Consider the following 69,815-nt stretch of genomic DNA (forward strand, 5'->3'; position numbering starts at 1 on the left):
GGACAATGTATTAATTCTGCATTTACTTAATCATATGTTCACCGCCCAAATTTATAACTCTCTCAAGTCTCAAGACATCAAACTAATCGATCATTAGCTTAATTTGGCAATTATATTTCTGTCACTTTTAATATTTAAAACTGCTAATCACCCGCTGGCATGTCGTGAAACCTCCTATTTTGTTTTTTAGTGACTACACCTTTTAATATTATATATTTCTCTCGGCATTATCATAAAATTAATGTATGCAACTAGAATACCTACAATAATACATGTTGCAAGTTTGATTGAATGTAGAAAAGAGAGGAGACATACCATACCAACTAGTCATTGATGGTATATGTTCATGTATCATGTTGATGTTGCCAGGAAACATATTGTTTTGATTCGAACCAATGCATGCACAACATTTATATTTTGACGACATAAAGAAATCATACACAACAAACTCAATATAAAATGAATTATTGGTACTCGATTTTAAAATTCTTATTGCTTATTTGGATGATAAAGAAATTCAAAATTATATCACAACGTTCATATCGTTAATTCATAATTACTATCACAACATTCATATCATTCCCTAATGTATATGTTGAACTACTTTCTAGTGTCAAACTGTCCAACCAACAGAGAGTTCATTAATAACAGCTAACATAAAGTTCATTTCAAAATCATTTTAATTCATTTTTTCTAAAAAAAAACTTTAACAATCACAAAATGAAAATCGTATAAAACGAACTAAAAATGAATTCCGTATTACTATCTAACAATGTTCAAAATTAAATGAACTAAAACAAAGGTTTCAATCGCTAGAAATTAGTTGACATTGATCATATTCTTCGTTCCCTATATTCAAATCATAGTACTAGTCTTGTACCAGAGTATCCATTTATATAACCAAGGAGTATTTATTTCTCACGCCAAAGTTTCCGACTTTTCTATTTTAAATGGAATTCATTTATTAATACTTTTTCTTATATTACGTCAAATGCATGTTATCAATTTTTTATATGCATCAGCATGAGATTTCAGATTGAAATAGTCTCATATTACTGTCAAATAATATCAAGAATATATATCAAATATTTGAAATACAAGACTAATTAATTAAAGTAATCTGCAATAAAATAAAACTATCAATTTTTATCAAATTGAAAGTCCGAAGTATTATAACTTTTCATGAACGAAAAAACATAGACACGAGTCTTCTTACAATTCGAGTGAGATCCGTCTGGTATTTTTTCAATGAGAAGAAATTTATGAATTATTTGCATTTGCATAAATTTTAAAAAAATGTGCTCAAACGAAATAATAAAATGTAATGAATTATATATTTTTTCCATAATCACGTCATCCTTATCCAAGATATTGGGAAAACCTAGATTTAATTAATATAATTATGTATAAGTAATAGGTATACTTAAAAAATAGTATAAATTTAACTAAAAATAGAATATAGAGTAAAATACTACTTCAATCCTACTACTACTATTATGGTAATGCTATAATATCAAAAAATTATTTTCCTAATTTTTTTTATCCAACTAGTTCATCAATTGACAAGTCCATGCCTAAATCTATCTAATACTACTATTATTCATATACTGATTGTAATATCTCACCAAATGAAACTACGATTTTTACAAAAGTGAAATCGAAATTATCAAGCCATAAATCTATACATTTCTTTTTAGTACGTCCAACTTATTCTGTATCACTATTTTGATAAAATACAACACACTTTCTTCTACTTTATTCACTCTACCGTTTGCATACTTCTACTTTATTCTAGTTCTATTTAATACTACTATAGTGTGACAAATCGAAAAAGGTAGAAGTGGAATGATAAATCGGAAAAGGCAGAGACGTATAAAAGGGCATTGATAATTAGGAAATGTTAGTGAAGCTGGAATTAATAGCGATAGCGCAAGTGGCCGAACTTGGTTACAAAAATGTGGCAGAGCACATGCTTGAGACGCAAGCTTATTTCTCTGCAGCTGACTCACCGCTTACATCACGTGCATACCCAATCCAACTATATAACCGCCCCTCCACCGCCTCATTTCCCCATTTCCACATTCACTCCTCTCTCTCTCTCATCATCTTATCTCTCTACAATTCATTAATTTCACACTCACCTCGACACATTATATTTCTCTCATTTTATCAACAACAATGGGAGGTTGTATATCGTCGGACTCCGATAACTCTACCAATCAGAAGCCGTGCGCCACGGTGATCTCTGTTTCCGGAGAACTGCGCCGGTATCCGCTCCCGGTCACGGTCTCGCAGGTGATCCAGTTCGAGACGTCGTCGCCGGACTCCGTCTTCCTCTGCAACTCCGACCGCCTCTACTTCGACGATTACGTCCCGCGACTCGACGCGGCGGAGGCGCTGGAGCCGGACCAGATCTACTTCGTGATGCCGGCGTCGAGGCTCCAGAGCCGCCTCGCCGCCTCCGACATGGCGGCGCTGGCCGTCAAGGCGAGCGTTGCGTTCAACGATTTCAACCCGCGGCGGGGCCGCAAGTCTCGGATCTCGCCGGTTTTGGCGGCGGAGGAAGATCCGCAGTCGATTCATCAGATTAAAATCAACGAAAATTCGTACGTTCAAGTTAAAAGCGGAAGGAAGTCTTCGTTGGGCGGCGTTCCGAGATCCGGCTCCGTGAGGAAGATGCAGAAGCGACGAGCGAAATTGGCAGTTCGATCCTTCAGATTAAGGCTCAGTACGATTAACGAAGGCTCCGTGCTCCTCAATTGATTGACTTTGCATACCATTTGTGGAGGTTGTGGATTTCATTCTTCCACTCAGCTGTAAATAATTTTGAGTCCATGTCGATCCTCATTTGGAAATGGAAATTCCAGGAATCTAGAGAGTTTTTATTAGGTTTTTTATTGGGGGAATTGGAGTTGAAGAAGAAAACAGAGGTTGAAAATGCATATTGATTAGCAGTTTAGGAACAAAATCAACATGTATTGATACGTTTGTAGTCTCACCGTGTCTGTGTATTAAATAATACGCGCGCTCATGTTCATAGCATTATCATATAAACAAATGATCATTGTCAATACATTGTGCCGTTCTCTTATTCCTCTGTGTTCCTTCCTTCGTCCCCTATTAAGAGTCACACTTTTCTATTTTGGTCCATCCCTAATTAAGAGCCACACTTCATTTTTACTCACACATTCCACTAATTTTTTCAAACTAACTTTTCTTTACATTTCTTAAAACCCTGTCTAGTCAAAGTGTGACTCCCAATGGAAGACGGAGAGAGTATCTATTCTACATAAATTTAAAAAAAAAAAAAAACTGATTTTATGTAACATACTATGCGGACATTTAAAATTATCAATAGTTTCCAGTAAAAAGAGGATTAGTTTCTTCCACGTAAAATTCTAATATTCACATTGCAACTGAGATTGCACAATATAAATAGCTTAATGTAAGTCAAAAAATCTAAAATTGGATGTGGAGTATGCTTCAAACTTACCTATTTTACGGCGAATACATTGTGTCACATTTCCTAAATAATTATAACTTTAATTGAACGCGAATATATATAATTTTTAATCTATATACATTGCTGTTTGGTATACTAGATAAAATAGTAGCACAATATAATCTAAGATGAAGTGAGATAAATCTTATGAATCAAACATAATACAAATTTAATCATGGAATATAAGTTGCGAATCAAACACTTGTGCAATAGACTAAACTACTATTCCATATCAAGAATGTTATCGTAGGGAGAGAACGGTCAAGACAGGTCGCACGCTCCTCTTTCAATTTGACATGTTGACTCGTGTGAAACTGAAAATTAATTATTTTCATTTAATTTTGTGAAACAATTTATTAGTAATAAAATTCCCCAGCCGGTTTTACTAAGTTATACTCCCCTTAAATAGCTTGATTGCAAAATAATGTTGTGCTACTTTTTATCGTTAGTTTTGTAATTTTGCTCCTGTAAAATTTACAGAGTTGGAATGCAAATTTTCCACTTCTGTCGTAACACCCATATAGTGACAGGTTAAAAAAAAGATGGAGATCCAATTACGTGGGGGCTGACGTTGTTATCCAAGTCAATTGACCGTGTAGTCTCCATTTTAATTAAAACTTGGTCATATATCTGGAAACGTAGCATTATTAAAATTTGATACTACATGCTACGATTTTTCAATACGTGTACTACTAAAGCATTTGAATATCGATTTCCACATATAATTGGCCGCATTATTATAATAAGTATGTACTTATATAAACAAATACTACTACTATGTTATTATATTAGTGGGAGACAAAAGTAGAAATTAGAGTTTAAAAACCAGCTGAGAAAATATTGGGCAATACCAACTAATCAATCATTTTGCAAGAGACTAATGGGGCATCAAAGCAAGTTGGCTACTCATTTGATGTTGTAGTCTATAATATTTTAAGGGAGTCTGTTTAAAACAACCACAAATTAGGTTTCATTCATCTTTACCAACACAAATTCAAGGTAATATGTGTATAAGTAATAAGTGTATTGTGGGTAGTTCAAAGGGAGATGTCCAAGAAATGACAAATTATTTGAGTTTAGGACATAACATTAAATCGATCTGAGAGCATTTGAGATTGGCTTCGTTGCATAATGAGATCAAGACTTGTAAATCAATATTGTCCAAAATTTAATAAGGGATCGATCGAGTGCACTAAACATAACAGCATCCACAAATTTCAATTATATCACATCAAACACATCCGCTTCCTTAACCTGAATACTTACAAAGACAGAGTCCTATTATCCACAAATCCACTCTTAAAGACCGAACCACCGAACCCTACCAAATTAGGGCTTTTAGATCAAGTTTTTTATGGATAAGATACAAAAATTTATAAATTATTTTCGCCTTCATCACGAGCCTATTTTAATTCATCTGAAGGTAAATAAGTCATACTAACATGTTACGAAGATTTAACTTCGTTCCAGAATATATTACTTCATTCCAGTAGGTTTTTACTTCATTCCAGTACGTAAATGTGGTTTCACCGTCGGGTGCCGTTCTTTCTCTCTACAATACCTATCACCAACGCCATGGCGCTAATATGGTTTAATAAACACATGGAATAATGTAATAAATTATTGGAATGAAGTATGTGTAGAAGCATTTGAAGTACAAAATGAAGTAATAAACCTATATAATGAAGTAAAATGGGTTTGTAATGAAGCCGAAAAAATTTTCACAGCAGCACATCTCATCAAAAAACTAGATCTAATGGCCCAGATTTGGTCTCTAGTTCGGTCTTTAAAATTGGTTCGACATTGATCACAACTCTCTCTCTATATATATATATAGGAGTATGAAATTCAAGACACGATCGGGATCGAGTCTTATGCTTTAAATTTTGATGCATCATGCATGGATACACATTTATCTTTTCCAAATTCTAGTCAATGATGGAGAAACGACTAATATACGGTATATACTCATCCATAGGGTTGTATTATATACCAAACTAGATTTAAACGCTAAACGCCAATGTCCTTTCTACATGAATGAAGGTTATTCTCGTCCAAAGTAGAAGAAAAATGGACTAACCTATCTTGAATATTTGTATGTATCTATCTGCATAAAATTAGACCAATTAAGATGCGACATTGTATGACAGAGGTTGGCAGTAATCCAAATTCCAAACTCAACTAACCAAAACTATGGGAATTAAAATTATAAGTTGGTATAATTGTAATAGATGATGATGAAAAGTGTTTTTTAGTTAGTTAGTTTAACCAACCGTTTACCCCCCTTTTCAAGAAATTGTCACGCTTAATTTAATTTCATGCATCAGAATATTTAGGGCTCAGATTCATGTGAGTGATGTATAAAGAAGTTGTTTTAGTTTCGATCCAACAGTTTTTTTTAGGTGAATTAGTTATACTAGAATGAAGTTATAATTGTAGGTCTCAGTCAATATCAGTTAATGTTTGTAACCAACCAAATAGTCTGTTTCTAGCAACTGTTGAACTGTATTTAAATTATGAGTCTTAAATTATTTCAAGGGAATCAAATGAGTTTTATGAAAGAGACTTTTTCTGTTGACTATCTTTATTATTGCTTTTAGTTTTGCACCGGAGAACCAGCCAACCCGGGACCGAAATCTGGCCTCTGAATTTATATTTCATCTGCACGTAAAAACATAGTTCCATTTATGGGCAGAACGTGTTTTAATGAGAAATTAGTAAAGTAAATAGAAAAAAGAGAAGGAGAAAAAGTGGAAAAAGTTAGAGAGGGTGATAGGTGGGTAAAATAAGAAATAGGAGAAAAAATACGAAAAGTACGAGAGAAACTTTCTATATCTAGAAATTAGATTATTTTTGGAAGGTGTATAAAAATTAGTCTAAATTTAGAAATTTAGAAAGTTTCTAAATTTTGGTATTTTTTATAAATTTTTAAATTGGTCTAAAATATCACAAATTTTACAATTTGTTTGATACTCCCCCAACCTAACCCAAATAATATATCTTTGACAAAAAACTTATTCTACGTGGACAACTGCGAAATGTTTATGATATGTCAAACCACTTTTTACGTTCGTGGCAAGTAGGATAAACCGATAAACAACTAAGTATAAGAGCACGATGATTTAATATTGCCAAATAGGATAAGAAGTCCCTTCGGGGACATCCGATAAAATTGGAATGATACAGAGAAGATTAGCATGGCCTTTGCGCAAGGATGACACAGATAAATCGAGAAATGCCAAATAGGATAAAAAAGCGCACGTAAGTTAGTATGATATGGTGATTGACCTGCCGTGAAAAATAACAAACAAAATTTAAAGTTTGTGATGTTTAAGACCAATTTTTATGTTCGTATAAAATATCAAAATTTGGCCAAAATTTATGATTTTAATTAGAGACCATATTATAAAAAAAATACTCCATGAAATTTAAACCAGTATAATTAAGAGTTTAAGACTGCTTATCAAGAAAATTCGCCATTATTCTCGCTAATGACAAGGAAGAAAGGCGTGGATTTGCTGTGATCAATTACAATAGAAGGGGGTGGATTTGCTGTGATCAATTACAATCGGTTTTGCAAGTGTAGTTGAGTTTAACAATTTTTTTGAATAGAATGTTGAAAACGTGGGGAATAAGTGAAAGGCTTTTTTAGCTTTTCATTTTAAAGATTTATGGCATTTCATCTTGATGTAATCTCCAACTCCATTAAGAGATATCTTGATTGTAGATTCTTCAAATGCTTTCTTCTTGCCATAAATAAGTGGAGTTTGGGAGAGGAGAATACACCAAAAATATCACAAAACAATTCTCTTTTCTTTCTCTTTAGTCCTCTAGTATACTAGTTTGCAATTGAGGACATTGCATTGCTAGATTCTCGCCTTCAAGTCAAGTTCGTTGGTGCCTACGAGCTTAAGGTACTTCTACTCGATAGGAGGAAAATAGTTTCATCTTTAGAGACAATAGTTAGCATTATGTAACTTTCGTGATATTTATATTGGTATATCGTTTCATCTTTAGAGACAATCGTTTCATCCTCCAAACGAGATCTTAGGGTTAATAGTAGAGGACCTATACATCTTTAGTAAATTCACCTTCGTGTGTTGGATCCATAACTATTGCTTAAGTACTATATATCGTTATTCTCTTCCAATTTAGAGTAATTATTATACATTGATATTGTGTTCCTTGTATCCTAAAATATAAACATATATCCAATCAGTCATTACAATGATATTGTGTTACTTATATCCTAAAATATGAACATATATCCAATCAGTCATTACAAATTCATTGAATAAATTTGCAATAGTTAAAACTTGAAATTTATATGTGTTTGAGGGGGCGTGAACCGATTTTATCGGTGTGGACAATGCATGTTTCATGTAGGGAACACTTTGATATAATGAATAAATATCTCGTGCCACCAAATAATTCGTTTCCCATCCATCAATACAACCACAAGATTTTAGTGTATCCTAAAAACAATTTTCAATATAAACATAAGAAAAAAAAATAGGAGTCAAATTAGATAAAAGATTGGAGTCCCCATACTCCCATTCCCATAGTATATATATAAAAATGTGGACCCCGCTGGTTATTTCCATATCCCTTCCCATGGAGCTAATTATTATGTGTGTGCGTGCGTGCGCGCCTATGGAATAAATAATAAATATCTGTTTATTCTTTAATATTTCCACTTATTTTTATGATGCTACCATAAGGTCAAAAAAATAGAAGAAGAAATTTAGTATCTTCTCCGCATGTAAATTTTCCATATAATTGAAGTAGAAGATCAGAAACCGACACAATAAATCAATTTTACAACCTTCTTCTTGCCCAACATAGATTTATTTCATCTTTAATAGTTTTTCACGTGAATTTCTAACATACAAGTCAATAATTATAAATATAAATTGAAATGAGTTAGTAGGTTCGAATATGAGAATTTTGACTTCTAAACTCATCCATAAAATTTTAGCATATTTATTTAAAAAAAAATTAAATATAACATGTCACATGTACTAACAAAACATGATGCAGGTGGTATAAAATGAGTAATAAAGTTTAAGGAATTTTGAGGGCAATATAAAAAAAAAAGTAAGTAAAGAAATAATGAAAGAAGAAGATGATGATGAGGTTCCACGATGAAACCTCCGGGCAGCATAATTACCAATTTGAGCGGTTTAATGTCTGTCTAGTCTCTACCCACTGAATGTGAAGCTATTTATCATGTCTGCGATCTGTGGCGTTGTGGGTCACCTCCTATTTTGTTTGCTCCTCCCACATACAGACTATTTTCGCCACGCCATCTTTCCATCCATGCCCTGTCCCACCTTGTGATTCTGCTCCCACTGTCGGTGCTTCCTTATTCATTTATTGGGATTCTCCTTGCAAATCCTAATCGACTCCTCCTCCGCCTAGGGATCATGTCGCCCACGCCTTCCCGCCATCTCAATCCCGTCAGTCTACATTTTCCCTACCTCTTTTTTACATGCATCTCTATCTAATGCTTTCATTTGTGTGAAAATGCCAATTTGTAGTAATCAGATTCAATGCCATGCCACTGCTTCGAATTTCAATCCCACTTTGCATTTTTGTTTCTGCAAATCTTTCCATGTTTTAATGCATTTTATCTTCCTCAATCGTACTTCTGCAACTTGTGTAATTGTAGTGGTTAAGGAAATGGCTATTGTTTATACCTCATTTCCAGACCAATCTCAATGATTTGATTCACAACTATATCAAATAATCAGTATCTCACAAATAATTTCATCAGAGGTTGCTCATTTCTAACTCTCTTAGGGAAGGTATCTATCTACCTACTATTCTATTGATCAGGGAATTACTGCTTCTTCTGTAACCCGTCCCTGTTTATCGTCTCTGTATTTTTTTTACTTTTTATGAACTAATTTAGTTATTTGGCCCTGTTTGCCGCAGTCTTCATCAGATTTGGTGAAAGAAATCAATACACTTGAGGTTCAAATAGTACATTTGGAACGCTATCTTCTTTCTATGTATCGTACTTCTTTCCAGAAAACTATCCCAAGTAATCCGGGACACCATGGAAGCCACATACAACAAATGACTGGAATACAACCATTGGTAACATCTGACCTATCATCCCGGAGAACAATGTCAGAAGTGTCCAAAGGCTATTGTGAACATCAACGGTGTTCGTCCCCAACAAGTGCTTTAACTGGCCCAACTGATACCGTTCCATTCACTACTCCAAAGTCATCATTTGCAAGGGTGATGTACTTATTACCTTGTTTCATATTGAATACAGTTGGCTTTCTTTCTACGCACTCACGTGTATTTGCTTTCGCATAGTAATTCATCTAATATTTTGATTGAATATGTTTGGTGCATTGCAGGAAAGGAAGAGTGCTTATTTTAGACGGCGTAGCCTTGTAGACCATCTTGGGAATTTTTGTGTTGGCGATGCCTGCATTTTCCCAGATAAGCTATCCGAAGACATTTTAAGATGTATATCTGACATCTACTGCAAAGTGGGCAACTCCGCACGAAGCCATAAAGGCTATTCAGTTTCATCGAATTCATCATTCTGCTCCTCAGGCACATTTTCTCCCAGAAACTTATCTGGCAGTTGGAGTCCTCAATGTCATGATGAAGTTTCGGAGAATTACAATATTGAAGGTCTGAAACAAGATAATGACCCTTATGCTGCGATGGTAGAAGTCCTGAAGATATGCTTAGATGACGAGAGTTACAGTTATGCTGCTATAATGCTTCAGAAATTTAGGTTTGTTTTTACAAATGTGCCATATCTCAACTCTATTTATGAAAAACCAGTAGGATTAAATGATATGTTTACCTTAAATATAAAAAGAGCCAAGTATGATTATGCTTTTGCAGTGTGAACATTTTCTTTTCCTTTATGTAGGTCTCTAGTCAAAAGTCTTGAGAATCTTGACATGAAGAAGATGAGGCATGAACAGAAGCTTGCCTTTTGGATTAATATTCACAATGCATTGACGATGCATGTATGTCTTTCACGCTTCTCCAACTTTGTATTCTGATCATGACCATTCCACTTACAATATGTTTGAACTTATGCTCGTATCTATGTTTGAGCGGCCAGAACCAGATCTGTTGCTAATTATCACATATAACCAGATAACGTTACTCCACTACTTTAAGTACAAAACAAAATGCTGACTTCTTTCTGAGATGCAAAATCTGCAGTCTGGTTATTCATTGCCTAAATGCATCATATTTCAGATTGACTTCATGTATTTTCAACTTCCTTTGCAGGCTCATTTAGCATATGAAAATCAAAACTACACAAAAAGCACTTTCATCACAAAGGTAATGGCTGATGACTGATGAGGGAGTTTTAATCGCTCAGTCTTTCATTAGATTTATCATCTGTGTATATGATATTTCCACGTGAAATTCTTTGTTCCAGGCTGCATATAACGTCGGTGGGCTCTGCGTTACCGCTTATGACATACAAAGCTCCATTTTGGGGTTAAAATCTCACTATTCTGCTCCGGTAAATATCTATTACTTCTTTCAGTATTTCTTGAGCTTGTGCATATTGTAATACACCAACGAGTACTTAGACATGAATGATCTTCAGTGTTCACTGTGTTCTATATTCTTAAAGGAAATATTATATGGTTTGCTGGATCATCCTCACTAATTAAACATCAAACAATGGATAATGAATGCCATACAGATTCTTCTCTTCTCTTCTCCATAGTTTTCTTGATTTAGCAACTTATTGACTTAACATGACATGCACAATTGCAGTGGCTTCAGACACTTCTCTCTCCAAGGAGGAAATTCAAAACCGGGGTCTCAAAACATGCTTATGCTATTGACTATCCCGAACCGCTTGTTCATTTCGCACTTAGCTCAGGAGCACGCTCTGACCCTGCGGTAATGCATTTGTTAGATGTTTCTTTGGCTTGCTTGTTCTTCTTCCTTTTTTTGCAAAAGACTGAAATTAGTCTATTCTTTATTCCTGCTTATTCTCAATACTTTTGAATGATTTGGATTGTAGATTCGCATATACTATGCAAAGAGTATATTTGAGGATCTGAATGCTGCCAAAGAAGAGTTCATACAAGCTACAGCTTATGTTCATAAGCAGAAAAGGCTATACCTGCCAAAAATCTTGCAGTATTATGCAAAGGATATGTCACTTAGCACAGCTGCACTTCTGAAAGTTGTAGGAGACTGCCTACCTGAATATCAACAGAAATTGATTGACAGATTCCTGAAGGGTCGACCGGAAAAGTGTTTGTGTTGGCTAGAGGAAAGTTCGTCTTTTCGGTATTTGATCCATAAAGAAATAGCTGAAACGGCATGGTGATGATTTTATCAGTTTTTTAAAGGTAATTATGATGCATAGTTTTGCAGTTTTGAAGGTTTTCTGTACAGAGAGATTGTCTAAGAGTGATGCAGATTTTATTGGCGTACTGATAGAAAAAATAAATATGTTTTGCTTATGAGGTTTTTGTACCTTATTCTGAGAGTGTTATGAGTTTGAGAGGTATTTAAGTTAAATAAAAAACCCCTTTTTCTTTCAGTTATATATGGACTTGTATGAACTCAACTTGTACTGTGTGTATTAGTTTCATCACCCTAAGTTTATTTCATTTTTGGCATTCAATATACTTTTTGACTTTGAAGCACATTTGTAAAAAACTTGTACTACTATTAATTTTCAGTGTCACTCGATACATTATGATAATATCTATAGACTATAAGCGATAGAGAAAAGAAAGTTAGCAGTTTCTACTTGAAACATGCTGACTGGAGTTTCACATATGTATCCCTAGGCTAATGCAACATCTCGGGGTATAGATTAAATGGTAGAATTCATCTAAAAAGACTAGATTATTAGACGAGAGAGCAATGGTTTCAGTCCGTAACAATCGATCTTTCATAAAGCCCAATGTCCTTGTTGGCCACGGCTGATCCGTAACAATCGATCTTTCATAACAAACTCACGACCTTGCACTGAATGCCGCGCATTATTTGTGGCCCTGTTGTTGGATCTTAGTATGGTGATCTTAAGACCATCTACATTGGTGATATGATAACAACAATCACATTTATGCCTCAATTCCATTTTTAGTTGTCATGTAATATTAACCAGTCCCATTACACCACAATTCAAATGATCAATTTCATCATTATATATTTAATTAAATTTATATATTTATATAATCAAAATAAATGAATCAAAATTAGAAAATTACTTGAATGAATACTGAAAATGATAATTGATTAAACACCAGAAAATACATGGTTTAAACTCCTAGTAGCAGTATTACTTAATGAAATAAACTTCAATTGTTGCATGCTCAAATTTTTTGATTAGATCGTGTTGGAGTTGCCCGTAAGTTCGTTCCTCGTGTATGGAAGCCTCAAGCGCACATAATATCAAAATTGCGGTGGTGCGCCCTAAGTTGGACTGTAGCTGGAAATTACTGAACTAGAATCCTTCTTTCTCCTTGTGAGATAAATGTGTTTTCTTTTGTCCTCGATTAAAATTTCATGCATTATATACAAGCATACATTATTATGCCAGCGGAGCATGATTGACCTAGCATGCCTGGAGCACATTGAAAACTCTCGTGTAACCTCTCACCTTTTAAAAGAATAATGCTCTCTTTTGATCAATCGATTTAATCGTCTTCACGAATACATGTCACTTTGGATAAATGTTATCTGTCGTGTACACCATGTTGTATTATTATTAGGATTGATACTAAATTATCTTATTGTACTAAAGTACGATTATCAACTTTGGACAAACACATCAACTTCAACATGAAGAAAAAATAATTTTGGGGGAAAATCGGGAAATTCCAAAATTAGTAGCATGTTTATATTTTAAAAGAGTTTGGGAGAAAAACGCAATTTTATTAAACTAGATGCAGATTATTCTAAAATTATTGGGCAATGTAAACAAAGAATTTCTATTATATCGTACAACAAATTCCGAATAGATATTGTACTACAACCAAACATAAAACAGGCGAAATCTGTAAAAAGAAGACGACGGTTTTGAACAAGGGAGACATTTGGATCAAGCTCCGACGACCTGCCACCGCCACCATGGTATCCTGCTCATTCCCCACCTTTCTTCGATTCTCCATTTTCTCATTTAACATTTGTTCATTCTCATTCCTTGCTTGTCGACGTAACAATTGGTAATTTCCGCCACTCTTCACTTTCATGATCTGATTAATTGATTAGATCTCCCCTCACTTTCTCTAACTATTACTACATGATTTAATCGCGATTTTAAGTTCCGACGTGCACCTGTTATCTTGGATGGCCAGTTTGTTTGATTCATTTTTGCATCTGCTGAGGGGTGGAGCAGGAGATGGTGTAGGAAAAGAATTTTGTGAGCTAGTTAGTGAAAGAAAGAAAAGAATTAAAATTTGGGCTTACAATCGTATTAGCAAGCTATCGACATGATCCTTGCAACCCTAGAATTCATCAACTAGGATCTACTTAGGTACAATAACGGGAACAATATATGTGCAGTGTGAAAAGGCACCTAATTAGGTAAATTGAGTGTTGTGTTTTTTTGCACTTCTTAGATAGTAAGCTGGTTTCTATGTAACTAGAGTATTGCCTTGACCATGTCTCTTTTACCTAGTCCATAAGTTGATAAAATCCCACTATCTCCTGCTGCTTTCTATTTTATGAGCTTCATATTACTGTCTATTAATGATGTACTACTATTCTTGTACTTTTCCATTATTTCAGATTCACTTTGTTCTTCTCATTAGCAGACAAGGGAAAGTAAGGTTGACAAAATGGTACTCACCGTATTCTCAAAAGGAAAGGACAAAGGTATATCCGTATATGTCTTTACAATGATTTATGATCAAGAAAAAGTTCATCTTAATCACTAACCCTTGTCACGCTTGGAGTAAGTTCTGTCTTCCCTTCACTCATGTTGCGAATGTAGAAATTGAAAACATGGAACTACACAGGAGTTTATTTCTCAACTCAATTTGGACCTTGTTCCTAGTTCATTCAAACTATGTTTTCATTGACAATCTTTGCAAATTAAACTAACGGAGAGGTTCTTCGTCGTAAAGGTTATCCGGGAGCTTAGTGGTATGATTCTCACCCGAGCCCCTAAGCTGTGCAACTTTGTGGAATGGAGGGGATACAAAGTTGTTTACAAAAGGTAGTATGCATTTTGCATTCTGTTTAAACCTTTCCAACATTGTTTAATATAATTCATAGTTTCATACACCGCCCTTTTATAATGTGCACAATTAATCATTTGCATCTTACTACTTACTTGACAGGTATGCTAGCCTTTATTTCTGCATGTGCATTGACCAGGATGATAATGAATTGGAGGTCCTCGAAATTATCCATCATTATGTTGAGATACTAGATCGCTACTTTGGAAGTGTATGGTTCAAACTTAAGCAACTATTTACTTCAAGATTTTAATTAGCTTGTGATATCATGTTCAACACGTTATTTGTTTTATTTTTAGGTCTGTGAGCTGGACTTGATCTTTAATTTCCATAAGGTATGTTTATGTTGTCTCAGCTGTTTCTGAAATGTTTGGAGAGATTTATCTGTCCAAAATCTGTTGAGAGTGAGACTTCTATCTGTGCCTTGAGTTGTTAAGGCCACATCTATTCTCCTAAGCATGGTTTATTTACTTAGTAATGGTATGCATACATAGATTCATGCTGACAACTTTATTGTTACTAATTGTTCTTATGTCAATTGTGTCAGATGCTTTTCTAGGATTCTGTGGTCTACATGTTTTAGGACTTATAAATGTCTCACGGGTTGTTAGTATGAGAACCTTTGCTATATTTTTGGAATTGCATCTCAGTATTTGATCATGGGTTGGAACTTTTATTTGAACAGTATAAGTGCTTATCTAAGAAACTCTTAATATAGGTTTTAACTTGGATGTTTCAAGCTAAATTTGAATTTTATTAGGAATATGTAGAAAGTTTGAATTCTTTGGCATAGCAAAAGAATGAGTTTTGTTTGTCTATCTCGATGATAGCAGTGCTTAGTTGCCTATGAAAAGTTCTAAGAATATGGCCATTGTTAGTCATAATGTGCAAGTACCATATGTACCATATCAATTTGCGACTCCTGGAACCAGTGGTGTAAACATGTTAATTTAGTCTACACTTGTTTTTGGATAAACTAGAAACTCCTCTTTGATCTAAGGTTTGAGTTATTTCAATCCAGATATATCCTGTCCATCTTAGATCGTGTGACCTTTTGCTTTTCTGATATACCCAGAGTGTTATTCCTTGTAATCCTGGAAGGTACTAACTGATGGTCTTGCCTCCTTACGTATCCCTTTATGTTCCGGTTCTCATTTTGGTCTTGACAATTGACACTAGTTGTTGTAAAAAAAGTTCAATGTCTATTATGGCTTCCAGGACTACAAGTGTAAAAAAGTGGTGTGTCACTTCTATGTATATTCTTCCAGAATATGACCTAGCTATTGCCTTGCCTAATACTCAAAGTGCTCTTCTTTGTCAGTCGCTCAGGGCTTGGGTTTTGGATCTGATTCCTCGTACACCCTGTATTATTTTTGAGAAATTATAGATGCTAATTAATTTAGAGATTCAGTCATATAATTGGATTGAATCAAATAAAGCCAACTATCATAGAAGTCAGGCAAACAACTTACACATAAAGTACTGCAACCCTCATCACTTGGTGAGAGAAGTTACCCCGTGCTCTCGGTGGGACTCAAGCCCCCTAAATGTAATTTCTCGTTTATTTCTAGTTAAAAATATTGATTGTTTTTTTTTCATTTCCTTTTCTTAGTGTTATGTTGTGTACTCTCTTTATAAACGACCTAAGTTAAAGCCTCATATTAGTCACGTATCCGACAAACTGCTCTTTTATGTTTGATGGTAATAGTTATTCTTCTTAACTATTTTTTCTCTTTTTTAATGGTAAACAACATATATAAATACATAACTCACAAGTGTTTAATGCAGCCACTTTGTGGCCTTTTTATCTCATTGTAACTCTCTAGGTTTAATGCAATGACAGGCGTATTATATATTAGATGAAATCCTGATTGCTGGTGAACTTCAAGAGTCGAGTAAGAAGACAGTTGCACGCTTAATAGCTGCACAAGTATGTTGACTTCAGATCTTATGAAAGATTGCCATTCTAAACTCTGTAGCCTTCTGAGTAACAACCAATTGTTTTACAGGATTCTCTGGTTGAGGCAGCCAAGGAGCAAGCTAGTTCCATCAGCAATATGATTGCTCAAGCAACAAAATAAGGATGTGCTGGTATCTAAACTGTTAGTATTATAAACCAAGTCTATAAGATTAGATTTATTTTGATCTTGTCAAGATCTGTGGTGACCTGAAGTTGCTCATTCTGTTTGATTTTCATACCCACATCTTATAATGCTTAAGGTTATCAACTCATTTTCGTGTCGTGTTCTTATTTTTTGGCAGGACCTAGACTTGTTTGGAGATATAGAAATTGCTGGTGCTGTTGTGATTTCGTTTAGTCTCAGGTAGCATTGCAAATTGTGGGAAAAATACGATCAAGATGATATTTGTATCGATGTTGAGATAACATGAATGCAGTGATTTGCATTCAATCGGAACCAGATATATTTCGTTTGGGCAAAGGAATTGGATACAAACGTAGTTAAAATTTCAATTTATCTGTGGGCTGTGGAAGAAAAACTTTATACCATCAAACTTATTTTGTGCAGCTTCAAATTTTCGATCTAATTAAAATGAGAGAAGAAAATATATTCTAAATAATATGCCAATTGTTGAATAAAGTTGAAGTTGATGTTGTTCAAATTTAAGTCTGTGCCCGGGCTTTGAAAATTGGCATGAAAAAGCATTAGTCTTAATATTGTTTACAGTTATACCACGAAGAAATATTTAGGATGCCTGCATGTATGAAATTAAAGCCTCTGTATATAAAAGCCTAATCAAATTATTATTAAATGAAAACATAAATTAGGGGAAACTCTAATTCCCAAACCTCGGCCACCAGGTGAAATCTGACCGACATAAGTTCAATGTTGCTGCTAGGAGCCCATCATCGTCTTTGGGAAAGCGATTGGGGGCATGCATCACACTATATATCCTGCACTGAGGCGAACAAAAGTTGGCCACGGTGCTGTATCTTGACGACTATAGACAATCGACAATAAAAGAAAATAAAAAGAAAAGAAAAAAAAGTTAGTGCTACTTGTTTTGCAACATAGATGACATTATTTAAGTTGTCGACCATTTTGTTACGTATGATTTTTCGACTCCAACAACGTGCTCCTTCCATTTCATAATAGTAAAGTCATTTTTTCATTTTCGGACGTTCCATAATAATGGAGTCATTTCATTTTTTTAAACAAAAGTAAACGCATGTCTTCTCACTTACTTTACACTCTCTTACTTTATTCTTCTTTATCTCTTTACCTTTTTCATTTTTAACTTTATTCTTTCTTTACCTAAGAGCACTCCCAATGGTGCCGGCTAAAAGTCGGCGTTTTTTCGCCGTCTATCGCCGAGTTATCGCCGACCAATGGGAGAGGTCGGCGATAATTCGGCGATTTTTCCTCCCGTTTTATCGCCAACTGGCGAAAAATCGCCGGATTATCGCCGACCACTGTGGGCGATAATTCGGCGATAAATATATTTTTTGTTTTTTTGTTTTTAATTTCCCCCCTATAAATACACACCTTCTCTTCATTCTCTCCCCATCCTCATCCCTTTTCTCTCTTCATTCTCTCCTCATCCTTAATTTTTTTACTTTGAATTTTTTTTTCCATTCCTGTACTATTTTTTTTTATTAATTTTCGTCGTTGTAATGTTTACCCGTGTTTAATACAACGAATTTTATTACTATTATTTGTTTTGTCTTATAAATTAAATTAGCTAGCTTTATTATATACAAAAATAAAACAATTAAATTAGTGATGATGTAAAAATGAAATGTTGAGTTAGGGAGAAATAAGGGAGAAACCATTGGAGCAGTTGGCTAAAAGTTGGCTAAAAACTGGGGATAAATTATGGTGCTGATGTGGCGCTGATCTGGCAGGAGTTAGGGAGAAATAAGGGAGGTTTTAGGGAAACTGTTGGGAATGCTCTAAGAGCATCTCCAATGGAGATAGGCTAGCCACGTCATCAGCACTAAAATTCCACCTGCCACATCATTATTTTAAGCAAATAGGCTAGCCTAAGGCTAGCCACATGGTAGCCGCAATAAAAATAATTCAAAAACAACTAAATTTACGGAATTAAATTTACTATAAATTACGGAATTAAATTTACGAGACATATTAATTTCATTTAAAAAAAAGTACATTCATTAAAAAAAATTACATAATAAAGAAAAAAAGGATCGTCGTGCAGTCTTCCGTGCCCACAACTCTTCAATTAAATCCTTTTGGAGTTGAATACGAGCATCCACTTGGCGCATGTTGGCATGTGCCTGGAGGCGGGCGGCTTCATCGTGAGGTACCCCACGTCATACGTTAGGGGTGGTCATTCCGTGGCTTGGACCGGTTGCATCGGTATCGTCATTGGCCCAATTAGTTAGTTGTACGTCTTCGTCTTCGACGATCATGTTGTGCAAATGAAAATGACGTGAAAATCGCGAATATATAGTGTTTCAAAAAAAATTTAAAATAAAAAAATAAAAAATTGCGCTCGCCGATCGCCAGCCTGCAATGGCGGCCAGCGCATAGAAATCGACTAATTTCTCGCTGATTCGGCGCTCGCCGGTTGCAGTAGTTCGGCTAGCCGACCGGCTAGCGCCGCGAATCGGCGGTGGGCTAGCCGCTATTGGAGATGCTCAAGGAGAGCAGGTATATAAAAAAGTATTATTATATATTTACCTTTTTAAAAAGTGAAATATACCCTTCTAAGTAACATATTCCAAAGGAAAAGGTATATAGAAAGGTAAATTATTTTTTAAAAATAAAATAATTATACAAAATTCATTAAAAAACATAAAATGTAATACATTCTCATATAACTTTCCCCTTGGAGAATGATTTTTTCATTTATAAAAAGGGCAAATATAGTAATTTTACCTCTCCATTGATGGAGAGGTAAAGATGCATCTTCAAAATGGAAAAAAGGTATAATACCTTCTCAAATACCTCTCTCATTGGAGAATGATTTTTCATGAAAAAAGGTAAATATGGTAGTTATATTAATTTACATCTCCCTTGAGATGCTCTAACCCACTTAACACAATTTTTTTTAATCGCGTATCGAAAAGAAACGCCTCTACTCAGTGGCGGATGCAGAAGTATTTGTTGATGGGGACTGAGATTATTAAATTTTGTTTTAAAGGATATTTTTGAGTAATTTAGATAATTTGTAGGGGCTTTACATTATAATTTATGCAAAATTTAAATAAATTTTAAAAACAATTAATAGAAAAAAAGTTAAAAAAAATTCATTGAGGGCTTAATCCCCTTCCCCAATACACTTGGGTCCGTCCATATCTCTACTACTATGGAACGGAGGGAGTAATATGATTTCATCTACATTAGAATTTGTGGGACAATTGAGAAATTAAATCTCATGATTTCGTATGCCATTATTCAAACTGCACATTTTGTTAGCCAATACTCTCTCCGTTCCTTATTAATTGATACCAATTGACTTGACACTAATATTAAGAAATATAATGAAAAATGAGTTGGAAAAATTAGGGAAATGTACAAGTGAAAAATAAGGGTGTGGTGTTGGAAGAAGAAAATCTCCAACCATTTACATTAAATTCAAACTTATTTTAGTGTAAATATCACATCAAATATGATTTTACTCTAATCGTTTACGCTATACTCAAATTTATAAGAATATTCTCAATATTACGCTTTTTTTACTAATAAAATTTAATTTTTTTTTGAGTTTTACTTTAGTGTAAACTAAAATAGGTATTATTTTTTTTTCCCAGAAGCTAAAAATGAGATTGGTTTTGGAGTAGAGTGTATAGGTAATTAGCTATGTATCCACGGAGATAGTCGAGAAGGAGGCTGTATAATCTAAAATTAGTGCAGGCGGCAGCGGCGACGAGAGTGAAATTCGGCAACTACAACTCCATAAGATTTAGTTGTGTGACTGGAATGGCTACAGCAGCATCGGCGCCCAAATGGGCTCAGAAAACCATCACCATTCCTGCCCAATCGCGAGGATGCCATCTCATCACTTCCAAGGTCTCTCTCTTCCTTCTTTTTCTTTCTCTATGGAGTAATTCATTCCTTATCAATCTTAATTCCACAGCTTTTACAAATTCAATCACAAATTTGTAATTTTCATGTTATTTCAATTTTCTCACCACGTATCAATCAATGATAGTATAATCGATATACTTTGTCTTTCTTATGATTTTCATTTAGTCGATTTTTGGCCCTTTTTTAGCTAGCCTCCTTTCCTTTTAATCAAGCGAAGCATAAGAAACTAGTTAGGGAAATGTTAGCTGACTTAGAAAATATTGCATTATGTTGCTTCACTATCGTTCATATTGTCTCAGATTTTGAAGGAGATTGGGCAGGATCTATCAGGGTTTAGGTGTGGTCTTGCTCATTTTTTCTGTAAGTTTGCCTTTCCGGACTCCTGCAAAAATCTGGTTTCCTTCTGAACTTCTTCACCATTTGGATCTGTCTGCTAATAACAGTGCAGCACACAAGTGCTTCTTTGACTATAAACGAGAACTATGACTCGGATGTCCGTGCTGACACAGAGACATTTTTGAACAAAGTAGTTCCCGAAGTAGGTTTGCTTTCTCCATGGTTATGCATGCTGGACATATCTTGTTTGATGATGATATTCACATGTTAAAGTTCTTGCTCTCAGGGAAGGTCTGCACCGTGGAAGCATACTTTGGAAGGTGTGGTCCATTCATCCTTCTTATTTTTATCAAATAAGATAAGTAACATAAGAAAGAAAGTATGAATTATCTATAGGTATCTTCTCTTCGGAACTTCATGTTCGGGATAGAACTATTTTCCACTAATTTTGTAATTGACAAGAAGCTATTGTGTGTTTGGAGATGCATCTTATAAAATATACAGCACATGTTTTTGATGCTTGCATGATAGCGCTGTCCATACCTGATGCTCTTAGTAATCTAGTTTATATACATGTGATACGTGTAAAAGGACCTCTTGCAGTTAATCCTCCTTATGCCAACTACAGATTACTAGTAGTATGGTAAAAACGTTGGAGCTGCTTTGAAATTGAGTTGCAATTAGTTTGAAAGCCAGAAGGGTAGCTTCACTTAAATGTCTTTACCAACACAAGAACCTTTAAGTAGAAATGAGGCTTGAGTTGCTTGTTGGCTAATGAGGTGGGCAATGTGTGCTGCATCATGTGCTATTGTCAACTTGAGTTCCTATACACATCTTTCAAAGATATTCTTCTTTGTTCTGTTTCCTGTTATAGCAGACTGATGGGAATATGGGGTCACAGATTAATGAGATTTCTAGAATATGTAAGAAATGCTTGATCATATATTCCATAGAATCATCTTAATTGAGCCTGTTTTCCTAGGTCTTATTGCAAACTTGTTTAACAAAAGTATGCCTTTATTTGCTTTAGGTAGTGTTTACTTGATAAAAGTAGAATCTTGATTATTGTACTTGATAAAACATACTGATTGGTTGTTAACCACCTTGTGTGATGTTGCAGGTCCGGATGACATGCCGGCACATATCAAGTCATCTATGTTTGGCTGCTCCCTCACGTGCGAGCTTCAACCATCTGTATTTTTATATATGTTGCTGTTTATTATTGTTGGCCAAAATGGCTAACAACCATTCCTTGTATTCTACGTGTGCAGGATCCCTATATCAGATGGAAAACTGAACATGGGAACTTGGCAGGTATATTCGACATCACTTTTGTAACCTCCATGAAGGAAAAGCTAATCTTAAAATAGAAGCGGTCTGCTTAGGTTATCCCCAAATGTAGTAAAATTTCACTAAAAATGGAAAGATCTGATTGATGATCACGTATGAAGTTACTCGTGGCAACAAAGACTATTCTAGAGTATAGTGAATACACAACATAGGAAATAAGTAAATTTCCTGAAAATAATGATTTAATTTTCAAAGTTGCAGGCGTCATTTGATTTTCCCAGAAGGTTGTCTCAATTAGGACTTATGCCAATATTTTGGCCTCTCCCTTTTTAAACCAATCTTCAAGTTATCTGCAAAGGTGTTCTAAAATGTACTTATGCTTGAATTTTTTTTTTCCTTTTTGGTCAGGGTGTCTGGCTATGCGAGCACCGTGATGCTGCTACTCCGCGCAGAGTCGTGGTCACCCTTAATGGGATCTAAGATTGTGTTCAACGCAGCAACTACCTTCTTCGTCTTCTTACTTGCTCATGAGTGCAGCCTGTCTTGTCTTTTGTGAATAGGTGTGCCCTAAGTAAGCAGAGACTTGTTTGAGTGAATTGTAATGTAAGAGATCTGTAATGGCTACCCTTCTCTTTTGAGTGCTCAAATATGTATATCCCAAATAAAATCCACTTTTTACTTCAGCATATTGCATTCAAAATTTCCAAACACCAAAAGCAACAAAAAAACTAAAAAGACTGTAGTATAAACATTAGTTCAGGAAAAAATGAAGATATAAACAATGTGAATCTTCGGAAGAACATAATGTTTCTACTAAAATACTCTGCCTGAGTTGTTACAAGAGAAGAAAATAGGTAAAACCAAAGTAAAAACTTATCAGCAGAATGTGGATCATGACTAAACAGTCATGGTTTTGGATAAATACATAATCACAAAGTTTGGTACATGATATCACTATACATGCTGTAATGATAATGAATAATAATGATATACACTAGTTGATCACTCGGCTGCCAAACACATACCACAATAATACAACAACAAATGCTCTCCCAATCCTTGATGCATGCTTTATGGTTGTCTCTGAGCACCAGGTGGTGCAGCTGGCATCGGAAAGTTACCTCCGGCAATCTGAGGAGCCTCCACATACGGGCTCTGTGTAGTTCGATAAGATAGTTGTTATAATTATGACATGAAGGAGCACATTGTTTAGGTTAACTAGGGTATAATAAAAGCATGAAAATAATATATGTTGTTAAATTTCATCTGGAGAAAGGGGAAGGGTTTGAGACGATGCTATACCGCGTTTAAATGGACATTATCATTGTTTACTGATCTAGCAGATGTGCTTGAAGGAGCATTGCTATGATTTGGTTCGCTTCCATTCAGTTTGTGACTTGTAGGATCAGTTGGTATGCTGTTACTACTATTAGCTGATTTCACCCCCTGGAAACAATTAGAGTAAAAGTTGTTTTACTCAGGAAACGGAAACTTAGAGCAGAAAGTTGATTAACATTAGGCGGGACTCAAAACTACCTGGAATATCTTGCCAAGAGTTTTCAAACCCTTTGCACGCATACGCAGGTCCTCTTTCTTGGCATTGTTTTCTTGTAGAACCTGAGAACATAAATGCATTGATAACTAGAAAGAAATTTGTTGTGTAATAATTAAAGTCGACATTCAAAAGAAACAGCTGTTGGCAAACCATTTGGCAAACACGAGAAAGGGTTGCTTCTATATCAGCCACATTAAGCTTCCAGAGTGAGTCGATCATTAACTTCTTGTGCGATTGCATGTATTCCTCAAGTTCTTCCTCTGTGTAATTTCCTTCAGCACTGAGCTGTTTTTTCATTTCTTCTTGCAGCTGAATTAAATTAATCGCACCTAAGGCAATAATTGATTTAAATATCATGTCATGAGTTGGTTGAAAACAGCATACAGACAATTTTAAGCTTGCGTATTTAACTAGGTAATCATGCCACTTCTGAGATTAGCTAAAATTAACAAAAGTTCCCACACTTTTAATTTAACAGTAGGTACCTAAACAAAGGAAAGGACAACTATATTGCTACACTGTTTTTATCTGAAGATAATTTACGATGGTCCCGAAATTCTGCTGCCCAGTCACCATTTGATACAGAGAGCAATGAAAATGCATTAAAGATACAGTAAATAACTAATAAAATCCAGAAAATAGTCATTCAACAGAACAAATTAGTCATTTCTATTGATGGCTGACTCTTAGCACTCTTGATATATCTATCCTACTACAGTATGAACTGGTGCTGACATAGAATCTCATTTATGTTATCACTACAAGGCATGACGACAAAGATTACAAGGAAGTTAAAGAGGCATAAAGAAATCAGGAGGAAAATTAGCTCCAGTTATCTCTCATTCTCATAGCAAAGCTAAAAGAACAACCCTTCGGGCCTGTTTGTTTGGCTTTGGCAGGATTCTACCTAAGAAAGTAATCTAGTTCCTCATTTTTTTAACTCTTTGTAGTCTTGTGTTTGTTTGATTTTTGATGTACAAGGAAAGTAAGAAGAAGCCTGACAACAAGAAATTAGCGCAATTTTCCAAGATTATTAGTGAGGGTTTTGAGTGGGTTATATTAGTGAAACTCAAATCTACACTGATATCATTACCAAATGTGTTTGCTTGGTCACAAAACAACAAATAGACGGAAGTCCAACAGCGTCTAGAATTGTAAATAGAATAATGCAGCTCAAAAAGCATGAATTTGATCTGGACAGACTAAGATGAGAAGTCGGCAAGTGCTTAATCAGACTTTAAGACCAAGTAAAGCAACTTATGACATCAGAAGAGTTTAAGCTAACCTGCTGCAGCTGTTACTTGGGATTTGATAAAGTGTCCTTTATTGCGTAACCACTCGGCAACAAATGGTACACCAAGGTACATCACCTTCTTCCCAAGCTCTTTTGCTGCCTGCCTTGCATATATATAGCCTATAGTGCTCAGCATATCCACGCCATAAGCTATGTAGAACATTGTTTCATCAATTAGCAAGTTTGTAGCTCCTCAAACAAAAATATAGCAGAAGAAAAGCTACTATACAAAGAAAAATAAAGGAATTTGCAACGGATTTCTCACCAGCGTTAGAGAGCCTCGACACTTCAGCCTGAGCATGGCTGATGAACTCCTCTTTATTTCCTTGGACATACACGTTGAGTCTATCTTTAAGTATGCCAGCAAGCTTCTCTTCCCTTTCCTTTTGGATACTCTAATTTTAAAATGAAAGTCAAAACTTGACGAAAAAGGGGATTTTGCTAAACAGAAACCAACAGAGGACTTTTGCAACTACAATGAACTACCACATCAAAAACTAAATGTTTTATCTCCATAATAAAAGGAATGCCCAGCAGTCATAAATTACTACGGTAAGAATAATGGTAAAAAATAACATGATACTTTGTTTCTTTGTGCCGAAGGTCCAAAGCTTGTCAAGGAGTACGTACATTCTACATTTATTAGCTGACAGGATAACCAAGGCACATCTAGCCACCAGAATATCATAAGGCTTAAACAATAGGCTGGAATGATGCTTCCCATCACACTAGTAAGTATTTTGAAAGGATAAAATGATTTATGCAGGTGCTGGAAGTAGGACTGATCAAATCAAAAGTCAAAACACATTTAGGCTGAACTCCTTGGCTACCAGTAAGTGCACGGAAGGTATCAATATAATACTACTATCATAGCTTACTAAAAGTTGAGCAACATTTTTTTGCACCAACATAGCTAACTATCAACTAAATGAACCACAAACTAACATAGACGCAATTTTGAGTAAGAATCAGATGAAATTGGTAAAATATAGAAATCAGAAAATATAAAATTAGCACATGTAACCCCACTTCCCCCTAGGCTCTGCAATTCTACTAACTACACAGACCTTCGAGTAAAAAATTGTCAGAATACAATAATGTGCAATATATAAAAGATTTACCCGCATTTTTTCCTGCAACTTTTTAGTATCAAACTCTTCTCCTTCTGTGAAAACATCCATAGAAGCCATCGATGCCATGGCAAGCTGGCCAATGTACTCCTCAAAAAGCTCGCTTCCAAACAGCATAGCAAAAATTGCAGCAGGATCGATAATTGAATCCCTGAAATGATCAACGGAGAATATTATCATAAATGGATGTGAAAACAACTAGGACAAAGCATCATTATAATGTCCAAAGTTAAATGTATGCAAGAATGCAAATAGAGTTACGTAGAAATTCCTGATTTCCCATGAGCATCATAGGCTTGTCTCTGTGATGGGTCACTCAGAACTTGATAAGCTTCACCCAAAATCTGAGAAAAATTACAAAAGAAAGAGCACACATATAGTTGAGCATTTCACCTACTTAATAACATGTTCAAATAAAACACCAAAAGATAAAAACTTGGAAATCAATAAGCTCACCTGAAACTTATGTGCTGCATTAGGATCATTTGGGTTTTTGTCTGGATGAACTTGCCTAGCCTACAAAAAAGCATTTCCAGTTAGACGCATAAAAATGAAATCCAACACTCCAATTCCTAAAATCACGCATAAAGTAAATCAGACTGATACATTCATTCAACCACATCCAATCAATAATCAGAAAAAACAATTCATACCATCAAGCCAGGTGAATCGAAAAACCATAGTCCCCAAAAATGAGTCCATACAAACTAGGGCACGGCTGAAAATCAAAATCAAACACACCTTGACATAATAGGCCTTCTTAATCTCAGCTTCAGAGGCCGTGGGGCTCACACCCAACACATCATAGTATTCGGTCTCTTTCACCATCTCCGCCACTCCAATTTTTTTCGATCAACAATAACGCTGAGCAAGCAATTCTCCAATGAAATCACTGAAAAGTTTTCTTCGTAAAATGAAATGGAAGTAAATCCAGAAACAGAGAAAATCTAAAGCAACAAATACATGAGGATGTGGTGACGAAAATATGCAGGAAGAGGTCAGCACCTAGGAAAATGGAATCGAATTCGACTTTACCGCCACAGTCGTCGTTTCCACCTGAATGCGCGTTGACTAAACGACTGATGTAAGAAATTTATACGCTTTTTGGCTTTGAATGAACCTTGTAAGAAAGATCGCAATTATATATCTGGAGTGTATTTAATATGCAACATTTGATTTAGATTGCATACATAATAAATATTTCGATTGATAAATATGACCATATGGTAAATAATGAGTTATAATTGAGTATGATTTATGTAATATTTTGTGGTTCAATATTGAAATTCAATCACTTATTTTGGCTTATTCCACTATCTTTATTTAATGACCATGTTGAATCGCTCCTACCCGTTTTTCAATTGTGGGGCTTTGTGTCGTCTTTGAGATAGGATGGTCCCTGTTTGTACATGACCCTTCATCCATTGTCCACATATTTTCTTGACGCTCTTTCACTTCCTGAAATTAGGATATTCTTATTTTCTTCGTCAATTTTATTTTCTATAAGAGTCTCTTTCTATTAGAATATATGTGATTCTTCGCCTTTGTATGATCAATATAGAATTCTTAGTGGTTGTAACATCCAGTTGCTTAACCATGTGTATCGGTTGTGGTCTCGACTCCTCGAGTCTTGACCTTGATAGGCAGGAGGAGTTTAATTTCTTGTTAGCAATTTGTGAGTTTTCTCATGGTTTGTTCAGTGAATCTTCGTGGTTCGAGTAGGGTAGTCAAAGAGGTTTTCCGTGTTTTTGGATTGGGGTTGGGGTTGTGTGTGCTGGTCCCTCACTTACATTACCTTGAGATCTTTGATAAAAGTATGCATTGTGTGTAACTGATGTATGGGCAAAACTGATCTTCGATCTTTAACCTCTTTGATTGTAACTGTTTGCGATTTTTTTTGTAGGTTTTGTGTTATCATGCTTGCATCTCTATTGCATATCTATTCCGAAGTAGATATGTAACTTTGAGTTATATTGTTTTATACTCTCTCCGTTCCTATGTAGTAGAGGCATTTCTTTTCGATACGGGATTTAAGAAAAATTGTTTTAAATGAGTTAAGTAAAAGGAGAATAAAGTAGAATGGAAAAAGGTAGAGAGATGAAGAGAGAGTAAAGTACTTTTTGCCAAAAAAAAAATGACTCAGCTACAGTGGTACAACCCAAAAAGAAATACGACTCATCTAAAGAGGGACGGAGGGAGTATTTGCTTTTGTAAGGTCTGTTAGTGTGAGACTGGTCATCTCATAGTTGTAAAAGAGGTCTTAGTTATTATACTTCGGATCTAATTCACTCACAACAGCATCATAGCCACAAGGGGATCCACAAGAATGCTGAGTTGTGAAATTCGTGGTATCGCTGGTGTGTGAAAGTTAAACCTCCGGTATAGGCTTCGAGGAAAAACAGATGCGCATTCACGATGGCGTTCCGCTTTGGTAAATTGGTTTATGCTCTGTATTGTTTTTTTCTTATGTCTAGGCTTGGTTGTGATTATGGTAGAATTTGCATGGGTGCAGATCTGGAACTAAGTGGCTTACTTCTTCCTATTTGAGGTTTGGACAATTGTGGTGGGTAGACTACTTGGTGTGCTTTCCATGAGAGTATTGTTGAAGCACTCAGTCCATATATGCAAAACTAGATATAAATAAAGAAACGCAAAACAATATCATGCGTAGAGTATTTTTAGGTCATGGTTAGTGTATTTTTAGGTCATGCGCAAAACAATATCATGCGTAGATTTAAATATTGTTTAGGGTTTATATATATATAAACATACATATAGGTTTGTGTTAAAATGACAACCCCTGTTAAAATGACACTACTTATACAACAATATTATAAACGCTACACAACAATATTACAAACATTACACAGCAATCTATAGATTACTGTATAGCGTGTCGGATATTGCTGGACAAGAAAAATTGTTGTATAGAGACCAAAAAATTGCTGGCCGTCTTTTTCAGATTTTTTTGCCACGTGGCAGCTTATTATTCGTCCACATGTACAAATGATTGGCTAGGAATGGTGGTATTTTAAGGGGTGGTGGCACCCTAACATGCCCCTATATATATATAATATAGGGATGTGATCAGATCAATAAGTGAAATTCTGTCAAAAATCAAAGCAAATCTCAGCCATTGGATCTTGTGATGTAACCGTTAGATTAATGCCACGTGTCATCTAATAATGTAGATTGTGTAGTTTAATAATGTAGCTCGGCTAATAATGTAACGAGTTTTAGTCTAATAATGTAGATTGTGTAGTCTAATAATGTAGTTAGACTAATAATGTAACGCTTTTACTATAATAATGTAGCTCGGATATTATGATCACAACCATCAAATCTAAGGATCCAAGGGCTGAGATTTGCTTTAATTTTTGACAGAATTTGCCTTATGGACCACAGTGCGCCCCTATATATATATATAATTTACAGTAATAACTAATAACTTTCAATACTGTGCATTAAAATTATCAACACAAAGACATAATTATATCAATACAACATGTAAATTTAAAATGTCAACACAAAGACATAAGTTTATTAGCACAAGAAGATTGATAAATTTATGTCTTTGTGTTGATGTTTTTAACCTACAAAATTGATATTAGTTATTAGTTATTACCATAACTTAGTTAGTATTTGATCACACAACTTAGTTACCATAAATTGATATATATATATATATATATATATATATATATATATATATATATATATATATATGAATGTGATCAAATGAAAACTCTAAATATTGTACAAACTAAAAACTATGATCTGGACCATTAAAAAATGTCAACAGATCACAAAAAAGCATCAACAGGAAAATGTCAACAGAATTTCAACGGTAGTCAATGATTGATGCTGTTTTGATATTGTGTTGACATTAAAATCTTGAAATTTTACACTGTGTTGATATTGTATTGAAACTGTATTGAAGTTGTGTTGGGGAGTTTTGAGTTTGTACAATATATAAGTTTGCATTTTATCACTACCCTATATAGAGTCCCATTATCCACAAATCCACTCTTAAAGACCGAACCACCGAACCCTATCAAATTAGGGCTTTTAGATCTAGTTTTTTATGGATAAGATATAGAAATTTATAAATTATTTTCGCCTTCATCATGAGCCTATTTTAATTCATCTGAAGGTAAATAAGTCATACTAACATGTTACGAAGATTTAAATTCGTTCAAGAATATATTACTTCATTCTAGTAGGTTTTTACTTCATTCTAGTAGGTTTTTACTTCATTCCAGTATGTTTTTACTTCATTCCAGTACGTAAATGTGGTTTCGCCGTCGCGTGCCGTTCTCTCTCTACAATATTTATCACCAACGCCATGACGCTAATATGGTTTAATAAACACATGGAATAATGTAATAAATTATTGGAATGAAGTATGTGTAGAAGCATTTGAAGTCCTACTGGAATGAAGTAAAAATCTTATCCAATGAAGTAATAACGTTTCTGAATGAAGTAATATACTCACTTGAATAAATTGCATTTTTAAATGTTAATCAAGCAAAAACTCACGTCAATGAATTTGAATGAAACATATGTTGAATCATTTCAAAACCTACTGGAAGCAAGTAAAAACATGTTGTAGTTTCAAGGTATTACGTACAGAATGAAGTAATAAACCTATATAATGAAGTAAAATGGGCTTGTAATGAAGCCGAAAATTTTTTCACAGCAGCACATCTCATCAAAAAATCTATATCTAATGGCCCAGATTTGGTCTCTAGTTCGGCCTTTAAAATTGGTTCGACAATGATCACAACTCTCTCTCTCTCTCTCTCTCTCTATATATATATATATATATATATATATATTTAGAGTCTCATTATCCACAAATCCACTCTTAAAGACCGAACCACCGAACCCTACCAAATTAGGGCTTTTAGATCTAGTTTTTTATGGATAAGATACATAAATTTATAAATTGTTTTCGCCTTCATCACGAGCCTATTTTAATTCATCCGATGGTAAATAAGTCATACTAACATGCAACGAAGATTTATCTTCGTTCCAGAATATATTACTTCATTCTAGTAGGTTTTTACTTCATTCTAGTAGGTTTGTACTTCATTCCAGTAGGTTTTTACTTCATTCCAGCACGTAAATGTGGTTTCGCCGTCGCATGCCATTTTCTCTCTCTACAATATCTATCACCACCGCCATAGCGCTAATATGGTTTAATAATCACATGGAATAATGTAATAAATTATTGGAATGAAGTATGTGTAGAAGCATTTGAAGTCCTACTGGAATGAAGTAAAAATCTTATCCAATGAAGTAATAATGTTTCTGAATGAAGTAATAAACTCACTTGAATAAATTGTATTTTTAAATGTTAATCAAGCAAAAACCCACGTCAATGAATTTGAATGAAGCATATGTTGAATCATTTCAAAGCCTACTAGAAGCAAGTAAAAACATGATGTAGTTTCAAGGTATTACGTACAGAATGAAGTAATAAACCTATACTATGAAGTAAAATGGGCTTGTAATGAAGCCGAAAAATTTTCACAGCAGCACATCTCATAAAAAAAACTAAATCCAATGGCCCAGATTTGGTCTCTAGTTCGGTCTTTAAAATTGGTTCGACATTGATCACAACTCTCTCTCTCTCTCTATATATATATATAGGGTCTTGTTAGGTTGAGATTATTTAGCTAAATTGAGAAATGAGATGCAATATGGGCCACTAATCCACAAGCTAAACAAAATGTCAACAAATACAACATTATGTCAACAAGGGGGTAAAATTGTAATTTCTTTAATAAAAAAAGCGTGAAACATCCAAACTGATTTCAAACCAATTTCTAAAATTTCTCTAAAATCTCTCTTCCAAAATCTTCAAATCTTCATCTGCAAAATCTCGCTGATCTTCAAAATTCAAAACGTAAACATTCAAAATCTCGCTGATCTAAATGACGAATGAAGAGGAAAATCTGAAAGACGGATTGGTAGGAAGAGAGGCGGTAGACGCCGCTGGAGGCTTCTCGGAGGAGGATTGGTCGCTCGTTGATGAAGATCGGGAAGGTTTCGGTGGTGGAGGAGAGGAGGAAGTTTGTACACGAAGAGACCTAATCGCTTCTCGATCCCCGATTTGTCTAATCCGATGTTGATGTAGATCGTGCCGAGCACGATTCCGACTCCTATGGCTTGCAATGTGTTGCTGACGAGCAATTGCTTCGTTATGTAAATCAATTTCCAGAATCGGAAGGATAGGAGTGTGATTTTGTGGATTCTCGAGCTTCCAGATCTGATTTTGTGTTCAATTGGAGGAGGAGAGATGGATTCGATTGATTTTTCAGGCTACTGCTCCGGCTGTTCCAGTGGTTGGAGGTCGGTGAGGATTTCCATGGCAAATTTGAGGGGATCGAGCTAGGGGGGGGGGACGGTGAAGCCGTTGGAGAGGAGGAAGGCTTCGAGGGAGGAGTTGTCGCCGTGGTGGATCACGAAGCAGCAGCAGCCGCCGCAGGGCGTGCCGCCGGAGCTCTTCTCCGTGCTGCAGTAGGTGAAGAGAGCGTTTGTGCCGTTTTGGAGCCACCAGCAGCGCAAGGGGGCGGCAGAGGTGGTGGAGCTCGATCGGATTCTCCAGGTGTTTGATGAATTGATTCAGAAGGTGTGTGCGTTTATGCGTGTGAAAGTTTAGAGTGAATTGTCTCTCTAATCTAATTATTAAGATTCGATTTTTTTCCAGAATAAAATGTTCTTTTTTCTTGTTTACAGTGATGGTTGAATGTGTTCTGTTTTTCTAGCAAATGTTTCCTTTCTTTTCAATGAGGGATTTTTTTTGGTGGATTGTTTTTCTTATTCTTGAGCTGAAATTGTTCTTGATGGAGTTGCTGTCTTACTTAATTCTGCTGATTTTTTATTGGTCTTGATATCTTACCATATCTAATCTCTCTCTCTGTTTGCCTCTTGAGCTAAGATTTCCATAGCTTCTTGGTTCCTGAAAGAAACATATTGATCTATTTGAGAGAAAGAGTGAGAGAGAGAGGAAAACATCTTGATCTTGTAAGGAATAGAGTGAAAAGCAGCACTCTCAATATTGATGATGACGATGATGATGTGCAGAGCCATAAAATAGTAGTTATCTTTTAATTACAAGAATTGTTTTAGTTGTTGACACTATGTACAAGTTGTTGACAAGATGTTGACATTTCGCCTTCCGATATGGAAGGCGAAATGGAAGGCTTCTCGATCGACGCTGCCGAGTTCCCCGATTTCTTAGGCGTCATTCTGCTCGATAGCATTGATTTCAACGATCTCTTCCTCGGAATCGAAGACGGCGACGTTTTGCCCGATCTCGAGATGGATGCCGAGAGCTCCTCGCCGACAGCATTGATTTCTACTCTTTGTTGGATTTTGTAGTGAGATCTGCAATTTTACTCATTTTTCCTGAATTGGAATTTGTAGATCTAAAAATTGGAACAATAAGATTTGTGATATATTGAATCCTCATGTCGAAATTGTTAAATTTTTTAATTGACTAATAGATTTTGTGTATGTTGGTGGAAGCTCTGCGATGTTTCTGAAAGTAAGTAATATGTCAGCTACACTTTCAAGTCATGTCAACTACACGTAAAAGTCATGTCAACAATTATATGTCATGTCAACTACACTTTCAAGCCATGTCAACTACACTACAAGCTATGTCAACAATAATTATAAGCCATGTCAACTACACTTTCAAACCATGTCAACTACACGTACAAGTCTTATCAACTACACGTACAAGCCATATCATATCAACTGCACACACATATAATGTCAACTATGTGTACAATCCATGTCAACTACACATCAAATGTGAACAACTATGTAGTTGACATCAAATGTCAACAACTGTGTAGTTGACATAAAAAAAAAAATTTAAAATTGAAAAAAATTAAATTTTTTTAAAAAAAAAAATTAATTTTTTTTTTAAAAAAAAAATGTAAAAAAAATTCAAAAAAAAACCATGTCAACTACACGTACAAGTCATGTCAACTACATGCACAAGCCATGTCAACAATTATAAGTAATGTCAACTACACTTTCAAGCCATGTCAACTACATGTACAAGCCATGCCACGAAATTATAAGTCATGTCAACTACACTTTCAAGCCATGTCAAAACTACACTTTCAAGCCATGTCAACTACATGTCAATTGATATGTGAATTATAAGTGTTATTTTTTAGTTGTTGACATTTTAATACGAGTTATTGACATTCTATATTCTCGGTATTGATATGTGAATTATAAGTATTATTTTTTAGTTGTTGACATTTTAATACGAGTTGTTGACATTCGATATTCCGCCATTTTAGAAATGAAATGACGATAATACCCCTAGTTGGCATAATCATGTCAACTATACACATATAATGTCAACTATAAGTTGTTGACATTTGATGCAGCCACTCATTCATAATTTTCGTGCGATGTCAACAGCGTGTAGTTTATGTCAACTAGGGGTATTATCGTCAATAGCTTGCACATCAAATGTCAATAGCCTGCATCAAATGTTAACAACTTATAGTTGACATTATATGTGTATAGTTGACACGAATTGTATATGTAGTTGACATTATATGTGTGTAGTTGACATGGATTGTACACATAGTTGACATGAATTGTAAATGTAGTTGACATTATATGTGTGTAGTTAACATTAATTGTATATGTAGTTGACATAGATTATATAGGTAGTTGTCATGCATAGTTGATATTAAAAAGGGGAGATAACTAAATCTTAGCAACTAATTTTCAAATGAGAAATATTACCAAACAATCAGAGTGGAAAATATTTCATGCTTTAATTTGGAGAAATAAAAGAGAGAGACACGTAACATTTGCCTCAAAAGCAGAATTCTTTACGTATTTTCCGTTCCTTTCATACTTGATAAATCATCCAACAATAATAAAAAAAATTGTACATTTAACATTTCTTCAATATCGAGAATATCAAATGTCAACAACTAACAAATAACACTTATAATTGACATATCAATACCGAAAATATCGAATGTCAACAACTCGTATTAAAATGTCAACAACTAAAAAATAACACTTACAATTGACATATCAATACCGAGAATATCGAATGTCAACAACTAAAAAATAACACTTATAATCACATATCAATAGCCAAAATATCAAATGAACTAAAACAAAGTTGAGATATCATAGTTAACAGGCAAGAAAAAGCAATAAAACTGCCAGACATCCAATTCAATCATCAAATAAAAGTTCAATCATCAAATTGGTCAATCATCTGCGTCGGACTCACTACCAGAGGAACTCCCTGAATCAGAATCTGTAAAAAACAAGCTCAAACGAATGAACATCTGTTTCTGTTTCCGTTTTCCATACTTTCACCCCCAACACAATGTAGAAACGCAAGAAGAATCAGTATCAATACCACTCGAGGATGACGAATCGCTGCTTGAGCTGCCAGAACTGCTTGAGCTACTGCTGCCATTGCCTCTACCATCATTCTCCTGTCCAACAACACCATCATTCTCCTGCCCAACAACACCTTCTTTCACAAACTCATTCTCCACAACAACAGGGAAACTCGTTGCTGGCATATCGTCATCAATATCTACATCTTCTTCATCATTTTGTTTCATCATCTTGCCACAATCATCATTCTTGTCGCTCAATGCGCCCTACACAACATTACCAACAACATGAATAAACAGTGAAAACACCACAAAAAAGACAAAAATCTTGATGCAAATTTAACTTAACACATCGGCATCAGTAACAGGACTGGAGGGAATAGAAACTCCAGCAGCTGGATTGTTGTTCATCATCAACGCTTGCCGCATTGTCTTGCTCACCATCTTCTTCGAATTGGTCACAAACCGATCAAGTTCCCACAGCGTTTCCGTATCAAGAGCCTCAATATCAAGCTCAATTTCATTGACATCCTGTGCCAAATGCTCATCCCTCTTCCTGATTATCTGTACAAGTTGAGGCATCTTCTCTTGGGGTAAATTCTGCAACCCAAATCCAAGTTTTGTTGACATCCAATTCCTGATAATACTTCCAATTCTATAAACAAATCAACAATTAAGCTTGCAAAAAGTTCAAATCCTATAACAAAAGCAAATATTGGAAAATCAATCCCTCAAATGAGTTCACATCTAATACAATTGAATCATCTACTGCAAAAATATGGTAATATGGTTGCAACAGAAGCAAAAATCTCATAAAAATGTTGATAGCAAAAACACAAGTTAATAGCAACTCATCAAATCATGATCAAGAAAAAACAACTACTTAGTCTACAGTCATCACAGCAAGCACTACAAGGCAAAAAAAAAAAAACAGAGACGTATCAAAATGCCTCTATTTTACAGAAATCAGTAAAACATGAAAAGAAAATAGATGAATTCGAATTAAAACATGGTACAACCACAACAAAAATGCTTGTTTCAAATAAATAAAAATGGAAAAGAGAACAAAGAAATTCACCTAAACCTGATCAACTTTCCCCAAATAACCACACAGTGTTAGCTCAAACAATCAAAACATGAAAAGAAAATAGAATTAGCCAGAAAAGTAGAAACAGAGTATGAGAGATGCGGTGAAATGAGAACAAAAATTGAAGTGCATCTCACCCTATCAAACGATTTACTCCCAAATTTAAACAGACATGCAGAGTGAGCTTTCAGGTTCCTGTTTTTGTGAAATACTCCCAAAGTTCACCATCTCCGATCAGCATTTCACCTTCTCCGATCACCTATATGTAGTTGACATTATAGGTGCGTAGTTGACATTAAAATTGAGAATCTAACTCTTAGCAACTAATTCCCAATTAGGAAATATCACCAAACACCTAGAGTGCATTATGATTAAGCTTGATTCCTCACTCCAACACAATTGATAATCTAAACCTAAAACTTTCAATTCCATAAACGAATTAATAATCAAGCTTGCAAAAAGTTCAAATTTTATAACAAAAGCAAATTTTGATGAATCAATCTTTGAAATCAGTTCATCCAATTCCATAATCTGGCGGTGGTATTGAATTTGTCTCATCTTTAATTGTTGAATCTGCAGCTGCAAAATCTTCAAATCAAATTCGTTGGATTCATTGAAAAGCAGCAGCTAATAAGATGTCATCATCACTCCTGTCAGCGAATCCAGCACTAAATTCCGGTAGATCGTCGATGAGGAGACGGAACAAGAAGAAAATCCATAGCCGCGATATAGCAGAAAATAACGATCAGCACCAAAACTCACCAATCGAATGGAAATCGGAGATGCAGCAGCAAATCTACTCGTCGAAGCTCCTCCAAGCGCTTGCCAAGTCCGGAACGGCGACGACTCGCTCCTCAGATTCGCGCTCGTGATTCCGGCGAGCTGCCTGAACACGAAGCTGAATTCGCCGTCCGCGTTAATTGATTGATTATTAGATTTCGACTTCGTCAGCTTGTCTGCCGTCACTTTAGGCGACGGCGTCCGGCTCCCTGCTATGGCAGCTCTTCCGGCGGAGACATGATCGAGCTGCCACCACCTCGTCGCCGTCATATCAGCGCAATCGCAGGCGCAGGCGGCGCTCAAACATGCGCTACATGATCGCTGCAAGCTCAATTCACAGCTGCCACGGCCTCTGTTGTTTCACCACTCCGTTTCACCCTACGTTTCGAGACGAAAATCGCACACCGGCGCATCCGCGCCACGTCACCCCCACGGCGGGCATAAGCTCTTCTTCAGCACTCCCCAATTGATGCCTCGCCGCTCAATTGCAGTCGAGATTGAGAGGTTTTTTTCTCTGTTTTGGGGATTTTCAGATCGAAACCCAATTTTTCTCTCCCAACAATGCGTCCAGATGTAAGGAATCAACATTTACCATTCTACCCTTTCATATTAAATTAATCTAAAAATATTTATTGTGTGGCAAAATTTGGACCACTCATTTAATAAAAATGAGTGGCTGATATTGCATCTCATTTCTCAATTAGCCTAAATAATCTCAATTAATCACAATCCTATATATATATATATATATATATATATATATATTGCATGTATCGTATTTTTCTGTTGTGTGTGCTCTTCTCTATTTTTAAGTATTTGTGTGCTCTACCTATGTAAACTTTGTGTTGGACTTGGATTTAAATCTTAATTGTGACCCCCTACGTCTTCAAAGAATTAAGTGTTTGTGAACCTCTCAATTGTCAGCGCAATAAGCGCAATAAGCAGTAAGGAATAGACCAAATGGTTTGTCAGCGCACTAGCGGTAGGGGTTGCTTCATGCACATTGGCAATGATCGGACCCATGACCTCATACTTAACGGATGAGGTGCTAAACCACCACGCCAACTATGTTGGTTTTGGAAACTCCTTTCTCTCTGATGAGGTATAACACATTCTCCACAAACAATATTTTAAATACTTTTTCTTTTTAACTCTCACATACTTTACTAATTATGCATTAAAACCCGTGTCCAACTAAAAGTGCATATTCTTATGGGACAAATGGAGTATTAAGAAAGAAATTGTTGCCCTAAAAATTAACCCAAATTATGCAAAGTGAGTGTATGAAAATGACCTTATGCATTTGAGAGCGTTTTTGTTTGAAAAAGCTTTGAAAAAGTGCAAAAACACCTTAAACGAGCAAAATGTACAGTATAGAGATCACAAATGTGCATCGCGGACAATATAAGAACTAAAAATGTACTCCCCTCCATTCCTTGGAAGTTGGGATGAGGGGATAATCGCATGAATCATGCTCATAAAGTAACTGGATACGAATGTATATTTTTTGTTAAGCTTATATTCTAGGCAAAGCTTGAAAAAGAGTTTTAGCAATCTGATATAGTATAAGCATTGCAGGATGATTGTGCAAGATATTGTATTCTTATGCATTTGTTGGGCTTGCTGTATCCGGAGTAACTGATTGGGTATGATGCCATTCTTCTTTTGTGTATAATTAGTTGTGTATGTGAGGAAATTCTTCATTAACATTATGGGTCATAAATAATGATTCACATAGTGTCTCTATTTGATTTTCAGTTGGATGGCTACATAGCTAGAAAAATGAGAATCAATTCTGTTGTTGGGTCCTACCTTGGTATGTTTCAACTCCATTTGTTGAAAGGGCGTGGGAGGGAGTCGCACTCCATACTCGTGGAGAAGGAGAGAAAGAGCGTGAAACCGAGCAAATAGACTTTCGCTAGCGTGATCGAGGGCTTGTACAGTGAGGAGAACTTCAACGACGTCGGGAAGATGTTGCATTTGATGAAGCGATACGACATGTCGCCCAGGATTGGCATTTACAACAACAGGATTCAATGCTTGTGCAAGCTCGGAAGGTTGGCCGAGGCCAAGGCGCTGCTCGATGGGATATTATCGAATGGTATGAAACTGAATTGCCGGGCGTATGAACACCTGATCTACAGCTTCTGCAGGAGCTGGACACGGCAAAGGATTTGTACGACGAGATGATCAGTAAAGGGTTGAAGGCGAAAGCCGAGTGTTTTCTCACATTGGTGCATTTTCTGTGTCAGGGAAAGGATTTTGACTTTGAGGGTGCGTTGAGGATCTGCGACGACCGTATTTCCAGTGGTTGGTTCCCCAACGTTATGACCATGAGTACGCTCGTTCGTGGACTGGCCTCGACGAACAAGCTTGACGAGGCTAGACGAATTACACGACTTCTCAAGAAGAGATTCCGCACAAATGCTGAAATTTGGGAACAAATTGAAATGGAATTGCTAAATGAAACAGAGATTTCTCCTACCGCCTAGTTTTGTTTTCTTCTTATATCACTCAGCATTTGCTGTGTCATATATTTTCCTCTTTGCAATAATTTAAGTACATTTTATTCATTTCTTCTAACCAAATGTGATATCATGACCCAAAACATGCATCATTTTGCATATTTAAATATTTTATTTATTTATTTATCATTGCATATTTTTTTAGTGTTATTTGGATAATTATATGTTACAAATATAAGTGTGTATTTGTACGTGAATTTTTGATAGCTAAATTAAATGTGTATGCATGTGTACGTGTAGTAATGTGTGTATACGTGCATGAGATATTATAGTACAACTATTATGTACGTACTTATATATATATAAATATAAGTTTAAGATATGTGCATGTTTTTGGATAAACTAAGATTGATATACATTAAATACATATATGTTGTACGTGGCATAGCATATGAGCATTTTAATATATTATTGTGTTGCCTAAATTTTTATAGAGGTTACACGTTTTAGTTTTAATTTATACGTGTATTTCTTATAAATACAAAATAAAATACAAGGTGAGTCACCTAGTTTTGCCGTCAATGTATCATGACTATAGAGTGTTTTTGTTCATTTGTTTAGCACAAGAATTAGGAAGGGAGAAGGGAGTAAGCTTCGGTATACATATATTTTAGAAGGAACGAAAGCTATTAAAACAAAAATATGAACAGTAGAAGAAGAAACAGAAAGGAGAAGATTATTTAGGATTTAAAAGTAACAACTATATACAACCTGAGAGTGGTAAACGAAGAGAAGGGATCGAACTTTTGAGTAGTTTATCTATCTTGATCAGGTGTGTATAAATCACACTTTTAATTTTACATATTTTATGTGATTGATTTGCTACGTGTTAAATTTGAGTGAATATTTGAAGTATATTATGTGAGCCTGAAATGGTTATGTATTATTTGATATTGATGGTGTAATATGACGTGGATATGTGATTTGTGCAATGGGTATGTTTATCTATAGTATTGGAGTTATTGATGGAATATATGGTTATGTAATTGGTGTAATGAATATGTTGATGTATGGTATTGGAATCATTTCAATCATTTGATTAAAGAGGATCTGTGACAGTCATGCTCTGGGTCTGATATCAATGGCAATGAGACTGGGTCATATATATAATGGTAATGGACCTTCGGGTCATATATATGTATACAATGGCAATGAGACCTACGGGTCATATATAAAATGGCAATGGACCTTCGGGTCATATATATATATATATATATGTACAATGGTAATGAGACCTTCGGGTCAGATACAATGGAATCCCGACAGATGTCAGGCTTGATTTGTCACAGAATAATAAACTGAATAGTGTGGCATATGTATATGAAATTGTTTCTAATATTTGTTGGTTATTGTTATATATATTGGTTAAAGAATATATTGATATATGAGATGTGAAATTAAAGGTAAGGTTTATATACATTGAGTTGTGGCTCATATAAACCACTAATATTTTTCAGGAATAAGATAGCAGTGAACCTTTTGGGTTGGCGTGAGTCATAGGAACTCCACATGTTATCAGGGTCGCCGGCTGACGCATTTTTGGCAACCTTCTCCTCCTCATCATTTTTGCATGTAGATAAATGTGTAGTATATAGAGTGGTGAAAGGGTCCTACGTTTAGAATGTTTTGGAAATATGTACTTGATAAACGTTTGTTTTGATATTATATAATATGTGTGTCTCATTTACTTGAAGTGTGGATTGCTTATTTTAAATTTGAATTTATTTATAGTAAGTGTATGAGTCATAAGAGTTGAGTTGTGACACTAAATAACAAAGAATCTAATCTCAACAAAAACAGTATTGTACCCCATAAGCCGCACTTGAAGCAACTGTAGTAGAAGCCACCAACCAGCTGACAAGATCCAAAATAACGAAAATGTAAAATTTCATGCCCACGAAACCGGTATAGGCAAACACGAGTCAAGAACAAACTACCTCAAATAGTCGATATAAAGTCGAGTTTCTTCACTTCCAAATCCTGGTTTAAGTAGAGCTGCAGCAACTAGAACTAGCTAGAACTAGCTGCAGAACTGTGTTAACCTACTCACAAGAAGAAAATTAGAATTTGAGTCAAGTTATACTGACTTGATTTATATTGCAGCTCAACCAAGTGATTCCAGCACGAGTCAGAGACTACTGTGCTACATCATCATTTGAGTAAGACAAAACACTTGTGTTCGAAGGAGGATCATCTCCACAACCTTGCTGATGAAAAGTGGCTCCACTTTTTGGGCATGAGCACCATCGAGGTGATGAAGTCACGCCAACTATTCCACTAACAAAGGAATTAGACAGAGAAATGTTAGCAATAAATATATAGGATCCAATAGGATATCATAGCTGATAATAGCCCTTCATCTTCCAATTCAAACTGCCAGCTCTTATATAGGTCGCACCACCAATAAGAGCAACATCGCGCAGCACAAGTAGTCCGACCAATCCAGCTGCATGTAAAACAAACTCTATTTACAGTAACCAGGCGTGTGCGCATATAATCTATCAGGCTACACATCTATTTCGGTTTCCAAGAGGACAATTACACAGATGCGGGTATAAACCTATTTCACATAATGACAAATCTAACCTTCATGGGACTATTACTAGCTTTTATTAATAAGAAAAGAAATGCAAAAGTACTTCACATTATCTACTTAAGTCAATCTAACTATGCAAAGAAGAATGATAAAATGACAATAATCAACAAGTTCATCGTGTCATCATTCAAAGGAAGATTATGGTAAAGTAAAATGAAATAAAATCAGTATTTTAGGCAAATCATAGCAAATCAGCGGAAAAATGGATCGCAGCCACATGTTTCCACGTTTTACAAGATACTAATTTGGCATACCAACAAACATAGATAAAAAGAAGTATCCAAGAAAAAACACTGAAATAATGTACTTAGGATGTAAAAGCCCCTTATCCACCATTGCCAGGGCAAGGGCAACAGGTACAATTAAAACCTATAATTTTTAAGAAATATTCATTAAAAAATAAATTTAAGTGGCTAATCAGTTCTCTCATCATAATCAATATGAAACAATTTGTATAGACCTTGAGAATTACTGAAGATTTGCCATCAACAAACGGAGTTGAAACATACCTTGTCCGCAAGAGGATCAAGGTAGGACCCAACAACATAATTGACTCTCACTTTTCTAGCCACGTAACCATCCAACTGAAAATCAAATTGTGATATTAGTTGAATCATTAGCCATGACTGATACGCTCAGATTCTGCATGGTTTTTAAGGCTATTATTTGGTCCGTTTTGAGTGTCAAAGTTGCATTACACCTTCATTAATCGCATTTTTATCCATTTTGGTATTTTGTCGTGTTTTGTGAGAAATGTGCAAAATAGAAAAAAAAAAAAAAAAAAGGGCACAAAAAGGTGAATTTTCGGAAGCAGGAGCTGCAGGGCAACCCAGCGGCCCGCTACACCTAATGCAGCGGTCGCTGCAAAGACTCCAGAGGACTCTGACTCTCTCAAGCGATCGCTACACCCTTGCCAGCGACCGCTGGGAAAATGCGGCGCACGACAGCTGTGTTCAAACTCAATTTTCCGGTGATCCAGAAGTCTGATCAAGGCGTTCTACATATCATTCTCTTCGTCTTGAAAAGAACTTCAAGATAGTATCAAGATCACCTCAATCGGAGTTCTGTGGAGAGAGTTATGGCCGTTCTACCAAAGTCGCACAAAGCTGCCAGCTGCAGTCTAGGCGGAAATTTAAAGAAGGAAAAAAGATATTACCTTGTGAAGCCAAATCTTTTCCTTCTACTATGGGGTACGAAAATTACATCTTTCCTAATGCTTGGAGGAAACTTATTACCAAATTTAAATCCTTCTCAAGCCTATATATACCCCATAACCCCATTCATAGAATTCAACCCTTCTATAGCCCCAAAAAGGAGAGCTTTTATAGCTCCTCCTCCAACCCTAATCTTTCCCCCTTCTTCTTTTTGTCAATTAATTCCATAGCATAAATTTGAGAGTTCTTCATTGTGCAAGGGGTTGAAGAAGGAATCAAGAGAAGATCAAGGCTACAAGGATTCAACCTTTGGGTTTTATTTGCTTTAGTTCTTATTTTCTTTATGACTTCCCTACAATCTATGTTTTTAGCTTATTCTTCCATGTGTAACTAAATTCATCTGATTTTAGGGATGTGTTAGTAACTTTTATTGGTTTATACAATTCCTTTTTCTATTTAATATCCGTTTTGTTTTTACTTCGTTTCTTCCTTAAGTTGTTCGGTAATACTGCATGCTTGAGTGACACATTCGATGCTGATTTAATATAATTTGCTACATAATCGTGAGAGGAGGTTGGCGAGTTAGATCCACTAATAGACACTACAATTAGCTTCCCTTAAAACGACACTGTTAATTGAGAGTGAGGACTTTTCAAGGGTTTTAGGAGCTTTTAGGAGTTACGAATCTAGGATTGACAACCTAGTGTTAGTAATCTACGGTTGTACAGTATGGACATAACTAGTGTGACTCGTTCTATCGAAGTATAAACTATGCTAGGGTATTGTAGTTGGAATTTGTATAACCATAATTGTGAACACACATCCCTAGAATTCTCTTATATCTCATATTTTATCTTTGTGATTTAATTGCATTTAGTTGTTTTTTTGTTTTTATTTTCAAAAATCCAAAATTCTCTTGTTTCTCTAAATAGTATTTGACGCTTAGTACATAATAGCCAGTTGCAATTATATTCCTCATGTTTGACAACCCAGTACCTATACTAGATCTACCATGTATACTTGCATGTATTTTTAGTGCTAATAAATAGTGTATCAATGACCCATGATGCTAATGAAGAATTCCCTCACTTGTACAATTAATTATAGCCATGGATATAACAAGCCCAACAAATGCATAGAAATACATATATTGAACAATCATCCTGCAATGCTTATACTATATCAAATTGCTAAAAACTCTTTTTCAAACTTTCCCTAGCCAAGTAAAAAATTTGGCATCAACTTTAACAACGACATAATTATCCACGATACACCTAATTACAAATAGAACATCAAATTAATTTCACTGAGAATTGCCAGCAAATATAAATCATAACAAATGAAACAATGAAATTGAGAGCCCACCATCCCAGTAACGGACCGGAAAGAATCCGACCAAAGGAAATAAAATTGGGGAGATTCGAGTAACTATCTCGGATCGCGTCATCGCCACCGCTAGCTTCAACCTCTGCACCTTTCCTAAATCCCTCTCTAACGCTCCCATTCAACAGCCTTGGAGCGTTATTCCCAAGATTGTTCCTAAATGCCGATTGATGAAGCAAATTTATCGCACGCAATTTAAGGAAATTGAGGACGATGTCGGATTGTAGGAGGAGAGGGGTGGAGGACTGGGTGAGCTTCCACGGTGGATTGAAGAGGAATAGAGGTCCTCCCATGGGAGAGAGAAACCTCGGTCGGAATAGAAAGTGGTGGCGGATATAACCGTTACTGGACAACGAGTATGCAAATGAAATTTGGGAAGCGGAGGCGAGAGAGAGGGAGAAGAACGTTCTAGATTGAGAAGGATTGGATAGTTTCCTCGAAGATTCAGAGATTAGGGCTTTGATTGATCAGAAGATGGCCATTCGAGGTACTCTGCGACCTCAACAATCTTCAAGGCATATTCTGCATTAAGCAATGAGAACTCATAAACAATAATTTAAATAAATCCACCTATAATTTAACAAACATCCAATAACTATCTTTTGACTTTAGTCGAAAAGGCAAACCGATAAGACAAAAAAACCACAAAATATGATTATATTTATCCCAAGACTATTCACATCAAAAACAATTTTCCAGATCTTTTATTCGACAAATATGAAAATGATGTTGATGAAATTTAGCCTCAAATGAAAAACATTCAAGAGACAATCTATATCTATATCGATACAATCCCTTTCAAACTTCACCTTAATTCCGCAATTCCAATTCAAATCATGCCTAATCATACTCAAAACCATTAACTAATAATTAGATGAGCTCAATTCAACCCATAATTCCAAGCATCAAAGGCTTAATTAATTTTCGGCCAACACACTACAAGCATCCCATTCGAATCCTATCAAAACATCAACATAAAAAATGACCCCCTAACAGATTCTAACTCAAACTTCAGATTATATAAATATTTAAAATCAGTTCCAAGATCATAAACTTTTCAAATTTTTGGCTTTCAATAAAAACATAAAGAGGTTTATTTAATACACCTACTGAGATTATACTTACTGTAGCATCTTCAATTAAAACCGAACGAAGTTGGATGAATACACATGAGCATAAAGATGCAAACCTACAACTTATTCTTTTTAGAGTGAACTACAAAAATAGTCCTTGGACTATGCGTTTATCTCGGCATTAGTTCCTGGACTTTCAAAATATCTCCAGACAACCCTAGACTAAGCGTTTATCTCGAAAATAGTCATTTTTCACTGTTTCGGGACGAAAATACCCTTTTGGGGTGGGGGGTTTGGACAATTTGGTCTTTTTATATTTTAAATATGATATTATTTCAGTGATGTACTAAATCTGATATTATTTCAAAATTATCATTCTTCTTCCATTTTGCCCTCCTTCACTTTGTTTCTTTATTTCAATACTAGATTTAATTTTATAAAATTAAATTTTAAATTCATATTTTTAAATATCAATAAATTTTTTTAATTAAACCTATTAATTCATGGACACTATAAATATTGATTAAAACTATTAATTTTTTTTATTTAATATAATATTCAGCTGAAGAATTACATATTAATCATGATGGAACAATAAGAGCTATTCTATTTAGCCTTCGTTCGGTTGTTATAATTGTTTGTGATTAAATATTATGAAGTTGACTAAAAATTTGATATAGGAGAATTTTTGTTGAAATTTTCTAGTTAATTTTGATTGTTTTCAAATTAATAAACGATAATTATATTAGTCTTACATTAGATTAGATGCATATTTATCTCATAATAAATTGTGTTATATAATCTATTTATAATTAAAACTATTAAATATTGATTAAAACTAAGGCGTCGTCGTACCTTATTGATTAAATATTAGACACTATCAAATATTGATTAAAACTATTAATTTGTTATTTAATAGTAATTTTAATAATAAATAAAAATTTATTGATATTTAAAAATTGAAATTTAAAATTTAATTTTATAAAATTAAATCTAATATTGAAATAAAGAAACAAAGTGAATGATGACAAAAGGGAAGAAGAATGATAATTTTGAAATAATATCAGATTTAGTACATCATTGAAAAAAAGTCAATTTAAAATGTAAAAAGACCAAATAGCCCAACTCCCCCCCCCCCCCCAAAAAAACCCCTCAAAAGGGTATTTTCGTCCTGAAACAGTGAAAAATGACCATTTTTGAGATAATCGCTTAGTCCAAGGATTAATGGCGAGATAAACGCATTGTCAATGACTATTTTTGTAGTTCGTTCACTCTTCTTTTTAAAACCAACAGTCCTTACTTCTTACACTCATAACTCCACACTTAACTCATTATTCATGCACATAAATCATAAACTAATCCTAATTGCAAATTTCTATGCTCAATTTCAACAAAACCCAAGAAATCGGAATGCTCAAAGTTATGAACACTAAAATTTTCGGTTCTAACATAATCCATATCAATATTTAATTTTCAGTGCATGTAAACTATCCAATAAATCAATTGAAGAGATTTGAATGAGATGATACCTTAATTTCACAAGGTTTGGAGTTGGGATTGAAGCTCAAATATGTTTCCATGGAGGTTGAAGGAGGATAAGAAGAAGTGAGGTAGTCGGATGGGACGTGGGAGGCCCGCGCCGGCGTCGTGTGCGTATGTATATGTGTAGAGAAATGATTGGTCGGGGAAGGGGCGGACGTTGGCGGCGGATAAGTGAACTTGTGATAGTAGTACTGATTTTGAGTTACAATTTGGGCCAAATGTTTGGGCATTTTTTGCCACATCATTAATAATCGCCACTTAAACCATTTACTATTATCCAATCTTAGAATTTAATCTGATTTAATTATCTGTCTGTCTAATTCCAATCAATTGGTAAAATTATACTACTACAATTGAGGATTACAATTAAAAAACGTCCCCGCCAAAGTGACATCACCGCCACCAATTATATGAATTCTATTGGCCAGCACCACTCAAGCTAGCATCCTATTGGTCTTCAGTTTGTTCTCTGTTTCACACCTATACATACAAACAAAACAATCTATACATATACAAGCCGCCCCTTCGCTGCTACTGCATTGCTTATCTGGTTTTTAACCCTTTGCCGGCGTTTTTTACCTCTCCAATTTTGCCGGAGAAAATCGGGCTAGGTTTCTCGTTTCTGCGTTTTGTTAATTGGTTAATTGCGATCAATTTGAAAACATATACACGATGGCGCAAGCAGTTGAGGAGTGGTACAAGCAAATGCCTATCATTACGCGTTCCTACCTCACAGCTGTTATTCTCACTACCATCGCCTGCTCTCTCGATGTAATGCTGTATTCCTTCTCCTATAGATTAAATTATATATTAAGATGAATTTCATTGGTTATATTTGTTGCTACATACTATGATAATAGAACTTCTTATTTGGGGCATTTGGCTGAGTGGAGTTTCTTTTATCTTGCGATTTGCAGATAATAACTCCATATGATCTTTATCTGAACCCCAAGCTTGTGTTGAAGCAATACCAAATCTGGCGCATCGTCACCAATTTTCTGTATTTCCGCAACTTGGGTAATACTCTCTCTGTGCTCTTAAAGTTTTTACTGATTGGTGAGTAGGTTAGGTATTGCTCTCTTGATGAATGGATATGATATTATGATTCAGTGCCTTAGTTAAGAAATTTCCAAAGCATACCGAATTCAGGAGTATCATTGCTTTTACCATACTTTTAAAGTAGACTTGTATGAGTCCATATATAGATATAATAAGGCCTTGATGGTACCCTGTAATCTGGCCAATTTTTTGATGCAATCTTTACTTCTATGTAGCTTGATTGCATTGCACTCATGTATGGAAGTATGCGCATGCCCCATGTGTTATTGATTTGATGATAAAACGTAGTTGATTGGTACACCATCATCATTTTAATTTACCTTATCACGAGTCACGAGTTCTCTATGTACGGCTGATATGATTGAAAATTCAGGTTTTAGATATGATAATTACATTGGTAACTTTAGGGGGAAAATTTTCAAGCTGGAGGTGATGGTTTTCTTCTTTGTAGATCATTTATACTAAGTAACACAATTTAACCTCTTTCTCGACAGATTTGGACTTCTTGTTTCACATGTTCTTTCTAGCTCGATACTGCAAGCTTCTCGAAGAGAATACATTTCGGAGGAAGTCTGCAGATTTCTTCTACATGTTGTTGTTTGGCGCAGCTGTTTTAACTGGGATAGTACTTCTTGGAGGAATGATCCCTTATTTCTCAGCGTCATTTGCTAAGTTTATCTTCCTTAGCAATTCCCTAACTTTTATGATGGTTAGTTGCATGTTATGCTATTAGGAGTAATAATTTAACAATTTTGTCATAGCTTTCCTGTGATCTTTTATTATTCCTGTTATTATAGGTATACGTGTGGAGCAAGCAGAACCCATTTATTCATATGAGCTTTCTGGGCCTTTTTAATTTCACAGCTGCATATCTGCCATGGGTAAGCGTCTTTCCATTCACTGGCCACTGTTTGTGGTGTTACCCTGTACCGTGAAGATATTTTAGTATCTTCTGGTCCACTTCATGAAATATGAAAAAAATTCTTTTGCTTTCTTGCTTGGTAAACGGTTGCAATATTGTCTATATGTAGGTATTTTCATTTCTACTTTTTTTTATGATCAGTTGATCACTAACGAAATTTTTGTGGAATAAGACTTTGGCTGTAATTTCGTCACGTCTGCTATATAAGCTATATGTATGACACTTTTGATGAGCACGTTATATGCACTAGGACTTGTAATCTGGCCATTGCACGCTTTAACATCTTTTTGCTATTGATTATTTATTCACATGTCTTGTATACTGATATTTTTGTGACTTCTGATTTTGGCCGCAACAGGTGCTTATTGGATTTTCTGTCCTTCTTGGTTCTAGTGCTTGGGTGGATCTTCTGGTATGTTTTAATATTGTAAATTAAGTTTCATCTTGATAATGGTCTGGCATTTAGGTTAATGTTTCTGGTTCATGGCAATATTAATCTGGACTACATACCATCAGCTGAGAATTTACATTGATCTGTGTGACAGAGATATATTCAACTCGGTTCTGTATATTTTATCTTGGGCTAAAAGCTGCATTTTCTTTGCGTTATCAGTATTTAATTGGACTATATATATATAACGACCACAAGGGGTGTGTTATATTGCTAACTATTTAAATTGCTAACTCTGCTAACTCATCAATACAGTGACATCAAAATGTCAACACAGTGACATCAAAATGTCAACACATAATATCAACATATTATATTGAAGTTCAACAAAATTATGTGTTGACATTTTAATGTCATTGTGTTGACATTTTTAATACACTGCGTTGATGAGTTAGCAAGTTAGCAACTTAAGAAAGTTAGCAATTGATCACTCCCCACGACCACAATATATGTCTCAACTAGGTTTTCAGTACATATTTCCTTACTAATGCATGCTGAAATGTGCTGGTGTACATACAAGTTTGTATGTGTGTATTCACATTGAAAATTATACAGCCTTTCGTGTTCTTCTCGTATCTATGAGGATTGCAAGGCATTCATGTGTCATTTACAGAGACATTTCTTTGGCTCAGGGAGTGGTAGCAGGCCATGCTTACTACTTTCTTGAAGATGTATATCCCAAAATGACAGGCCGACGACCCCTGAGAACGCCAGCAATAATACAATCATTATTTGCTGACGAGCCTGTAGTGGCGGCCAGGCCTGCAGCTGTAAGATTTGCTGCTCCAGCAATGGACGACGCTCCACCTCGGTGAGATTCTGAGGCAATGGTGTGTCCTACATCGAGCGAATGTATCAACTCGGTTTCAGGTCCCTTGTCAATATAGTGTTAGACATTGTTTGTCTCACATTTAGCAAATTAGCCCCTAGAGTAGCAAGATGATGAGTTTTTAAGGATGTTCTGCTATAAAAGATATCAAGTTTTAGGAGTATTTTTATGTTATTTATCTGTATATCTCCATTTTGTGCTCATGTAATATTAATAATTTTCTTCCTGGGCCCATGATTCATGCTCAAATAGCTCCCTTCCTTTTGTAAATATTTTATAAACTAGTAGTAAAACCTACACATATTTCTTATTGGGATATGCGTTGTTGTAAATGATCACAACTATTAAAACTTAAAATGATAAAAGCAACTACAAAACTATGCGAATAGAAAGGCTAAGTTTCAATAAAAATGGCAAGCTTCTCAGTAAAATCTCATGAGCAGAGCCATTCCAGAGTGATAATAAATCTAGTTACTTCTAGGCTTCAATTCGGTCTTGCGAAGAAATTGATGCATATGAGCTTTTCATGCATCAACTATGCTGATGGTACTCTTCTTGGAGGCAAGATGTAACAGAACCAGAGCTGAAGGAAGAATCTCAACCAGCTGTTTTTGCAGAACGGCAACGTATATTACAATTTACAAGTATAGCTCAATCGTCAAGAGAGGATATCCATACCGTGTAGTAGATTACATTCAAAACTGGATGGTCCAATACATCTAGTGATGCATCTAAATCATAGCCTGCATTAGAAAGCAAATGATAGATATGATTAGAGAAAGATAAGAAACTCAATAAAAAAAATGAAGCGTCTCAACGTTTAGAAGTAATATCCATATCAACTAAGGCAAGATCAAATTTCTGGTATTACGGGACGAGGAGGACACCAGAAGGCATACGTAGAATTTTTCTGTTAACTGCTCTCGTTGGTCAATGCAAACAGTTCCCCATACGAAGGAAGCTTGAAATCTAATGTCAGCAATAATGACGTATGGGCTAACCTTTACCCTGAAGCAGACTCATCCACAAAAGTAATCGAGGAGGTAAGAAGTTTCATATATGGTTTTCACAATTTTAATGAAAGTGCATTCAGTTTTTGTGATGCGCAGGCGAAGCTATTACTTATCTGTTTGCTGTTTTCAAAAGCATTTGAAATGGTTTCATGACTGTTTGCTTTTCGATGTAATTCATCATTCTTGGCCATGTTGTTCAGGCTGCTTCTATGTACTAAAACTGGGATTTTGGCTTTTCCCAACTCATGATGTAACCTTAAATAATTTTTGGTAATTTTCAAATGTTATCATCAAATAGGATCACATAAAAATGTGTATACATCTTGATTGGTAGATCATAATTAATTTTTGAATGAGATTTATATTTTCTATAATTATGTCTTTTACATAACCTAATGCTTTTGATATGTATGAATAATATTTCATTCATTTTACAAGATAGCTTATGAAGTTTTATCAAGTTAATATTTTACAATATAGCTTATGAAGTTTTATCTATCTTCAGCTGCACTGGCTGCATTCAGATCCACATCAAGATCGAGAACCTGAAAAAGAGAAAGAAAAGTGGTGGTTCAGTGAGAAATATCACTAACTAAGCAAGCCGAATTTCTGTGGTTCTCACCTTTCCAGTGATCAACGTATACATATTCAGAACATCAGAGACAGTGGACTCGAAGTGAGTTGTAGCATCATAACTCTGACATTCGGAGTTTGAGTCAGCGAGCTTGTGAGTGTAAAAATGGTCACAACAGTCTAGTAAGAAGAACATCCACAACAACTTACAGTTGATATGAAGCAATTGTCCAGAGAAGGCTCGTTTACTGGCTCGAATCTGTCGTATGTCTCGAAGAAAATCTCATCTACATGCCCAAGTAGATCAGTACCTGGCTTCAGTTCAGTCTCCAGGTGATCAGTTTCTGCTTCGGTTGAGACAAATGCAATATATTTCCCTTTTGGAGCAACGTTGTGTGAATAAGAGCAACAGAAGACATACCTGCAGTTACACAAGATACTCTCAGATGCAATAGAAGTTTAACATTTATCATCACTCATTTGAGATTCTCTTACTGACATGTCTGATTTGCGACACAACTGCTTCTGAGGTAGAATAATTTGCACCGAGTGAGAATCATTTGTATCAGGAATTGGGTGGCTCATGATAGCAATGGCTCTTGCAACTTTACCAACCTTCTTAACCTGTATTGTTCTTTATAAACATAGAGATGTGCTTGCAATACAAAGATCGGTATTCCATAACAGAGCGAGCTTTTAAATGTTGGAGAAGAGTTTATTTTGAACAAGTCCAATCTTGAACACAAAAAAGATAACGTACCTTGTTGGGAAGGTAGGAAGGATCACACACAACTTTCTTGCACTTAGCTGTTTCCCCTTGTGATGTAACACCATGCACCTTGCCTTCCTCATCAAACTCTACCTGACAAATACATTGATTGAACGTGTTAAGATTCACATCATGATATCTATTCCTACAACCAACACTACTCCTCTTTATGTGCACGTCCTAATTCTAAGTATTCCGATGAAAGAAATTCATCTTGTTATTTTGACTTCCAAGACTAATCTATTTGGAAAACCACCAATACTTGAGAGAGAACTTTTATTCCATCCCAATTTATATTTTCCTCAACCAGATATTCATCATAATGGAATTATATTAATACCTTGCAATCAGGTTTATCCAACATGTAGGTCCCGCCATAAACAGCGCTGAGACGAGCAAATGCCTGAGGACAGAAATTCAAGTAGAGCTATCAGCAACAAGGGGGAAGAGGACCTTAAGAATCAGAAACTAAGATATAAAGCAAAAGAGTGGAAATGCAATGTCAGTGGAAGACCTGGGGAAGCTCTGCAAGGCCATAAAACGGGTAGATATAAGACGATCCACCACCAAAACGTGCAAACGACTCTGCATAAAGCTACCATAGAATAGGAAGCACGTCAAATGAGCACCATATATCTCAAACTGCAACATAAAGATGTACAAAAACAATCCCAAAGTAGAACTAATTTTGGGAAGGACAAAAATAATAACCTGCATCCTCTTCACAGTATCCAGTGCTGGTTCGTCCAAATAATAGTCATCTCTGTGGAGCGCTACTGCATGGCCAATAAAATCCACAGTGTTCTCATCGATACCATACTTTCTGTCGGAAGTTCAAGATATTAGAATCGGACAAGGTTGAATGCAAAAGAAGTAACCTCATCTCACATATAGCTATTGTCCAATGCAAATAAAAGCTAAACAGCTAATGCAATGTTTTCGGGAGAGGCATACGCAAAGAGTTGCCTAGTAGTAACTCGTGTCAAATCCATTCCTTGATGTGTATTAGGATCACTTTCATTATAATTATGCACATAAGTGAACAATGTCCTGGCACGCCGCTTCTCAAAAAATCCCATTAGGGGTGATTTTAGTGCCTCCATGTCAGTTGCCGGCACCTTGTGAATCTGTTGCATCAATATTACCGAAAAATCAAAAGTGAGGTGAACAAATAAAGAAAAATATAGGAAAATGGAACATAAAACACATGCATAACACCACAACAAAGATATACCTTTCCTTTGTTGTACACATAGCTGCCATCAACAGCTTTGAACGACAAATATTTAGTGACATCGGTGTGGATGAGGACTCGCACGAGAGCACCATTTGCCATAATATACTGCATTGAAGTGACTACCCGTTACCAGCAACCAATTTTGAAGTTTACGAAGTAAGTCGAGCATCGAACCTTTGGGATCATGTCGACGTTATAATCTCGACTAGCGCCCAAGTGTGGCGGAGGATTATCGCCTCCTCTGAATCTCTTCCACAACTGAGTGAAAGAGGAAATCAATCCAAAATTTCAAATATCTCATGCCAGAATAAGAAACGAAAGAAATTACCTGGATAAGATTAAGAGAAGTGGATTCACCACCATAATAGTCATTACGATCCATATGCAGAACCTATATTTAAGGAGATGAAGAGATTGAAGTCAAAACAAGTTGTTTCATTCAGAGATAAGGGAAGTTGTGATTCAAAATTGTGTTGATTCAATAAAGCTAAGATAGAAAATCAGTTCGCAGTGCACAGACTAATTTGACAAAACATACTATCAAAAATCAGCAGGTTAAAACAATCGATTCAAGTTATAGCAAATAGAGACTGAAAAAAATCACTAGTACTATATTTATGGCTGGGCATCTGAAAATGGATAAGAGAAAGCAAACCTTGAGGCCATCAACGGAGAGAAGACCGCTGAGGATGCATTCCTTGAGACCAGTTCCCAGGACTATCACGTCATACTCTTCATCCATCTTAATTCAATTCACCTCTAGATTTAACAATCAAACTGCTGCCTTTCTTCTTCAAACTTTAGGCCTATTCTCTTCCTTTCGTTTCAAACATGACTTTATGCAGTCTCCTATTTTCATAAACTAAATTATCAAAAAGAACATTGAGCATAAGGGGTGGCGAAAATGGTTACCCGAGGGTACCTGCACCCGATTTTAGCCAAATTTATTATCTCAATATCCGCCATGCAACATACCGGGATTACCCGATACCCGTGTCGGATATCCCGTACCCGACATTGCAGGTACCCATACCCGACTCGAAATCCTAATAAAAAATTTGAAAACCATAATAATCGTCAATACTTCCTAATTTACTTTATTAATATCGATGATAAATGTTGAATAGATTGAGAATAAAAGTGAGGGAACACTCTATAGCTAGTTTTCAATTGTACGTTCGTTGGAATATAAAAATGTTTTAAAAGAACTCTTAGATTATATAAAGTACTCCAACTATTCCCTCTTAATAGAGACATTTCATTTTCTTAACTCATTTTAGAAGTATAATACAAATATAAATACTCTTCTTTACATTATTATCTCTCTTACTTTTTTTTTTCTTCGTTCTAACTATTTATTTTTAATTTTTCAAAATGAATGTGTATTGGCTATTATTATTTAACTATTTACTTTTTTTTCTCCACTTTAACTATTTGAAACACATCTATTAATATTGAACGGAGAGAATATTATAAGATAGAATATGACTAATACTAATAATAACGAGTATTATCGGAACTAACAGGTATACCCGCGCGGGCTGCAAAATTCTAAAACACACTACCCGATCCCATTCCGTTTCCCGTTATCATCAGATAGCGGGTACCCAATACCCGACGAATAGCGAGTACCCAATACCCGACGGGTAGCGAGTCGAAATAGGAATTACTCATTACCCGCTACCCATTTTGCCACCTAATCTCTTATTTACATTGCCTAAATAAGTTATCCAGTAACTCAACTACTTAAAAGCATATTCACTTTATCGTAACACTAATATATTATAGATATTCGATTTGTTTGGTTCATTTTAATTTCTTTAAATGAAATAAAATCTGAAAGAGGATTTTTTCAGAAATAAATACCCATGTATGTAAGTGTCACAATAATGCAAGACCGCGGATATTCTTACAGGTAGCTGAGCATAAAACATTTTAAATTTTAAAATAGTTTCAATTATGTAATATAGGAACTTTTGAAATATCATGAGTTTTATTATCAAATTAGTTGTAAAATTTTCAGTTATGTGATAGGAACTTTTGAAATAGCATGAGTTATTACAAAATTAATAAAATAAGAAAAATAAAAATAAAAATGTATTAATGAAAAAATAGGTCTAATCTTATTAGTGCATCATTCCACCAATTATTTGGAAAACTTGGGAGTTGGGAGATCAGGATAAAGATAGTACTAGTAAAATATTTGACCTCCATTCATAAGCCCTAGGGCTGGGGAATTATACCGAAATACCGGAATACCGGACTTACCGTACCGAAAAAATACCGAAAATGCCCTTTTTCGGTATACCGTAGTTTTCGGTACGGTATGATACCTTACCGATAGAGATCGGTACGGTAACGGTATAAGATTTCCCATACCGCGGTATACCGAAGATTCGGTATGCCGGTATATACCGGTATACCGAAGATTCGGTATATACCGATGCTTCGGTATACCGGTGTAACACCGGTATACCGATTGATATATATATAATATATAAATATATATTTATATATGTTATATTTAAACTAAATTTTAAAAAATCAGAATTTTTATTATACAAAAAATAAAAGAATCAAAATTGGGAACCCTATTTTTTGAAGTAGTTGAAAACTAGATTTTTTTTTAATATTTTGGATATAATAGATTTTTTCACGGTATAATGGTATAACGGTATGCCGTACCGCAAAACACGGTATAACGGTATATCGGAATGCCACATCGCAGTTCGGTATACCGCAAAAGTACGGTATATCGAAATGCGGTACGGTATACCGATAACACGGTGTGGTAACGGTATGGAAAACTGCCATACCGAATTTCCGGTATACCGAACTCCGGTATACCGAAACTTACGGTACGGTATCGGTATGGTTTTTGTCATACCGTAACTTTCGGTACGGTATACGGTATGGCACTCCTGGTACGGTATACCGTACCGAACCACCCCTAATAAGCCCATTAGGCCATTTATTGGGCAGCCTTTTTATATGCAAAACTGTTTCTCGTCTTTGATTTTTTAATCGAGATGATGATCACTGGCGGGATTTTTTTTTGGGGGGAGGGGGCTTTTCGGGTGCGTCCTTTTCATTTGCCTCTCTCGTCGTTCCAAACAACCAAAAAAAAATAGCTATATCCACACTAAACCAAGTTAATACTATATATTCCACTCCCTCCATTTCTAGATCATGGATCCGCCACTGATGATGATGATGATATGCTAACACTCATGTTTTTTGTTTTAATTGTACTTCATCTATTATTTGTCTATTATTGATTTCATAAAGTTAATATTTATGTTGGATGTACGTGTGTTTAGCTGTTAGAGCATCCACAGTAATAGGCGAGCGGCCGGCTAGCCGATACCCAGCGCTAGCCGGTCCGCTCGCCGAACTATTGCAATCGGCGAGAATTTCGGCGAGCGCTCGCCGATTCTCGGGCGCTGGCCGATGCGCTCGCCGCCATTGTAGGCTGGCGATCGGCCAGCACAAACTTTTTTTTTAATTAAATTTTCGAAACACTATATAAATGCGATTTTCAAGTCATTTTCATTCGCACCACTTGTTTTAAGGAGTTTTCTCTCTCTCTTAATTTTTGTACAAGAACAACAACGCGAAATGAGTAACGTGGGTGGTAGTAGTGGTAGTAGTGATGAGGAGTACGAACGGCAAATGGACGAAGCATTGGAGGCCTATACGGAGGATGAGATAGATCAGCTGCTACAAAGGGCTATGCAGCCGGTGATACCTCGACCTCCATCCGTAGTCCACCGCCGAGTAGTGATTCCTCGGGATCACGCAGCTGCACATCAGTGGCTATATGACGACTACTTCGCAGAGCGACCGCGGTTTAACGCCAACACGTTCAGGCGGCGTTTTAGAATGCGCATGGAGCTGTTTATGCGTATCGCTGACGCTTTGGAGCGTCGATAGCTGTGTTTCCGCTTCAGGCACGATTAGGGCTGGGGAAAAATACCGAAAAAATGATATATCGCTCGTATCGTATTGAAAAATATCGAAAAATTATCGAATTTTCGATACGATACGATATCGTATCGTAAGTTTTCGATACGATAACGATATGAATTTCCTTATATCGCGATATATCGTTTTACATCGAAAACACGATATATATCGAAAATTTTCGATAATATCGATATTTTATTTTCGATATATATCGAAATTTTCGATATATATCGATATTTAACGATATATCGAAATATCGATACGATAACGATATGAAATTTTTTTATATCGAAAGTTCGATATATCGAAACTTTCGATACGATAACGATATGAAATTCTTTCATATCGATATTTTCGATACGATACACGATACAACGTTTTCGATACGATATATCGTATCGACCCACCCCTAGGCACGATGCGACTGGCAGATCCGGCCACACCCCTATTCAAAAGTCCACTGCGGCAATTAGGCAGTTAGCCTACGGAGGGGCAGCATACATGTGGGACGAGTACCTCCACATAGGTGAGACGAGTGCCCTGAAGTGTCTGAAGACTTTCTGTGAGGGCGTCGTTGAAATATTCGAGGAACAGTATCTTCGAATCCCTAACCCCCAAGACTGTCAGGATCTGTTGCAGATGCACGGGGAGAAGCATGGGTTCCCGGGGATGTTAGGCAGCATAGATTGTATGCATTGGGAGTGGAAGAACTGTCCCGCTGCCTGGAAGGGTTTCTACACCACCGGCTACAAGGGAAAGAATCTCACGATGATCCTCGAGGCCGTAGCTGATTACCGGATGTGGATTTGGCACGCGTATTTTGGGGTAGCCGGGTCGAACAACGACCTCAACGTCCTCAACTCGTCGCCCCTTTTCAACGAGCAGTGCCAGGGCGTCGGTCCGGCCATCAGTTTTGTCGCCAACGACAACCGGCATGATATGGGCTACTACTTGGCGGATGGGATATACCCTAGGTGGCCCGTCTTTGTGAAGACGATCAGATGTGCAAATGAGGACAGGAAGGCCTACTTTGCGGAACGACATGAGTCGGCGCGCAAGGACGGGGAGCGCGCATTTGGTGTGCTACAGGCTCGATGGGCGGCAATTAAGGGTCCAACGCGTTTGTGGGATGTCGGCTGCATTGCTTCTATAATGTACGCATGTATTATCATGCACAAAATGATAGTCGAAGATGAAGGTGTACAACTGACTAATTGGGCCAATGACGATGAAGCCGGTCCAAGCCACGGCGTGGCCACCCCCAACGTACGAAGGGGGGTACCTCACGATGAAGCCGACCGCCTCCAGGCACATGCCGACATGCACCAAGTGGATGCGCATATACAACTCCAAAAGGATTTAATTGAAGAGTTGTGGGCGCGGAGGATCGCACGGCGATAGTTATTTTGGTTTAATGTACGTTTAATTTCGCATTTTGTGTTTAATTTCGTAAATTTATTAGTTGTTTATTTTAATAGTGCTGATGATGTGGCTAGCCTATTGCTTGTCCAGTTGCTTGTCTTGATGATGTGGCAGGAGAAATATTAGTACTCGATGATGTGGCAGGAGGAGAAACAGGCTAGCCTATGGCTAGCCTATTTACTATTATGGATCCTCTTAGTTTCTGAGTTTTTGCAACACAATTGTTAAGGATGAGAATTAGGTAGAAAGAATTTGGTTTTGGGCATTGGCACATATGAATTCTTCAATTTTTTTAGGTCAACACTATTATGATTAATTAATATTGATTATTGATTGTATTATGTACTCCTGTTTTGTTTAGGTGAATTAATGATAAATATAATGGTTTAGATTTCAGGATTTCCGTTGTGTTTGTAGGATTTCCGTTGGTCCTTAGCAGTTGTGTACAGTGTTGAAACATGCCAAGCATGCCGGCCCAACCCGCATCAACATGCAAAAGGATGGCTAATAGGAGTATGTGGTCGACATGTGATCACACACTTAATTTTTTGTAATTTTAAAATTAGACATTTGATTTGAAAAAATAAAAATAACCAACGTCTATATTTTCGATATTTTTTTAATAGGCTACTATCTTCACGACCAATGGATGCTAAAAGTGTCCACTATAGTTGGCCGGGCCAACGCCCATGTTTTACACTATAGTGGACATGCCCAAGCCACCAAATAATTTATTTTTTTCATTTTGTGTATATTTTAATTAAAAATGGATATATTTATAGAATTTGTGTAGGAATGAGGTAAAAAAATGTGTATACTTGTAGAATAAAAAAAAAATCAGAAAATAGAGAGAGCCGTGGCCCGTGGCCACTACAATAGGAGAGCCACGGCTCCCGCCCAAGAGCCGCGGCCGGGCCACGATCGTGGCGCTCTCGTGGGCACCCCCCTCCCCACGGCCGCCCATCCATCCCCGTCACTATAGGGAGCCGCGGCTCGCGGCTCTGGCGTGGCCCGGCCGTGGAGTGGATGCTCTAACATAGCTGACTCCAACAAGACCTAGCTAGTTAAAAGAAAATCTAAGCACACTCGGCCACATCTATGATCCACATAATTTTATTCCATTTTTTATTTTAAGTTGTTTAGTGAAATTATTGATTTTTATATTATTTTAAAGCTTAATTTACGTATATAATTAATAAAAATAATAATGGATATTGATAGTGTTACGTTTTTTTGCATGCATATAGTAAACGAACACATAATTAACTTCGTTTCTTACAAATAGAAATTATTTTCATTTTGGTCCGTCCTTTAAATATAAAAATTTTCTAAACTTTTTATATTAGTAAGTGGATCCCATAATCCACTAAGACACTAACACTAATTCCACTACTTTTTCTCTTCATCTCTCTTACTTAGCTTTTGTTGGAGATTTAGGGATTACAAAAGATAAACTAGTCGGGCGTAATACAACCCAAGAAGAAATACAAATGGAAACTGAAACGAAATTACAGTGGCAAACTCGAAACAAATAGATCGTAAAGGAATTAGCCGAGTCGAGGAGGCCTCTTTCCACAAGACGAGATACGCCCCGGTAGTGCTCTTCGGATTGGCGTTTCGTCCCCAAAGATAAAACGGCTACGTCTCTGATGAAGCAGCACCGCAATCAACAGAGCTCCGGCGAACTGGATGGAGGAGGGGGCAGAGCTTCGACAGAAGAACAATGCAGAGAGAGAGAGAGCTTATGATGCAGAATGCTTTCTAGTGTTTTATGTGTGTAGAATGCATGGAATGGCTAGCCTATTTATAGGCTCAGTCCACTGCAGGGGGTCAACGGCCATAATGGCCGTCATTAATGCTAGACCGTAACGGTCGTCGGTTACGATCTGTAACGTTCGGGCGTTACGAGCCGTTACACGCTCAGAGCTAGAGAGGCCGAGTCTAGAAGCTTCTAGATTCGTTCACGACGTGGACTATCACGTGTCAGCCACGTTGGCTTACCGCGTCATACTGACGAGGTGGCATCTCGCTTGGCTCGCTGACGTGGAAACGGTGGTGGTCTAAAAAGAACTAAACCCACTAGACTTGGGCCAAGCCCGCAACTAGGCCCAGCACCAAGCCCACGACCAGGCCCAAAGACCACCCAAAGACCAATTGCCAAGATCCAAGTCCAAGGACAAGGACAAGCACGGGCGCGGGCGCGGGCTCGGGCTCGAGGCTCGAGGCACGCGGCTCGCGGCCGGGCGGGCGGCGCGCGCGTGTGGGCTCTTACAGCCCATCTTAGTCCACTATAATTATTACATGTAATAATCCTTCTTATTAAATACTAGTTTAATAAGGTTGTAACTTCCAATGTGAGATAATTAACTCTCTTAATTATTCCCTAAGCTTCTCTCATAGCTCATTAAGTTTGCAATTTTGCACAACTTTAATCAATTATTTCTCACTCACCGGAAATCGGATTTGAGAAAATAAATATACCACGGTCATCTACTCCGAACGTAGATCGACACTATATTATTTAATTTTACAAAATTAAATATCTCGTTGAAATTATAATTGGTCAAAGTTCATTGACCGGGCATAGATTCCAACAATCCCCCACATGAGTGGAAATAGCCAAATGCAAATGCATGCAGACACAAGCTCAACCCTCGAGAGGTATATAAGCATAAGGATAGGTAGCTTTTAGCTTTTAACCTTCCATAGTCAACGCCATCGGATACACAGGCGGCCTAGTAGCGCGATGCTTTGAACTAGTCCCCCACGGCGTGCACCGAGACAATGGTGTTAACACTTAAACACCTCAACCTCATCCGTTCTCACGTTTTGTGTCCTTTGCGGCCTTGGACACCACTTTGGATTCATAAGTGTGTAATTTGAAGCGGCCACACTTCACACTTACATAGGTGATTCCTACTCGAGGATCATGCCCTACTCGGTCTCTTTGAGAACTCAATCTCCTTGAGATCCTTAGAAATCATTAAAATTCATAGACTTATCCTCACCACAAGGCAAGTTTTCAAACACTCTATTGCTCTCTAGGGAATAGATGTCGATGAGTGTTTCTCACGAACTCTCATAGCTTAGTTTTCCCATTGAACCAAGTTCTTGGGATCTCCAATCATCATGGTTGGGTTACCACTATGACAATTCCTTGGTTTGTGGATTTCAAACCCATTCCCTCTATCAACTTATTCATTTGATCACGGTTTAACCCTTTGGTTAGCGGATCCGCTAGATTATCTATTGACTTCACATAGTCAATTGTAATCACGCTTGTTGTGATCAAATGTCTTACGGTATTATGTCGTCGACGAATATGTCGAGACTTACCGTTATAGAAGCCATTGTTCGCCCTCCCGATAGCGGCTTGGCTATCACAGTGAATCAACACTGGTGGCACTGGCTTAGACCAACCTGGAATATCCTCAAGGAAGTTCTTAAGCCACTCGGCTTCTTCCCCGGCTTTATCTAAAGCTATGAATTCCGATTTCATAGTTGAACGGGCTATACATGTCTGTTTCGTGGATTTCCATGAGACAACACCACCCCCAATAGTAAAGACGTATCCACTTGTTGAAAGTGAGTCCTTATTGTCGGATATCCAATTCGCGTCACAGTACCCTTCAAGTACCGGGGGGTATCTCGAAAAGTGTAGCCCATGATTTTGAGTATGTTTTAGATATCTCAAAACCCTTACAAGAGCTCTCCAATGCTCTTTGCTTGGATTACTCGTGTAGCGACTCAACTTGTTCACGGCACAAGCAATGTCCGGCCGAGTGCAATTAGTTAAGTACATAATGCACCCAATGACCCGTGCATATTCTTCTTGTGCAACGGGTTCGCCCTTGTTTTTGCTCAAGTGAACGTTGAGTTCAATTGGAGTCTTAACTGGCGCGCCATCATAGGCATTGAATTTCTTCAATATCTTCTCAACATAATGAGATTGGGTTAAGATGATTCCATCGGATGTTCTTAGAATTTTCATTCCAAGAATTACATCGGCTAGACCCATGTCTTTCATGTCAAAGTTTCTCTTTAACATGGCTTTTGTCTCGTTAATCACTTGAGTATTACTACCCATGATTAATATGTCATCAACGTAGAGACACACTATAACGTACCCGTTATCAGTGCTCTTAATATAGACACATTTGTCACACTCGTTGATTTTAAACCCATTTGATAACATCACATTATCAAACTTCAAGTGCCATTGCAACGACGCTTGTTTTAATCCATAGAGGGACTTAACCAGTTTGCATACCTTCTTCTCTTGTCCGGGCACTACAAACCCTTCGGGTTGTTCCATATAGATTTCATCCTCTAGTTCACCATTTAGAAACGCAGTCTTAACATCCATTTGATAAATCTCAAGATTGTGCAATGCAGCAATCGTGAGAAGCACTCGGATAGATGTAATCCTCGTTACAGGTGAATAGGTATCGAAGAAGTCACGTCCTTCCTTTTGTTTAAAACCCTTTACTACCAATCGGGCTTTATACTTATCCACTGTTCCATCGGCCTTAAATTTTCTTTTAAGCACCCATTTGCACCCTAAAGGTTTCGCACCTTCGGGCAAATCAACCAACACCCAAGTGTGGTTTAGCAGAATTGAGTCAATTTCGCTTTTAACAGCTTCTCTCCAATGTAACCCGTCTGGGCCATCGAATGCTACTTTTATTGACGTTGGCTCTTCATCCAACATAAAAGCAATGTAGTCAGGACCAAATGTTTTTGGTGTTCTGACCCTACTACCACGTCTTAGTACTGCATCACTTGGATCATGCCTCACTCGCTTGCGCGATTTAGGCTCTTCATCCGCGGATTTAGTACTAGTGGCTTCATCCACTGTTTTAGAACTAGTGGCCTCATCTTTAATTCTTGTCTCGGAATTGTTTGGGACTTCTTCTTTGTCCTTGCAAGGAAATGTATTTTCGAGAAATACGGCATTCCTTGACTCGATTGTTGTTCCTACTGTAATAGTCGATATTTCAGACTTGTGAACAATAAATCTATATGCACTACTGTTAAGTGCATATCCAATGAAGATACAATCGACTGTTTTAGGGCCAATTGTAACTTCTTTGGGCTGGGGAACCATCACCTTGGCCAAACACCCCCACACTTTGAGGTATTTGTAGGATGGTTTCCTACCTTTCCACAATTCATAAGGAGTGATGTCTTTTCCTTTGAGTGGAATTATGTTTAGGATATAGTTGGCTGTCAAAATAGCCTCCCCCCACATGTTCTGGGGTAATCCTGAACTTAGTAGCAACGCATTCATCATCTTTTTTAGAGTTCGATTTTTGCGTTCTGCTACACCATTAGATTGTGGTGAGTATGGAGCAGTTCTTTGATGAATTATATCACTTGCGTTGCATAACTCCTCAAACGGGGCTACATACTCGCCTCCTCTATCACTACGAATCGCTTTGATTTTACAACCAAGTTGATTCTCAACTTCGTTCTTATAATTTTTGAACGCTTCAATTGCTTTATCTTTACTTCTTAAAAGATAAATGTAGCACTATCTTGTGCAATCATCTATAAAAGTGATAAAGTACTTTTTACCACCTCTAGTTTGCACCATCTTTAAATCACATACATCCGTGTGAATTAATTCAAGGGGTTTTGTTTTTCGTTCAACTGAGTGAAACAGTAACTTAGCCATTTTAGCCTCAAGACATATTTCACATTTGTCTTGGCTATCCACTTCAATTGCCTTTAGTAAATCTAAGTTCACCAATCTTTTAACGGCTTTTGAATTTACATGTCCCAATCTACAATGCCACAAATTTGAAGACTCGGTCAAATAAGAGGAAGTAGATGCTTTATTATTGTTGTTAGCCAAAGGCTTTGGAACAAGGCGTGTAGCCACACTAAGCTTGAAAAGTCCGTCGGTTACATAACCTTTTCCGAGGGACTTCCCAAACTTGTACAAAACAAACCTATCAGACTCGAATACAAGTTTAAACCCCTTATTAACTAGTATTGATCCTGACACTAGGTTCTTGCGGATGTCCGGGACATGCAGCACATCCTTCAAAGTGATAGTGACGCCAGAGGTCATCATGAGAATCACGTTGCCAATGCCGAGGACCTCGGATGATGCTTGATTTCCCATGTTGATCTTCCTCCCTTCAACAGCAGTGTAGGAGGCAAACTTGCTCCGATAGGAGCAAACATGAGCAGTAGCGCCAGTGTCGATGTACCAGCCGCCCTTGTTGTCAACAATGTTGACTTCTTCAGTGACCACGGCAACGAGGTCAACTTCATTCCAGTCCTTGAACTCTTTCTCAACGACGTGGGCTGCCGGCTTCTTCTTCTTGTTGCGGCAGTCTTTGGCAAAGTGGCCAATTTTGCCACACTTGTAGCACTCGCCTTCAAATTTCTTTGCAGGCTGCTTGCCCTTCCCTTTGTCTTTCTGATTTGGGCGGGGGCATTTGTTGGAGGGTCCGCCCCGCTCCAACAAGTTGGCTTTGGCATCAAGTGGGCTAAAGCCCTTAGCCTTTTGATCGATCTTGCGCACATCCGCTTCAATGCGCATCTTCACGATCAAGTCTTCAAGACTCATCTTCTTTCGCTTGTGCTTGAGGTAGTGCTTGAAGTCCTTCCAACTAGGAGGGAGTTTCTCAATAAGTATGCACCGAACAAAGTTGTCGGGCAAATTCATCCCTTCAGCCGCGAGTCCGTGGATGATCATTTGGAACTTTTGAACTTGTTCCATGACCGGTCTAGAGTCGACCATTTTGTAGTCCATGAATTTGGATACTACAACATGTTCCGTACCGGCGGCATTGTCGATACTATATTTTTTCTCTAGGCTTTCCCACATCTCTTTTGATGTGGTTACAAGGGAGTATACATTGTACAAACTATCATCTAATGCACTTAGAATAAAATTTTTACAAAGATAATCTCCTTTGCGCCATGCTTCATAGTCCGCCATGACCTCAACACTTGTCTCTTGATCACTTGGCGTGGGCGGCTCGTTCTCCGTGAGGAAGTTGGCGATGCCCAATGTTGTCAAGTAGAACAACATCTTTTGATACCACCTCTTGAAGTCAGCTCCTCCAAATTTAGGTGGTTTTTCGGCGGGTGGCATCATTCTCGGTGCCAAAGGTGCCGCACTTGGTCCTTGGAAGGAACCAATTCCGTTGCCCCCGAAGGAGCCAATAACATGGTTGGGCATAGAGCCCCCACCATTCATGTTGGGCGTAGAGCCCGCCATGGTCGTACCAGATCCGAAGGAACCGGTACCCGTGTTGGACCCGAAGGCCCCAACACTCGATCCATTGAAGGATCCGAAGGAACCACTAAAAGTGGAACCAACCGACCCACTGGAGGATGATCCAACAGTAGGCCCAAAGGGGTTCGTAAACCCCCATGACAATGTAGACGAAGAGGTGAACCCAGGGGTAGGGACCATTGTGGGGATTGGTCCGGTGTTCGCCATGGTGGAGGAGATGATGGAGGTGGTGGTGGCCGGATTGGTGGCAGCGGCGGTGTTGGATTCAGTCGACATCTCCAGCAAAGGTGTTAAGGTTTCAAAAGTATTTAGGTTCAGTTATGTCCAAATTCCTTCAAAGGCAAGTTTATCTCGTCTTGCGCTTGTTGGAGATTTAGGGATTACAAAAGATAAACTAGTCGGGCATAATACAATCCAAGAAGAAATACAAATGGAAACTGAAACGAAATTACAGTGGAAAACTCGAAACAAATAGATCGTAAAGGAATTAGCCGAGTCGAGGAGGCCTCTTTCCGCAAGACGAGATACGCCCCGGTAGTGCTCTTCGGATTGGCGTTTCGTCCCCAAAGATAAAACGGCTACGTCTCTGATGAAGCAGCACCGCAATCAACAGAGCTCCGGCGAACTGGATGGAGGAGAGGGCAGAGCTTTGACAGAAGAACAATGCACAGAGAGAGAGAGAGCTTATGATGCAGAATGCTTTCTAGTGTTTTATGTGTGTAGAATGCATGGAATGGCTAGCCTATTAATGCTAGACCGTTACAGTCGTCGGTTACGAGCTGTAACGTTCGGGCGTTACGAGCCGTTACACGCTCAGAGCTAGAGAGGCCGAGTCTAGAAGCTTCTAGATTCGTTCACGACGTGGACTATCACGTGTCAGCCACGTTGGCTTACCGCGTCATACTGACGAGGTGGCATCCCGCTTGGCTCGCTGACGTGGAAACGGTGGTGGTCTAAAAAGAACTAGACCCACTAGACTTGGGCCAAGCCCGCAACTAGGCCCAAGCACCAAGCCCACGACCAGGCCCAAAGACCACCCAAAGACCAATTGCCAAGATCCAAGTCCAAGGACAAGGACAAAGACAAGGACAAGGGCACGAGCACGAGCACGGGCGCGGGCGCGGGCTCGGGCTCGGGCTCGGGCTCGAGGCTCAAGCCACGCGGCTCGCGGCGGAGCGGGCGGCGCGCGTGTGGGCTCTTACAGCCCATCTTAGTCCACTATAATTATTACATGTAATAATCCTTCTTATTAAATACTAGTTTAATAAGGTTGTAACTTCCAATGTAAGATAATTAACTCTCTTAATTATTCCCTAAGCTTCTCTCATAGCTCATTAAGTTTGCAATTTTGCACAACTTTAATCAATTATTTCTCACTCACCGGGAATCGGATTTGAGAAAATAAATATACCACGGTCATCTACTCCGAACGTAGATCGACACTATATTATTTAATTTCACAAAATTAAATATCTCGTTGAAATTATAATTGGTCAAAGTTCATTGACCGGGCATAGATTCCAACAGCTTTACCCATTTTTCTTTTTACTCTCTCAATTTACATATTTTTCTTGCTTATTTAACCAATTGTATATTAAAACCCTTGCCATTTCAATAAATTTCTAGTTTTAAAGACGGATGTAGTAAGACAGAAGACACACACATGAATAGTAGTATAACTACTTATCTCGAATATGAATCCCATAGTACTCCAGAAAGTCCCCACATTATTTAATAGCACTAGGAATAAGAATGCTTCGTTCATGTTTCAATTTGAGTACATTCTTTCTTAAGTGTTTGGACGTCGTTTACTCTTTAGATACGTGACGTACAAAACCTGAAAGAATGATAAAATTTTTAGTACCAACATAAAACAATAATAGAATTTGTTGTATCAATATGAAACAATGATAGAACATTCTCTACTCCAAATAGACAAAGAGTTAATCAAGTCTATACATTAAATGAAGGAATGTATTAAAACATAACACGAATGAATTTTTTTTTTATTATTTATGCAAACTATAAATATTTTGTACCGATATTAAAAAAAAATGCGAAACATTTTATACAAATTGTGTAATTTTCCCTAAATAGGAAGGTAGATATGTTTTTAGTTGATTGTAAAGGAATGTGTTTTTGGACAAACACGGAATAAATCCAAACATAATGAAACAAAGATGATTTTGTCATAAAAATTGTTTTGTTTCCTAATTTTTCCACAGTCCCCACTTAAATAATACTATGGAAGATGGAAATGTCTATTGTTTTGTTGCATGACTAATGACTTTTCCACAGTCCCCGTTTAATATTATGGAAGATGGAAATGTCTATTGTTTTGTTCCATAATTTTTCCACAGCTTCCAATCAAAATTATGGAAGATGGAAATGTCTATAGTTTTGTTCCATAGTTTTTCCACAGTCGACCCAACTTGATATCATGG

At 36.7% G+C, this 69,815-nt stretch overlaps 7 protein-coding genes, 2 long non-coding RNA genes, 1 other non-coding gene and 2 pseudogenes across 15 annotated transcripts; 8 read left to right on the forward strand and 4 right to left on the reverse strand.

The window, feature by feature from the left end:
* The first annotated feature begins 2,065 nt into the window (after window positions 1-2,065).
* Window positions 2,066-3,091, forward strand: LOC125220433 (uncharacterized). The gene has a single exon (XM_048122602.2). The coding sequence runs from the start codon at window positions 2,179-2,181 to the stop codon at window positions 2,761-2,763; it is 585 nt and encodes a 194-aa protein (XP_047978559.1). The 5' UTR covers window positions 2,066-2,178; the 3' UTR covers window positions 2,764-3,091.
* A 3,558-nt stretch (window positions 3,092-6,649) lies between these two features.
* On the forward strand, window positions 6,650-6,752 carry LOC125185729 (U6 spliceosomal RNA). The gene has a single exon (XR_007170231.1). It is a non-coding gene; the product is annotated as a U6 spliceosomal RNA (small nuclear RNA).
* A 2,064-nt stretch (window positions 6,753-8,816) lies between these two features.
* Window positions 8,817-12,129, forward strand: LOC125218586 (uncharacterized). 2 transcript variants are annotated; one of them, XM_048120279.2, is made up of 8 exons: window positions 8,817-8,961; window positions 9,440-9,751; window positions 9,877-10,265; window positions 10,407-10,506; window positions 10,778-10,831; window positions 10,932-11,018; window positions 11,279-11,407; window positions 11,532-12,129. In XM_048120279.2, the coding sequence occupies exons 1-8, from the start codon at window positions 8,929-8,931 to the stop codon at window positions 11,841-11,843; spliced, it is 1,416 nt and encodes a 471-aa protein (XP_047976236.1). In that variant the 5' UTR covers window positions 8,817-8,928; the 3' UTR covers window positions 11,844-12,129. The 2 variants fall into 2 exon arrangements, with proteins under 2 accessions (XP_047976236.1, XP_088923813.1); XM_089067687.1 differs by lacking the exon at window positions 8,817-8,961 and adding an exon at window positions 8,977-9,309.
* Window positions 12,130-13,442: 1,313 nt separating this feature from the next.
* Window positions 13,443-17,182, forward strand: LOC125217629 (AP-1 complex subunit sigma-2). 2 transcript variants are annotated; one of them, XM_048119150.2, is made up of 8 exons: window positions 13,443-13,600; window positions 14,258-14,344; window positions 14,596-14,687; window positions 14,812-14,920; window positions 15,009-15,044; window positions 16,553-16,639; window positions 16,719-16,811; window positions 16,972-17,182. In XM_048119150.2, exons 1-7 carry the CDS (start codon window positions 13,598-13,600, stop codon window positions 16,788-16,790), a joined length of 486 nt encoding a protein of 161 aa, XP_047975107.1. In that variant the 5' UTR covers window positions 13,443-13,597; the 3' UTR covers window positions 16,791-16,811; window positions 16,972-17,182. The 2 variants fall into 2 exon arrangements, with proteins under 2 accessions (XP_047975107.1, XP_047975108.1); XM_048119151.2 differs by having other exon boundaries at window positions 16,719-16,800.
* A 3,291-nt stretch (window positions 17,183-20,473) lies between these two features.
* On the forward strand, window positions 20,474-23,032 carry LOC125222138 (secondary thiamine-phosphate synthase enzyme). Its single transcript, XM_048124610.2, has 7 exons — window positions 20,474-20,705; window positions 21,023-21,083; window positions 21,167-21,261; window positions 21,346-21,379; window positions 22,180-22,234; window positions 22,331-22,373; window positions 22,758-23,032. The coding sequence occupies exons 1-7, from the start codon at window positions 20,616-20,618 to the stop codon at window positions 22,827-22,829; spliced, it is 450 nt and encodes a 149-aa protein (XP_047980567.1). The 5' UTR covers window positions 20,474-20,615; the 3' UTR covers window positions 22,830-23,032.
* Window positions 23,033-23,139: 107 nt separating this feature from the next.
* On the reverse strand, window positions 23,140-27,483 carry LOC125222136 (chaperone protein dnaJ 10-like). 3 transcript variants are annotated; one of them, XM_048124605.2, is made up of 11 exons: window positions 27,334-27,483; window positions 27,070-27,220; window positions 26,785-26,844; window positions 26,590-26,672; window positions 26,320-26,479; window positions 25,464-25,593; window positions 25,190-25,348; window positions 24,055-24,233; window positions 23,886-23,966; window positions 23,652-23,795; window positions 23,140-23,504 (listed from the first exon to the last, which is right to left on the reverse strand). In XM_048124605.2, exons 2-11 carry the CDS (start codon window positions 27,154-27,156, stop codon window positions 23,421-23,423), a joined length of 1,167 nt encoding a protein of 388 aa, XP_047980562.1. In that variant the 5' UTR covers window positions 27,157-27,220; window positions 27,334-27,483; the 3' UTR covers window positions 23,140-23,420. The 3 variants fall into 3 exon arrangements, with proteins under 3 accessions (XP_047980562.1, XP_047980564.1, XP_047980563.1); XM_048124607.2 differs by having other exon boundaries at window positions 27,070-27,192; window positions 27,334-27,476; XM_048124606.2 differs by having other exon boundaries at window positions 27,364-27,468.
* A 346-nt stretch (window positions 27,484-27,829) lies between these two features.
* LOC148934083 (uncharacterized) lies at window positions 27,830-29,186 on the forward strand. Its single transcript, XR_016134951.1, has 2 exons — window positions 27,830-28,759; window positions 28,841-29,186. It is a non-coding gene; the product is annotated as an uncharacterized LOC148934083 (long non-coding RNA).
* A 6,299-nt stretch (window positions 29,187-35,485) lies between these two features.
* Window positions 35,486-36,350, reverse strand: LOC148934084 (uncharacterized). Its single transcript, XR_016135547.1, has 2 exons — window positions 35,753-36,350; window positions 35,486-35,647 (listed from the first exon to the last, which is right to left on the reverse strand). It is a non-coding gene; the product is annotated as an uncharacterized LOC148934084 (long non-coding RNA).
* Window positions 36,351-38,623: 2,273 nt separating this feature from the next.
* Window positions 38,624-40,094, forward strand: LOC148934085 (pentatricopeptide repeat-containing protein At1g11630, mitochondrial-like; annotated as a pseudogene).
* Window positions 40,095-41,862: 1,768 nt separating this feature from the next.
* LOC148934086 (cardiolipin synthase (CMP-forming)-like) lies at window positions 41,863-45,742 on the reverse strand (annotated as a pseudogene). The gene is made up of 4 exons (XR_016134698.1): window positions 45,243-45,742; window positions 42,331-42,573; window positions 42,065-42,169; window positions 41,863-41,981 (listed from the first exon to the last, which is right to left on the reverse strand). The product of XR_016134698.1 is annotated as a cardiolipin synthase (CMP-forming)-like (transcript).
* Window positions 45,743-48,342: 2,600 nt separating this feature from the next.
* On the forward strand, window positions 48,343-51,385 carry LOC148934087 (derlin-2.2-like). The gene is made up of 6 exons (XM_089064351.1): window positions 48,343-48,646; window positions 48,793-48,892; window positions 49,429-49,643; window positions 49,732-49,815; window positions 50,215-50,268; window positions 50,940-51,385. Exons 1-6 carry the CDS (start codon window positions 48,548-48,550, stop codon window positions 51,120-51,122), a joined length of 735 nt encoding a protein of 244 aa, XP_088920477.1. The 5' UTR covers window positions 48,343-48,547; the 3' UTR covers window positions 51,123-51,385.
* Window positions 51,386-52,476: 1,091 nt separating this feature from the next.
* Window positions 52,477-55,623, reverse strand: LOC148934088 (guanosine nucleotide diphosphate dissociation inhibitor 2-like). Its single transcript, XM_089064348.1, has 13 exons — window positions 55,384-55,623; window positions 55,057-55,119; window positions 54,903-54,986; window positions 54,726-54,833; window positions 54,446-54,618; window positions 54,203-54,314; window positions 54,006-54,086; window positions 53,832-53,894; window positions 53,483-53,584; window positions 53,222-53,346; window positions 52,933-53,143; window positions 52,772-52,846; window positions 52,477-52,694 (listed from the first exon to the last, which is right to left on the reverse strand). The coding sequence occupies exons 1-13, from the start codon at window positions 55,468-55,470 to the stop codon at window positions 52,641-52,643; spliced, it is 1,338 nt and encodes a 445-aa protein (XP_088920474.1). The 5' UTR covers window positions 55,471-55,623; the 3' UTR covers window positions 52,477-52,640.
* Window positions 55,624-69,815: the final 14,192 nt, after the last annotated feature.

The sequence above is a fragment of the Salvia hispanica genome, chromosome 1 (assembly GCF_029641045.1).
Source record: "Salvia hispanica isolate PSC_SH4W2 chromosome 1, Shi_PSC_v1, whole genome shotgun sequence".
Classification (NCBI taxonomy): domain Eukaryota; kingdom Viridiplantae; phylum Streptophyta; class Magnoliopsida; order Lamiales; family Lamiaceae; genus Salvia; species Salvia hispanica.

Bases quoted from the DNA above. Each gene is read 5' to 3' on its own strand.
- LOC148934087 (XM_089064351.1), top strand. From the start codon at position 48,548: ATGGCGCAAGCAGTTGAGGAGTGGTACAAGCAAATGCCTATCATTACG. The intron at 48,647-48,792 runs GTAATGCTGTAT...TGCGATTTGCAG, and splicing joins CCATCGCCTGCTCTCTCGAT to ATAATAACTCCATATGATCT. The intron at 49,644-49,731 runs GTTAGTTGCATG...CTGTTATTATAG, and splicing joins ATTCCCTAACTTTTATGATG to GTATACGTGTGGAGCAAGCA.
- LOC125217629 (XM_048119150.2), top strand. The intron at 14,921-15,008 runs GTATGGTTCAAA...TTTTATTTTTAG, and splicing joins TAGATCGCTACTTTGGAAGT to GTCTGTGAGCTGGACTTGAT. The intron at 15,045-16,552 runs GTATGTTTATGT...ATGCAATGACAG, and splicing joins TGATCTTTAATTTCCATAAG to GCGTATTATATATTAGATGA.
- LOC125218586 (XM_048120279.2), top strand. From the start codon at position 8,929: ATGTCGCCCACGCCTTCCCGCCATCTCAATCCC. The intron at 10,507-10,777 runs GTATGTCTTTCA...CTTCCTTTGCAG, and splicing joins ACAATGCATTGACGATGCAT to GCTCATTTAGCATATGAAAA. The intron at 11,019-11,278 runs GTAAATATCTAT...GCACAATTGCAG, and splicing joins AATCTCACTATTCTGCTCCG to TGGCTTCAGACACTTCTCTC.
- LOC125222138 (XM_048124610.2), top strand. From the start codon at position 20,616: ATGGCTACAGCAGCATCGGCGCCCAAATGGGCTCAGAAAACCATCACC. The intron at 21,084-21,166 runs GTAAGTTTGCCT...TGCTAATAACAG, and splicing joins TGGTCTTGCTCATTTTTTCT to TGCAGCACACAAGTGCTTCT. The intron at 22,374-22,757 runs GTATATTCGACA...CTTTTTGGTCAG, and splicing joins TGAACATGGGAACTTGGCAG to GGTGTCTGGCTATGCGAGCA.
- LOC125220433 (XM_048122602.2), top strand. From the start codon at position 2,179: ATGGGAGGTTGTATATCGTCGGACTCCGATAACTCTACCAATCAGAAG.
- LOC125222136 (XM_048124605.2), bottom strand. From the start codon at position 27,156: ATGGTGAAAGAGACCGAATACTATGATGTGTTGGGTGTGAGCCCCACG. The intron at 25,594-26,319 runs GTAAATCTTTTA...TTTTAAAATTAG, and splicing joins AGTTGCAGGAAAAAATGCGG to AGTATCCAAAAGGAAAGGGA. The intron at 23,505-23,651 runs GTATAGCATCGT...CGAACTACACAG, and splicing joins ATAATGTCCATTTAAACGCG to AGCCCGTATGTGGAGGCTCC.
- LOC148934088 (XM_089064348.1), bottom strand. From the start codon at position 55,470: ATGGATGAAGAGTATGACGTGATAGTCCTGGGAACTGGTCTCAAGGAA. The intron at 54,834-54,902 runs GTTCGATGCTCG...ACTTCAATGCAG, and splicing joins ACGTCGACATGATCCCAAAG to TATATTATGGCAAATGGTGC. The intron at 52,847-52,932 runs GTAAGTTGTTGT...TCCGAATGTCAG, and splicing joins ACAATTGCTTCATATCAACT to AGTTATGATGCTACAACTCA.